This window comes from Fringilla coelebs (genome assembly GCF_963513975.1).
Source record: "Fringilla coelebs genome assembly, chromosome: 3".
In the NCBI taxonomy this organism is placed as follows: Eukaryota; Metazoa; Chordata; class Aves; order Passeriformes; family Fringillidae; genus Fringilla; species Fringilla coelebs.
This window is the reverse complement of record NC_140030.1, coordinates 35,166,427-35,238,515: the sequence shown is the minus strand read 5'-3', so window position 1 is coordinate 35,238,515 and position 72,089 is coordinate 35,166,427. Positions and strand designations below refer to the sequence as shown.

The 72,089-nt window shown below is 38.5% G+C and overlaps 1 protein-coding gene across 1 annotated transcript; it reads left to right on the top strand.

The window, feature by feature from the left end:
* Positions 1-24,570: 24,570 nt before the first annotated feature.
* CEP162 (centrosomal protein 162) lies at positions 24,571-67,854 on the top strand. The gene is made up of 27 exons (XM_084203190.1): positions 24,571-24,683; positions 25,491-25,587; positions 30,225-30,363; positions 39,162-39,314; positions 39,579-39,765; positions 40,702-40,754; positions 41,956-42,071; positions 43,012-43,042; positions 43,394-43,516; positions 44,176-44,367; positions 44,534-44,615; positions 45,472-45,736; positions 46,913-47,180; positions 48,849-48,991; positions 49,785-50,012; positions 50,646-50,780; positions 51,659-51,771; positions 52,555-52,660; positions 53,410-53,536; positions 54,396-54,559; positions 55,924-56,028; positions 57,008-57,232; positions 58,314-58,978; positions 59,774-59,915; positions 60,904-61,002; positions 63,737-63,871; positions 65,583-67,854. The coding sequence occupies exons 2-27, from the start codon at positions 25,528-25,530 to the stop codon at positions 65,790-65,792; spliced, it is 4,266 nt and encodes a 1,421-aa protein (XP_084059316.1). The 5' UTR covers positions 24,571-24,683; positions 25,491-25,527; the 3' UTR covers positions 65,793-67,854.
* The last annotated feature ends 4,235 nt before the right edge of the window (positions 67,855-72,089 follow it).

Sequence of the window (72,089 nt, the reverse complement as noted above, 5' to 3'; positions counted from 1 at the left end):
CATTCTCTGCTCCTAAAATGGAAAATATCACTGCCTCCATATTTCATGATATTCTGGGGAATATGAAGTGAGCTCTTTTATGGACTAGGACAGTGGGGCATTGGAACAGCATGTGCAGGAAGTCACAGTGCAATCACTGGGGATATGGTGAAATGCACAAAAACCTTCACATTTCTACTTACAGTGCTATCTGGGAAGGAATTTCCCAATAATATAAGAAGATATATGGATAGTCTGACCTATTTTTTTGTAGAGACTCACTGCAGCTGAGTATTTCCTGTACTGACCTGGATCCAATATCATAGAACCTAATAAATCAGTTAATATTTCAGGTAACTAAAATATTAAAAGATGCCTTAAAGATTTAAAATTTTTCCACACATCATACTCCAGCTTAACAAACAAAGGTAATGTGAAACATGTTAAAAGTCCCTTCCTTTATTAATTTTTCATTCTTTTTTTCTTTTTCCTTGAAAGCTATCCAACTAAGCAAAGAAACTTTGGCCTTAAAAGCACTTTTCTCTTTACCAGAGTGTTCAGAGACAATGTGTGTGGCACATTTAAGTGATACATAATCCCCAGTTCTTTCCCTCAGTCTCTAAGGAGTAAAGACATAATCTCTTGTTGTGGTAAGAACTATTCCCCAGAATACAGATTTCATCTATACAGTGTATCTAATGTTGCTCCAGTTATTAAACATCCTGTTAGATTTCTTATCTGTTTCCAAATACAGGGCTTTTTTCTATGATTTGACTCAAGAATTCAAATTTTCATTTGTGTCACATAGGCTCCATGTTGACCCCTCAGTTTTCCTATGTATGGTAACTCTGTGTAAGCACCCAGGAATAAATACACTTGGAATAGAACCAATTAATTCACTTTGTTAGGCTTTGTTAGGCTTTGCTGACCATGATGTAACTGCACAGGCACCACACTGCTTAGCCCAGGAGAATCTGTCCATATTAAAAAAAAAAAAAAAAAAAAAAAGCCTTCCTATTGTTTTCATAAAACAAAAGGATCTCAGTTTTCTCAGTTTCATAGAGCCAAGACTTTTGTAATAACCCAGTCACTACATTTCTTGGAAGTTCAAGAAACAGTTAATTTAACATGATCTCTTAGAAAAAGCCTAGTAGCAGAAAAGCGTTTGCTGAAGGCCTTTTGCTTTACTCTGGGTTTTAGTTAATTTTATACATGCCAGCTAGGTCATAATTCATTCCAGCCCACTTGCAAGCCAAGGATTCTAGGATTTGTATAATTCTTTTGTAAAATAGCCAATTTCATGCAGAGCATGCAAACATTCAGAATTGCAACTGTCAGGAGACAAAATTTGCCAACAGCCGAATGGAATTAAATTCAAAAACATTTCAATCGCTCTCTTTTATATTGAGTAAGCGCAAAACAAAATTTTACAGAAAAAAAAATGGTTGTGACACCAAAATAGTATTTTATCATTGATCCACAGATACTAATTCAACCCCAAATCCTTAAAACTGGAGGCATTTTTCATGAAACTCTGATGGAGGCTTCTATGCTTTCCAGGCTTTCCTGACTCTCCCAGCCCTGCAGAGAAACAGGCAAATGAAAGCCCTTGGTATAGCCATAGCTAACATCATAGTTACAGATTTTAGGTTTTGGCTGGTTTTTTCTATTTATGAATATCCTATGAACAAGCTGTAATTTGACTGCTTATTTCTTTAATGTAAAGTAATATCATTTTCAGGTTGCAGACCGGACACGGAATATTCACTGCAAGTATCAATCAAAATCCATCTAAGATTTGAGCTAAGATTTCAGGTCATCACTGACAAAGCAGCAGACAAAGACCTAACTGTGTTTCCATGAAATTTAACTATATAATATCATTATATTTATGGATGTACCCAGTGCTAGAAGTAGTTAAGCTTTCAGCTGGATCAAGGAACTTGTCATATGAGGAGCATCAAAATGTTCTTTGGCATTGTTTTTACTTTAGAACAACAAATAAAAGGAGTTTTTATCGCATTCATTTGTGCTGTTGCCATTTTAATAAATTCAGACTTGACAGCATAAGGTTTATAAATACATGAGGTTTATGAACACACAGTTTATGAACACATTTTGCTTTAAACAAATCACTTATATTTTAGGAAATCTTTAAAAATGCCAATCGTTCACAGTGATATTATACAAAAATATTTTTATGTTTCCTAATTAAAATAGGATGTTTCATTTCAAAATATCCTTCTATTTGTTTTTTTATTTAAAAAAAGTTAAGAAGTCCACAGATCAATAGGCATTTCTAGTGTATTAGAATTTTAACTGTGCTATCCACCAAAACTATCTGAATGGTTTCGGTTTGGAGTAACTTCATCCCCACCCTGTCACTCCATCCCTGTCACTAATGTCCAAACAAATTATCTGTTCTGGAAGAGCTCACCTGAAAGACAAGACAGTCACAATCTTCAGTCTGAAATCAGCTGGAATTTCAGCCCACCTCAATGCCACTAGCAGGGTGGGTGATACCCATGGGAGGGTGGTGACACCTTCCCCTCAGAATGCAGCCCCCTGCACACACGGCCGGGGACAGGACCCCCTTCAGCCACTCGGTATCACTCTGCTGCCACAGGTGAGTCAGAGCCTGCAGACTCCCTGGGGCAGAATTGCCATTTCATACCAACCTTGCTCTGAATCTAGCCAAGTCAAGCAGCTGCAACCCTACACTACTCATTTGGCAGGCAGGTCGATCCCACAATTTGTTGAGCACTTATAGCAGTCCATTAAATAAACCTTGACGTATGTGAAGTCCTCAGATTCAATGGGAGTACTGCAGCAATTGAGAGATTTTGGTTTCAAGGATCCCATCCTTCCCAGTACTGGTCCCTTCCCAGCACATGGGAATTTTGCCATTTCCCATATTCCAGTACATGGGAATTCCCCTGTTGTTGGGGGGGTACTCCAGGGTCAGCTCAATTCTGTGACATCAAGGAAAACATGCTTTTAACCACATCATCTGTGTTTTACCCCAGCACTGATATTCTGCTGCAGAAAACTTTCTGCATGCAAAATCTGCATTTTCACTTTGTAATGTTGCAGCTGCAGTCCTTGCATGTGTCTGCTTGGATCCACTATGAAAGTGAGGTAAAACTGAAACTAGTTGAATTAAAGGTGTTCCATGTTTGTTTTAAATGCCTTTTTCTCTTAACTTCTCACAAAATACATCCTCCTGGCTAATCCTGTGAATCCAGGGAACAAAAAGCCACTTCACACAGTCTGTTTCAACCGTGCAGTCAAATATCCAGAGGAATTAGTTTGGACAAATGCTTTGATTTGGAGTTGTTTGAAGGCAGGGCAAGTTAATAGTGCCACTGGTAAAGATAATCCAAGGAATTTGAGATAAACAGGAGATGAATGTCTCTGGTTCAAGGGATAGCTGATATGACACCTCGGTTTTCTTTCTAAAAGTCTGCACTTGCTGTCAACAACAATGGATACAGCAGACTTGAGCTTCCTCATATCCACCAGACAGTCCTGCTCATTCCCAGCTATCACATATTCCTTGACTTGTAGCTACTTTTCAATGTCTGCTGCTGCACACGAGGGCTGACTTACCTCAATTTCAGTGCATGTGGAGGCTGCTGTTCCCTGAGCACTGAGAGCCAGCCAGTGGCTTTACTGTGGAGCAAAAGAAAAGGTCACTACTGAAATAGCTTTCCAACTACAGGCCCTGTCTGCAAGGGCAGACGCATCTCCTCACACACACTCTGCATCCCTCTGTGATCAGGAGGCTCCAGGACGACCAGCACGGTCTACCTATATGTAGAAACAGAAAAAAAAAGTGCAGATACACTCCTACAGATAGATGGGTCAAGAGAAGGGGAAATGAAAATGGATTGGCAGAAGCCGTGCTCATTACAAGGGTCTGGAAGCCAGTTTGGGTGATTTTTTCCTCTGGTTCAAAAATGCCTATTCAAAATGAACACATATAAGCCATTTAGGAAAAGTCCATTTTAAGGAAGTGATTAAAAGAAAAGAATATAAAGGCAAAGTCAGACAGTGACTCCAGGCAAAAGAGCACATATTTATCAGTGTTGCTTTATTTGCAGAAAAAAACAATGCAATATTGGTCAAGTTATTTCTCCCCACTGAAGACCACAATAATATTAATTGAACAACTTACTTGACAAAAAACCCCGGCTATTATTTAGTCAGCTGTAGTTACAGCCTAATTTATGTCCGTTTCCATTCTCATTGTTATGAGAGTTTCCCTCAGGAGCTAACAGTGTGAGATAGTTCAAAAATGCTTTTATTTATTTTGTATTATTGCCTACACCCAAATGCTTGCTAATTGTACTACGATTTTTTCAACATGACAAGAGGAACATGCTGAGTGAGAATGTTAACGGCAAAAATTATTTAAGAAACAAAAAAAATCTTGTTTTCCCCAACTTCCAACTTCTTGGACACCAGCAAATAACTGAGTAGAAAAACATCAGCCAGAAAGAAGCATTTGTGACCTCGACAGTGCATTAACTGGCTTTAATGAGATGACAAAGTACCCAGAATCCAGCTGTCCACAGCAAATCTTCCAGATCATCAAGCTGAGAGTACCCCCAAGTTATAAAACTGACTGAGTTTCCATACAGCAGGCCCTGAGAAACCCATTTCAAAGCATCCCTACAACCTCCTCTTTTCACATACACACAAGGAACACACATCATTTTTAAGAGGCCCAGAAAAGTAACCACAGCGTGAAACAAAAAATACAACAAAGTCCACGGGTATTTGGGGCCACTGGAGTATTTCCTCCCTTTATTTTTTTGATTTTTCCCTCTACTTTTATCCTCCTCCTGGCAGCACCACTTTCCCAACCCTTAGCTATGCTACCTCTCCTCCCACCCCCAAACATCCCTGCACATCCCCGTACATCCCTGTACATTCCCACACATCCTGTGGCAGCCAGCAAATACTCAGCAGCTGGCCATGGCCATGGCCTGCCTACCCAAAAGGGAGCAGCCAAAATATTCCCTCCAGGGCTTCCCTTCAGCTTTGCCATCAGGAAACTTGCTGCTGACAAAGGCTCCGCGCTGGCCCCAGGAACCAAACAGTGGCCAAAGAGCAGGGGCTCTCCCTGTAGCCCAAACAAACACAACTTATTGTAATCTCTTGCTGCCTCCTGTGCTTATGCAGTACAGACCTTCTTGGGTTACAAGACACTTTGAAGATCTCACCTTCTCCCATTACTTGTCTTTTATATAAAACGTCCACAGATGTGAGTCTGCTGGTGTGTCAGAGGGCTGTGGTTAATAACTTTCAAACCAACACTTCCTATCGGGCACGTCACTTAAGGCAGGGCTGCCTGGCAGCACTACCTTGCTGCAGGAGCACCCTCTGCTGACTCCCACGAGGGGCCGCAGCCCCGAGGCCACTGGTGGCCACCCTGGGCACCTGGAGCGCTGGGGGACAGCCCCCGGCTGCAGGGACACTGCATCCCGGCTTCTCCAGGCGCACAGAGACTGTTAAAACCCTTGCAGCAAACAGCAAAACCTAATGTCCCAGCAAAGATCAAATGAAAAGGACACAAGTGGGAATACACTGATGTGCATTCCCACCTGAGTCCTTTTTATTTGATTCATTTTCACTGTGTCACCCACAGAAACGCCATGCAATGCAACTCCAACTCATGAGCATCACCTGCAGACAGCCCAGCACATTTTCTGTGTGCACGCTCCAGCAATCACACTGAAAAGGCTCCCCTTGAGCCAAAGGCACAAGGAAATGGTCTAGACAGACACAACCTAAAATAGGCCATTGTGTGTGATACTGTACTCCCAGTTCAGCCCAGGTGTGAGGGCAGCACAGGGGAGGATGGGCCATGTCAGATAACTCCCTGTAGGTGGGACTGATGCTCTGGGCCAGCCAGACTGAGAAAAGTCTCCCTAGGAGTGTGCACTGTGTGGGTCTTCAATGCCCTTCACAACTGTGACAGCTCTGGAGCTGCAAATGGCAGCAAGGATGGTGAGAACAGTCAAACAGCATCTTCCTGCAGGGATGTGGGCTAGGTCCTCCTCAATAAACAACGTGGTGCAGCAATGGCTGTTCAATACAGAACCATTGTGTAGCTCAAGAGAGCTGGTGGCAAATGCTTGTCCTTCCTGCTCTTGCCACATCTATCTCTGTGAACACTAAGTCTAATGACTATTTCACTTTTTAAAATATTTTTTAAATATTCTAAACACTTTCCTAAGTGCTTCCTAATTGGAGAGCTAATGGCAATATACCTCACCAGGAATCCTTACAAGATTTTAAACTGATCATTAATTTCAGATCCCCAAAATGCATTTAAGTGGTATAAATATTACAGAAAAGCTTTCTCAGGTACTGTGCAATTTCAGTTTTCTTTCAATTTTGCTTACATCCTCGGACATTTTTTTACCACAAAAGTGATTACAAACACAAACATTAATGGTTCTCTACTCTCACTGACCTGAGGAAGAGTTCGTCTGTTGAAATCTTGCCTGCTTTTTCAGACTAGTGTAATAAAAGATATTTCACTGCCTTACAAACCTTGATTAAAATGTTGAAAATATTATTACCAGCAATCCTTTATTACTCAGATTAGAAGGGCAGAGGCATGTTCTCATTAGTTAGAAACCAAACTGACCTCCTTCTGCCTGAAACCTTTGGCTGCTTATCCCCAGGCCGTGCTACAGAAGCCCCTTTTTGCACAGCAGAAACCATGAACAGTCGCTGGACACCTTTCACAGCAGGATGGAGGCCAAGGCTTCAGGACAGAGGGACTGTCAGGCTTCAGGACCCTGACAAGGCTGTCCCTCCCCCCACACTGCTGCCTGTGAGCCCCAGACTGCCCTTTCCTGCTGTCCCCAGGCTGGGGATGCAGCTGGTTGATGCAGAGTGGGAGGAGTCGCTGGGCAGTCTTGGCAAGTGGCTGGTGACACATGAAAGCTGATGCTCCCACACTGTCACAGACTCCTTCACATGCACAGCACCTGAGCTAAGGGCTGCTGCCCAACCAGGAATACCTGCAGGGACTGCTCTTACCAAATTTCATTACACTCGGCTTTCTCAGATTATCACATGATGGGGGAATGGCTTCAAAGTGAAAGGGAGTAGATTTAGATTAGGTATTAGGAGGAAATTCTTTACAGTGAGGATGGTGAGGCACTGGGACAGGTTGCCTGGAGAAGCTGTGGATGCCCCAACCCTGGAAGTGTTAGAGGCCACACTCAGAGGAGCTTTGAGTAAGGTAGGTGGGGTGGAACTAGATAAACCTTAGGGTCTCCTCCAACCCCAACATTCTATGATTGTATGGTAGAATTTGTCGAGGCAGTCTGTTGTTAACAGGTTGGGGATACAGTAAGATTTGTGGCAAATGCTGGATTCTTTCCCACTCACTCATCCAGGGAGAGCCAATACCTTCATAGAGGAGAGACTTGAACCACTGCAAGGACAGCCAGTAAGCCAAGACCAACCACTATAAGAAATACTGTGCATGTTGCACTGCGTGGAGAGACAATTTATTGATCCCTGCTTCAGTGTACCAAGATATTCTATATCTTTAAAGGAGGTGGAAAGCATACAGGCAGCTTACTTCTACCAAAAAGTACTTGTTAAGAGACCTTGAGGTATGCTTAATTGGAAAAATATTCTGGTTGATCTGGCTTTCAGCTTTTAATTACAATTCTGTTAGTCAGTGCATCAGAACCACACGTACCATCTCTCATCCACATCTATTGTGAACAGCCAATCATCAGTTAGGGACAAAGGGCAGTTTTAAACACACATTGTTTCACTAGACCCTGTTACAAAGCAGCATCTAACAAACTCCCTGACTCACTCAGGGAACATCTACAGAAAACGGCTCTCTGACAGAACAACTCCCTTGCAACAGCAGTAAGAGGATTTGTTCTGAAGGTCTTTTATTTAGGAAGAGCAGCAAAATGTTAAGAAGTGCCAAGATTTTTCTTTTGCATATAAATCCCCTCACTTTTTTTATTTCAGGGGTCATGCACCACTGAGGTATGTGGTAAGGAAATAGCATCTTGAACTTGCCTTATACTGAAAAATGAAACAGATCTTCAATATTCCATGGAGAAGAGGGTGTGCATCGTTTCTTGAGAATAAGCCCTTTGTGTCTCTATTATTTTTACAATGCACTTTAATGACCTGAAAGCATGTGTGTGCCTTCTTAAATCATCACATACAAAACTACATTTTGACTGTAAAATGTATTAAGAATCTTATAGAGGAAGTTATGCCATGTGTGGAGGGGTTTTTTTCTCTTTTCAAAGATAGCATGAGTTTTGTCCATATTACAAGGACAAGCTCCAAAAATAAAAAAAACTAAAGTGGAAAGGGGAAGATGGTTGGTTTGGTTTTTGTTTTTTTTTTAAAGAATGAATCCTAGCTCTAGACACCAGTGTTAGAAAAGTCACCCTTACCAGATGGCTAATACAGACAAGGGAAAACAGCCAACTTGATTTCAAATGTGAGAGTGATTTTTAAAATGAATGATAGAAACTACTTCAGATTCATTATTTTAAGCAGAGAAACTCATGTGTTTAGCTTATGGGTCTGGTTTGAATAAAAGTTTGTCTTCCTTGAATAGAAATCATATGTGATTCAGGCAGTGGCCTGGACCATTTGCTAATACTAATTGTTGAGGGTTGAAAGTAGGGTAGAAGATTGTTAAAGTCTTCCCTGGCAGTAACTTGATCTGTGGAAATGTACTTTACAGGATCTGTGATGAGGTTTACAGCTGGCAAAAGCTTGTGATAGGATGGCCACATGACTTCACATCTCCCTTTTAATAATGGAATAAAAGCGCACATGACACAAGTTTGGTAGGTAAAGGATGGCAGGGATTGTATAAACTGAAACAGGAATATATATTTTTATAAATATTTCACATCTTGAAAGATACTTGATGATGTGGCTATTTTGACATAATATTATCCCAATATGCTAAAGTAAAGCTGGCAACTTACAAAACCACCAGCTGAGGCCAGATGGGCCACTGAGGTTTTCACATGAAACACTGTCAGAGAAAAAAAAAGTGTGAGATTTTAATCACATCAGTTTGCCCTTGCCCAGTCTCAACAGAAGTTGGCCAGTTGGTAAATGCTTCATTTGCTGATAGGGAAGAGCTCTAACCTTATTTAAAAAGACAAAATGTGATTATTCCACCTAATTTACATATTAGCACCGGTACCCTGGTAAATTCCAGAGTGAAACCTTATCTTCTGTTTCTGAAATGCCAGTGTTGCTGTATATTCAACCTTCAGCCATACCCATAGTGCAGCATTGCTATTCATATCCACATCCAAGCTTGCTGGAGCTTACTGCTGTCTGAAACACCTAGGGCATGATTCAGCTGCCCAAAAACAGGTTTCATTGCCCTTCAAATGCCCTTCAGTGTCTGAGACATCCCCAGTGGGCTGGCAGACAGGGTGCCCAACCCACTGCTCTTCATGTCCCTGCCTCCCCTTCCAGAGCGACGCCTGAGGGAGGCACACACAAACAGAGGAGCATCACAAGCAGAGCCAGGCACCAAAGGCTGAAGCACTGAAACAAATCCTCTACATCTGTGGTGTAAACCTGCTAAGTCCCTTTGGAAACAGGCATTACAGGGACCCATAACAGAACTGTGGCTGCAGGGCAGAAAGGAGCTGTGGATTTGATGCCCAGGTGGAATGCCATGGCTCCTCACCCATAGGGAGCAAGAAAAGTTTGGCCCCCTTAGTCAAAGGGATGAGTGGCTTTTGGTTAGCATTCATACCAACAGGACATCATCCGTGAGCTCGTCCAGAAGAATTTCAGCCTGCAGTTGCAGTCAGAGAATCACACACTTCTTTTCATTGCACATCCAATCCGTATCCCTGTGTTTCCTGAAGCTTTGTCATGCTCGGGTAGACAGAAACTATTCTTTTCACTAATATTTGTATTGTTTCACATCTGGTTCATAATAATTCTCATGCTATTGTCAGTGGAATTGCTCTGCCATTTCCTTTCATGATGTGCTTGATGGCTGCTCTGGAAAACAGTTTATTTACAGGTTCAAGAGGATGCCGTTGGGTGCATTTTCCATTTGGCAAACTACAAAAGTAACATTTACAGTTATAAACACCTGCATAGACTAACACATATGTTGTATTACTTTCTTCACAGAGAGGTATACAGCATAAATGTCATGTAAACAGTTTTCCACAAAATGAACACAGAAAAAAACCCCAAGACTCTTAGGGAAATAAAAAACACAGAACTGCAACTTTTTCCAAACTTTTCACTTCTGTTCCTTCCCAATCCTAGTCACTTCAGATTTTCTCCACTGACTCTCTTTTGAAAGTATTGTGTACTCATTTTGTGAATATTGTGTACTCATTTTGTATTCTATTGAAAAACCACAAACTTTCAAAAACACTGGGGTATTTTTTTTTTTTTTAAATTAGTGATTTTACTTCTTTATCCATTTGCAGAATAGCAGCTGGCTGTGAAAATACTCTGTGTTGTGCCCTGGTCTGAGTGATTCTACAAGAAGTTAGGTGCTCTTCTTTGGAGAAGGTGAGCTCCTTGTTTGAGTTCTTTCACACTTTGCTGGCTCTCACCTGAACATCCCCTGGCATTTTTAGGCAGAGCAGTGTCCTTGCCCTAAACACAGCTAATCAGTGTTCAGACCTGTTGTTCAGCTGGAGAGCAGATATGGATGGAGCTGATTATGTAATGGTCACTTGTGAATAAAGACTGCAGCAGCCCTGACTGTGGGGTTTCCAGAAGATGGTAACAAACTCACAGTTGCCCACAGCAAAAACGCCTGAGAGAAAATTCAGCTCTTACACTTGTAAACCTGACATTAGTGATTGAAATCAATCTCTCGTCTGCAAATCTCTCAAAGGGGATAGAGGTGGCTGTGGAATTGACCTTTCCTGCTGTGATTCAACATCTTAATTATTTTCCTGGCTCTCACATTCCCATAGGAGCACATCTTTTTCTTCCTGCTTGTTTTATGTCCTTCAGTCCTCTTCCATTGACAACCCCAAGGGAAACTAGCATAAAAGGTCCAAAAAAACTCATACTTCTGCCTGTGGAGGATGGGGTCCTATGCTGTAGAACTTTCCTGCCTCTGCTCCTGAACACTTCTAGGAGGTGCAAAGCTACTCCAATGGTGTGGAGAAACAGATCAAAGGACTAGTAATTTATAGCTGTTCATTATGGACTAGGCTACAGCATGGACCTCTGGGCAGGGTCTTGGAAAGAATTGATTTAACTTAACTGGTCTCCAGAACTGCCAAGATTATAGGAAAGACCACAGAGACCACTAAAAAAGAACAAGATAGAACAAGCCACCTGAGCCCCACACTTCCTAAGCCAGGCCTCTGAGAGTTTCTGCACATGTCAACCTTTCACAGGCAGTTGGGTACAAACACTGAGCAAGGAATGTAGGCCTTTGCCAGGAATATGCTTTAGAGAACAGCATGGACAAAGGCTAAGAAAAGCCTTCACAAACAGCACAGAAAACAGGAATTAGTGAAATTCCTTTCCCAGCTGTAATTCGCATGTGTTTTAAGCACTATTAACACAGACAAAAACAAATTTTCAGATAGTTTCTGTAATAGCAAAAGAGGTTGCTCTTGTAACAGGTTATGACTCAATGTTTCATTTTCTTTCATGCACTATAACTTACATCCAGCCATCTTTTAGCTGGCTCTTTCAGCAAGTCCTGACTCCCTTTTTAAGCCTCAACCCCTGGCACTCAGAACTAAAGCAGTGAGACCAAGTCCTTAAACTTATCCACCAAATGTGTTGGCTTTGAGAGCTTTCTCCAGAATTATGTCAACCCTCCACTTATCACCTATCTTCCTACCTCCTGCAAGTGCCCCTATTCAGCACACTTTGTATACAGCCTGGGATCTTTCAGAGATCATCATGTAACATATTAAAGCCATTCTAATCTGCTGCTTCACACATAACCCCTCAATCACAGCTCGTGATTCCAACCATCAGGCTTCATAACCTTTGTAGCACATTAGCCAAAAAAAAAAAAAAAAAATCCATTTTCATTCTATCTTATCCACAACATGTGCAAATATTACCTCATCCATTCTTGAGCTGGCTCCAGAGATTAACTCAAAGTTGACATGATAGATGTCTAATTTAACAAATAGTCTGTTTCCTGGCAGTTGATTTTGTTGTCAGTTTTGTTTTAAACTTCAACTTTGGGTCTGACATTGCTACCAGCATTTCGTATTTTTAAATACCATTTCACTTTCAAAGGCTGAAGCCAAGGATGATGTCATGTGTGCTAGTAGCTTAGCACATATCTGCAGTGGGAGCTTAAAGATTCAAAAGAAAATTTTCCTTCCAAAAACAAGAGCAGGAAAAAATTTTTGTAGGAAAGCAACGTGATGCTATTTAACCTTCTGATTATGCAAAGCATTACATGAGTGTTTTAATTGAGGGAACATCACTTAAGCATTTTACTAGGCAGGAAGTGGCTGCTGATGCCTGTGGAAAGCAGGCTGCATGAGGCTTGATGCAGCATCCCTTGAAGTGAATGGAAAGAGTTTTACTGAGCTCAGTGGAGGTACTCTGCATTTGTACTAACGCAATTCCGAGCACAATTTGACCCATGGGGATGAAGGGCACTGGCTAAACAAAAAAATAGCATGAATCCTTTGTTTATGTCACAGAAAAGCTCTTATTGTATGCAATATTACTAAGAAATAAAATATCCTTTGCAGAAACAGTTTGTTCTTCCTAATCCAGTATTATTGTTACGCATGTGTTAAATCATAGGATACACATGGTTGTAAAAGCTGATTTATTAACTAACTAAAAATCAGAGGCATCCACCCAAGTGCCACCCAGCATCTGCTGGGACTAATGTCCCTCAAAAACGTCCCATATGTCAAGGAGGGTATAGGTTCAGACAAACACTAATCCCAGCTTGTCAAAAAGAGCCAAAGAAAAACAGGTTTAGCTTTATGGACTACAGTATTTTGTTTGTTTTCATTAAACACTCTTACTGATTTTAAACATCTGTATTTGTTAACTCGTCTAGTTCTTTCAAACTTAAGAGTACAAACATTGCCATATGTGCTCACTGCTGGCATTCCTGTTCCCAGTCCTAACGTTTGCCTCTAGAGACAGGCCTATCTCTGACAACTCAGTAAACACGGCTCATGATGAAATCTGAACTATGCAAGGTAGTTTGCTGCCTACAGAAGGCAGGAGGGACACGTGGAAATCTCTCTCTTGAAACCTAGGACACCCCCTGCAGCAACACGGGCTCAGCTGAGGCCGAGCTGCCTGACAGGCGGCTCCGTTGTCGCTGGTCCTTAACTTTCTCATCGCTCGCGTTCCCTGCTCGGAGCCCGCACAAGCAGGTGGAAAGGTAAACTCCAGTGACTCACACATCCTGCTGCTCTGTTATCATATAAGCCGGTTTAAAATGAAAGCAGAAGCTCCCCACAGCAAGTTTGCTGACTTTAAGTCACAGCTGGTCAAGAAGAAGCGGTTTGGCTTCAATATATTAGTACTGCCACAGAAAAGAAATAGACTGCACTTCTGAGCTCTTTAATCTAACAGAGGGGGTCTCACAAGTTGGAAGGCTCAAGTCAAACACATTTAAGTGCTGAATTAGATGGGTTTTTATCAAAAGAAGTAATCATGATTACTGACCAGAACCAGTTACTAGGGAAAGCAACATCTTTACGACTGCCCTCCTAGGGGGCAAGTCATGGTCACACAAGTTACCTGTCCCGGTAGCACAGTACTTCCAATGGACATAAGATCAGACCTGTCTATGCTGGGAACCCACCAAGCTGGAGATACATAACTCACACTGCCCAGAAGTGTAGGGAAATGACAGTCATGCTTCTTCTTCCACTGTGGGATCAATGGAGAAAACAAATCCCTTATATTCATTTTTGGCAATTTAAACAGCCTGCTCAGAAAAGAAAATAGTTATTTAAGGCATTTCCCATAGACTGCCCTAATTTTGAATATTCAGGCCACTTTTTGCAGCCATTAATCTAATTTCAGGCTGATCTCTTACAAAATATTTTGACTTAAGCATTTTTTCTCCTGTGATCAGCTTGTCATATCTAATTTCAATTTCTAATGTATGCCCCCCTGGTAGGCATGTAATCTTGGAACCCAGCCTGGAATTATCCAGCCTAATTCTTGGCAGAAAATTTCCAGCAGCATGGAAATGGGCACCTCTTCAGAAATGATTCTTAGCTTCTTTTCTTAGGTAGTTTGCACCTTCACACAGAGTCCATAGACACTGACATTAAACATTTGTCTATATTTAGAATCAGGGGAACGTGTGTGTCTTTTTGTCCTCAGTGCCTGTTCCCTTTGCATTCCAGATCTATATTTCATACTCTGCCTTTGCTAAACTGTATCCACCTTACAGAGACACAAGCCCATGTTCACCTCCTCTGCCTCATTCTCCGTGATGCCAGGAAGCCCTCACTCCTCCAGGCAGGGAATGAATGTCCTATAGATGAGAGCATGTGTGTGCACATGTGTATGTTCATGGACGCACACTCACTCTTTAAAGACATGCAGCAGCTCTGTCTGCCTCTCTCCAGCAGATGACACTGGAAATCTGATCCTGTATAAAGGCTGGGGAAGCAGAGGCAGGGAGAAGGGGTGGTAGGCATGTGTATACATACGTTTCTTCAAAGGAAAAGAGGAATGGTTAGTGGAATATATATGGGGTTTTAAAATGGAAAACCAGAGAGGAAAAATAAAGCAATGGGAAAGTTTACTTGTCAAAGGTAGAGGACACAGACAAAGTAGGTTTGTGAATATGGAACTGGGGACAGCTTCTGCTGTTCACGTGCAAGTGTTTATATACGATGGAGTAAGGGAAAAGCATGCTGCAAATACAGAAGAATCTCCCCTGATCATCTCTGGACACATCCCATGTGAATCTAACAGCAGCTGGATGAGGCAACTAACAGAAGATGAGGTCAGGCAAGAGATATGATACAGTCTTGGTTAGCTGAACACTTCCCAGAGACAGGAATCCAGTGTTAGGTGAGGTGCTTTACAGTCCTTCAGAAGTCAAGTAAACAATCCGTCAGAGACACTGAACAACACCACTGCTCCTAGAGACTTTCTGAAGCCTGGTTCAGCATTTCACTAACAAAAGTGTATGAAATTGTCTCTTCTACCCTTGTACTTCCCTACAGGAGGCACCAGCAATGTGAGCTGATCAGATATTAAATAGTATTAAATGTACATGTAGTCGATATCTTTTTCTTGCTCCTCATTTTCCTGCAGCAACTCTTTCACTCCATTGTTCATTAGCCCCCATGACAATGAACTTTCGGCACCTCAGTAAGAATGTGTATGTTAACCTGATTAGATTCAAAGGCCCCAAAAGAGGAAAAACAGCACCTGATGAGATTATCAAAAGTTTCTAGGCAATGAAATATATCAACAAATCTTTCTTTTCTCTCCTGGGTCTGGACGGTGGCTTGTATAAGTTTCCGAAATGAGGGGCAGGTGTCTGGGAATGCTACTGCAAAGAAAATATGCAGGGAATTCTAATTCATATCCCTTTTCTGAATTTGCACCTCTTTCCAAGCCCAGCTATTGGGTGGGTTTTATCATTCATTACATTTTGAACTTGACACTGTGAAGATCAAATAAGCAGCCAGTCATCAATTAACTTCCCAGAGCATATACTTCAATATTCCCAACACATATGCATTGCAGGCATAAAGGGGGGTGGTGAGGGCTGGTGGTGTGGGGGCTGTTGGGGGGTGTGTGCACATGCAGCAGGATCCAGGGAATGGGCTGCTCAGTTAACACACAAGTTTCCAAATATGTGGATTATATACACTTCTACTTCTTTTCCCCACGTCTTTCACTCCAAATGCAGGCAGATACACATACACACACATGGTCACCTTTGATATAAAACTGGACCTGGCCCTTGCTGTGCATGTAATTTTCTTTTGCTCAGTGGCTCTCTTAAATGCTCTTCTGTAAATGGTCTGAGGGGGCCACCAGGTAAGAGAATTTTGGCCCACCATGTTTTAAACCTCATCATACATTAGAGCCAGAAGCAGCAATAGCTTCTCATTGTAAATTGTGCCTGTTATTGTAATTTATCAGGATCAAACAGTTGCTGGCAGCCCTTTCTATAATATCCAGTTTCAGTGTCTATATCAGCATCGAGCAAAATCAAACATGGCTTGCGAACAGAGGTTTAGTGATAAATAAATCACTCAGGGAGCTTTAAAGAAACAACTCTTCAGACACACCAATGTTATGGTACTTGTCTTTATTTCTCTTCCAGCTTTCCTTTCTTTTCTTTTCTTTTCTTTTTTTTGGGGTTTTTTTTTTTTTTTTAATTTGATTCACAGTGTTCAGATGACATGTGTTTTGCCTTATTCAGCCATTTGGAGTACAGGTGCATGACTGTGTTTTTGATGGAGTGTTGCTATTCTGGAGTGCTCCATCCAAAACACAATCCCACACATGTAATCCAAACTGCAGAAGATGAGTCAACCATCTTCTCTTTTCCATGATAATTAGACTTTTTTTTTCATTCAAAGTTACATAGTTATTAGTTGCAGATGCTATGCTTGAACAATATTGTTGAATCTTAAAAGGCTTTCACACCATGCTATTTTATCGCTCAGAGTGGAGGAAATGAACAAAAAGTCCAAGCTTATCCAACTTTAAATTAAATCACTTCCAATATTATTACACTGGGAGACAATTATGACACCTAAATACCTTTAGTATACATGTAAAAATCATAGACTAATATTCAATTAAATAAATATAGCAGCTTGCCAGGGAAGGTTTGTCAAATTAAGGGATTCATGGAAAAGCAGCTTCCAGCCTTACTAATCCAGGCAGGCCACACATCTAAGTGTCTTTTCTTTGAAAACATTTCCTAGTTTCTTATCACATTAAGAAAATGACCATTCCCAGAAGCCTGAAATAACAAAGAAACCTCAGTAGGTTTTAAATCCTTAAGCTGGGTATTATTTTCCAGACAAATGATTGCAAAAGGCTGTTTTCACAGGTCTTAATATACACTGCCTGAACCTAGGGACTGCTGGTGTTTATTTCTGGTACCTTAGGAGCTAATAGGTGATTAGTGGGGTAGATATGGAGAGAAAGAGAAGACACAGGAGAACAGGTGTCGTGGTCCTTTGAGGCTAAGCGTTAAGGACTATTTTAGTCCCATGACAAGCTGATCTCTTGGCATTTTTGATACTAGGTGGGTGGTAGACAGACACCAAAGGTTCCACTGCTGGAAATCTCTTAAGTAATGACAGGTCATATCCCTAAAGCACTGTTTATAGAGGAAAAAAAAAAATAAATCTGTCTGTCCAGATTTGAATTCCAGAGTAGTGAGGTTTTCTATTCCATAGTCCCTATCTGGCTGGCTCTTGTTTCACATACACAGAACATCAGTTTAGAGTATCTTTTTTCCCAGGTAAGGAAAAATTAAACCAAAAAGCAGGAGACACAAGCTGATTCCAGAAAGGTTGCTTCACCTGGTGCAGAAGGAAACCTCCTTATACCAGCACAAGGCAACAAAGGTGTTGTGCTAGAAATGTTCTCAAGGTGAGGGACCTGCACCTGTCTGAAATTTCCCTGAGCACAGCTGAGGATGTGGCCGCAGAGAAGGAGACCTCAGATTTCCCTGACTTCCTCCTCCCCCATCTCTGTACCAACAGCATCTGTACAAACAGCATGGGACTGGGCCCTCTGTCTCCAGAAGTGAGAAGATGATGAGTGAGACGGCTACATTAAGTTGACAAAACATGTAAACTTGCTTCTCACAGAGAACAGACTTGTAATAGTCACCCTGTCCTCCCCATCAATACTGGTTAACACATCCCAGGGTTTTTGTTATTACATGTGAACCTGGTTGTGAGGGGGCTATTCCTTCACTGGCCAAAGACAAAAAGGGGTATCCATGTCCACTTATCTCTCTTTTTTCCATTCATCATGGAAAAAAGTCTTCCTATACATTCATCTGGACAGTCTACAGATCAGCTGGTGGAGCATAACTTGTATAGGCAACAATTCCTGGCAAGAACCTGATTTTCCCTCTCAAGATTTTAAGATCTGATGCTCAATTCCCTGTGCAGGAATGTAAGACTGAACCTCACAGGGAGATGTCAAAGAAAATTAAAAACTGTGGAGCAGATTATTTTCTGATAAAATTACAATGAGAAAAAACTTGAGGAGAAAGATAAAAGGGATAAATTTCAGACTCCAGCTCTCCTGCCCAAATGTACACTGTAACTACCTTTAGCCTGATGAAAAATACCACTTACAAGCCCCATGGTTCACACATGAACACCCTCAGTCTGGCACGGGGGGCTGAGCCCCTGGAACAGTGCAAACTGGTGTTGGATTAGCAGTGGTTATCACACCTGTATGCATCTCCTGCTCCACACCACGTCTGTCCCATGGGAGACAGACCGGCAGTTACCGTAGGAATGCCACAGTTACACACAGGGAAAAGCAGTTTGGAGGGATTTTCTCATATGCCTCCAATATGAGGAACAAGCACAAAATTCCTCAGCTGCAGGACTAGTTTGGGGCACACTTAGCAGTGGGTTTCAAACAGGTAACACTCCCAGCCTTTGACATAGACAAAGCTCAACATCATGGATGTACAGCAACTTCGAAAACATTTTGACTGATTTTCCTGAGGAAATGCACAAATCTCTCTTTTGATCCCTCCCAACCCAAAATAAGCATCCTACACTGAATGAAGGGAAGCACAATCCTTGGCTGAGTGAGTGTTCCAGGTTTCCACTCCTCCAATTTTAAATCAAGCTCATTTTTAAATCAAGCCCCCCCAAAAAACTGAACACCTCCCATTTTCGCTAATCACAACAGTTTGATTCTTTTTCTGCACAATACGATAAAATGTGGTATTATGACTAGCTGCATTTTAATGGAAAAATCTCCTGTGTCCATCCCTAAGCTACCTAACTTTCTGAAGAAAACACTGAAAATTGCAAATCTGTTCCTTAAGATCTTACACAGTTTCTATACCAACAAATTGCACTTGCCACACTGTACTTCTTCAGATACTTATCTGAAGAGAAACGATGTTCCCCTAAATCAGCTTTTTAATATAAACACACATGCATGTGCTGTTTATTGTACTTTAAAAATACAAAAAAAAAAAAAACCCTAAAAGTGAAGCGCAGAGAAAGTTCTTCAAACTGCATTTGGAGAGTGACCTAAGATGTGGGAAAGTTGTCTATTGCTTATGTTATTTTTTTCACCCACTTTTGAGTGCTTTGAGGCTACATTTCCCCTGAGTTATGACAGATATTGCCACCCACCTTAGTTCTTCCTGCCTCTGCCCTAACAGAACCTCTTTGTTGTTTTATCTAATCAGATTCAGAGGCCCTGCTAGAATTGGCTCTTTCAGACTGTTCAAAGTGGTTATATTTCTTATTTCCCAGGCTTCAGAAGAACTAAAAATAACCAAGTGAAAATCTGAAATGCAAAGCTAACATTCCCGCCAGTGCTAAGCAGATATGTTGTCAGGATTAACGAAAGATGTTACAGATCTGAAAAATTTTAATAAATCAGAATATTTAATTTTTCTCTGCAGAATTTTATGAGCTTGATCTTTCCTAAGCCACCAAGAAATTTTTATAATAATATTTACCTTAACTTTTTCTGAACAGAACACATGCAGTGTGTTTTCAGACAAAGAGAAAAACTTACTACAAAACTTTCTATATGCAAAGGGGAATATTCAAGGGAGATGAGGGTTTACAGTTCAAATGATCTCAGGTGGAAGCGACCCAAGTTGTTTCTCCAGTCCCACAGAGTAGGAATGCTGCCTGATGCGGAGAACTGAGAATTTTCACTGGCAAAGAGGGACCTACAGTAGGCACAGGGCAGCATCATTAGAGTAAATCAAAAGTGCTACAGTTAGTCAAACCAGACATGTTTGTATCTATCTTTGCATAATAATTTTCCCAGGATTTCTCAAAAGCAACAGAAGGGATCTTGCTCCACTAGCTGGATTACAGAGTGGAGCAATGTTTTCCAATGCATTTACAGAGAATCAGGAAAAGAAAGAAAAAGCAGTGTTAAATGTTGGAAAATGCACTTTAATCTGAGATAGTGATAAGCATCTTTAATTACTGACTGCAAACAATCACCCTCTTGAAAGAATTTTTAATTGCTTACAGTTGCTGGTGATAGGAGAGTTTCCTCTATGATGGTGAAGGATTTATTCCTGCAGCCAGTTATTACAGCAACTTTGCACTCTTCCACAGAAACTGAAAACTTGGAAGTACAGGGCACAACATTAAGGCAATTAAACATTTACACAAATAAGCCAGAGGGAGGATCCATTTTCAAAAAGCATGAGAAACACTGCGTGTCTGCTAACTTCCAGAAAACGGGAAATGGCCAGCAACAGCCTAGCTTCCAAACTCCAAACTTTGCGGCTCCCTTCAAAGGATGCAAGAAGAAATGAGATTTGTGACCAGTCTGAGTCTCCGGAATAATCTGAAACATGACACAGAATTTAGTCCTCAGCCCGCGGAGAAAATTCATGATGGAAAAAACCATACAGCGAGACGCTGAATTCAGGCTACTGTAACTGAATCAGCCAAAAATCCAACCCTTGGGATATGAGGACTTGTTATCAGTGACGGAATAAAATGAGACCTGCAGCGAACCAAAAGTGAAAGTATTAAAAATGCTCTTTTAAACTACAATTCTAGTTATGTGAACCATTATATAACTAATCCTAATTTGACTACCATTTTCTCTCACATGGAATACGGTTCCACATGATTCTTTATGTTTTCTGTGGAATTTCTAGTTATGGAAGGCTTTTCTTTTTTCGGACGTGCATACTGGAAAGGGCTTTTATTGTATCGTCACTTAAGGAAGTCTCATCACGGTGAGCATACACAGAAAATGCAATTTTAACTTCTTAGTCCACCACTGTTTATTTCCTTTTGATTCAGTAGGAAACTGTTAACCCTTAAAAAAACATAACCAAGAATATGGCGAAATATTTATCATAATCTCTTATTTCACATATTTGCAGACTCAGAACTGAAATACTATCTGATGCAATGCTCTAGCCAAAGTGAATGTGGCAGAGGTTTTTGGTTTTTACTTGCTATCTTTTTTCCCCATTGATTTTTATGGACGATACAAAACTGAAATTAGACAACAGAATAAAAGTATGGGTATTTTATTCCTTTTAATTTTGCCATTAATCTTTGGAAATTACTATAATAAACCATGAAGCCTCACATTTTTGCTATTTAGCAAGAAAAACATATGTACTATGTGTGCACATGCCGCATATTTAAATGAGAAGCCAATGACTACAGCAGGAAAATCTGGTTTCATAGAAGCCAACAAAGGCTTCCCACCCATGTCAGCAGAGCCTGAAATTTACCTTATAATTTGGGGCTCTGTCCAGCAAGATCTATTTTAGCATTTGCATCCATCCTTCTGCTTTATTAGCACTGCTGCCCAAATTGCTGTGTTCCTGGCTGAAATTCATGGCTAGCCCTGCTCTCCCATTTTTTAAGTTTGGCTGTTAAGAGCTCTTGAGAAAATTGCTCCAACTGGTTGGCATTAGAAGGAAATGAAAATCTTTTAAGTGGCTATTGTGCATGTTATTTGAATGCACTGGATGACATTTCAACACCAGGCAATGCCTCCTCTCCACCACAGTCATCAAGAGTGGTTTAGGTTTCTTTCTTTCCCATATGGGCACTGAGGTTTCCAACAGCATTGATCCCTCTGCACATTTTTCTATACTTTGTACAAGGCTCTTTGAACATATTTCGGCAAACAGAAAAGCTTCAATGTGCAACAGTTTTTAGCAGCTTGAAGGACTGAGCCCTTGATGTGATTATTTGATCATATATGAAGTAACTCTCATGATCAATGAATGATGTCACAGCTATCACTTTGAAGTTAAGAGTAAAATTTGCATTGGCTTAAATCTGAGCAGGATCAAGGCATGAAGCATGACTGACGTTCTTTTAATTAATTTCCATATTTCTTTTTAAATTCTCATGCCTCACTCCATGCTTTTTCACGCAACAAGAGAAAAGAGTAAATGTTGGAATTGATGTTTTCACCATCAGTGGGCTGTCGTGTGTAACAAATTGTTCTAGTATATTAGTTTATGTGGGCATTCTGTCCTTGATCAGCTCCCACATTTCCCACAGACAGCAGCAGAAGTTGCACATAAAAATGAAAAAAAGTACTTTGCAAATGGAAACATAATACTCCATCTGCAGACAATAGGCCTGATTGAAAGAAGTGCTGCAGCACCTTTAGAAAAGTAATTCCTATAGACTTGTGTGGAAAATACAGAGCCCATATTTCTTTGCTTCTTTGAATTTAAACTATAATTTATATTAGCATTAAAAAAATCTGGGATACATAAAGGCCATATTGGAAGCACTGTCTTTATCTCTCAAGCTAACAGGAAATGAGAGGCAGTAATAGGACTTTAACTGGTTTCTCACTTGCAATGAGTATCCAAACACTCGCTGAAGAAAACTTCCTTTCAAAATCTTTTCGTTCCAAGTCTGCTGAACAGAGAATCAAAAAGTGTGTGTGTGTGTGTGTGTGTGCGCATGTGAACAATGTCCATTTGTATTCTTAAGTGAACTTGTTTTATTTTGCCATTTACTAAATGCTGGCATAAGAATTCCTGAAGCAACGTGACTCTCACAACAAACACAACTGACAGACCCTCGCTGGAGAGCACATGCAAGCACAGACTGCAATTGTTCTGTGGTTATTTGAGAGGCAGTGGTCAGGGAAACAGGGGTCATTAATTTCCCTGCGTGTTTTAAACATTTCCAGAGATGTGCTAAAATGCATTAAAAGCACAACAGCCGACATCTAAGGCTGAAACACTAGGAAAACTTTAGAAAGGGATTTCTGTGAAAAAGCGAGAAGGGATGCTTTGAGTTTGACCCCTGCATTAGGGAATTAAACACACTTTTAACCCTTTCCTTGTTGCTTTTCCTGAAGATGAGTTGCACGACTTCTGGAGAAGTGCTTGGGGTGGAGGCGGGAGGAACCCTGCTCCGACCGTGTGACTGCGGGGTCGTGGAGCCGCTCAGGGCCCTCGGTGCCCGCTGGGGCCCTGCGAGTGTGAGGCCAAGCTGGTTCCTGAGCGCTCGGAAATAGAAACCCCCAACCCCCGGCTGGTTCCTGAGCGCTCGGAAATAGAAACCCCCCAACCCCCGGCTGGTTCCTGATTGCTCGGACATGGAAATCCCCCAACCTCAGGCTGGTTCCTGAGCGCTCGGAAATAGGAATCCCCCAACCTCAGGCTGGTTCCTGAGCGCTCGGACACGGAAATGCCGCTACTCCGTCCGCCCTGACCGCTCAGGGGCCACCCCCACCCGCCAGGGGGCGCCGCTCCGCACGCCGGCCCCTTCCGCCAGTGCCGCCCGTCAATGGCGCCCGGGCTCGTCTCCGTCCCCGTCCCCGTCCCCTCGCGTGTCCCGCGGCGGGCATGGCACCCCGGCCCGTCCCTTCCCGTCCCGCATGCTCGCCCCGGTGCCGTGTGTCCCGCGGCGGGGCGGGCGGAGCAGAGGGAAGCTGGTGGATTTGGCGGAACCACGTGGCGCGGTCCCTGCTGGCGGGCGGAACGGTGGCCGGGAGGGTTTCCCGGGCAACCGCGGCGCTGGCGAGCGGGGCGGCCGTAGCTGAGCGGGGCTCGGCGCGGTGCAGGTACGCGCCCGGCGCCCGGGCAGCGCTCGGCTCCGAGCCGCGGCCAGTTCCCTCTCCCGCTGCTCCCCGGGGCGCCCGTCCCCAGCAGCCGAGCCCTGCCCCCGGCCCCGAGCCCCCGCGCTGCCGTGCGCCACCCGCGCGTGTGCTCCAGGGAAAGCCGGAGGAGGAGGAGGAGGAGGAGGAAGAGGAAGAGGATCAGGTCACGGCTGGGATGATTAAAAGGTTACGTGAAATGTGTTAGGCTGTTTAAGCTTTCCTCCATCCCTGTGGTTTAGCCATACCTCCTCAAAACTGCCGCTTTTTGCGCTGCGTTGTAGCATATATCCCAGCAAGTGCCGCCTTCGTTTTGTGCGCGAAGTCATTTGTGAGCCGCCAGGTCTGAAGACATGGCTGAAAAGTGTATTTGCTAAGGTTAATGTTTGCCTGTGATCTTCTGTTACCGAAATCGTAAACGTCTTTGTTGTCCTTTAAGTTACACATTGTTAGTTTTTATAAAAGATATAATTAGAGGGCAGGCAGAAGAAAGCCATCATTCTAATGTAGGAAGAAGTAAAGATAACGTCAGGAGAATCACTTTGTTTTTCTGGCATGGCTAGAATTAAATATTCCCCACTTGCTAAAGTAGCTGGCGCAGTTAGTAAATTGTTAAAGCATTCTGTGTTTAACATCAAGTGTTCTTTGATGTGAAAGTATAAAAGGATACTGGATTATGTGTGCCCTGAGAGGTAACGTTCTTAATCTCCTTACCATGTTTTCAGAGATATTGTCCAAATGCTTACATAAGGATATCGTGCTGAATTCAACGCCTGGGCAGTCTGCTATAAAACTTCTTTCTTTAAACTGCCAAAGCCAAAGTGTCGGGTGGTCTATGGATGGATAAGGAGTGAAAGCAGGAAACAGTTGTCACAACTCGCCTGTCAAAATCAATTTACTAGGTAGGTAACAGTCCTGTGTACTGAGTGGGCTCCATACTGGGAGAAGTTTTATTTAATGGTAAAAGCACTTTTGCAAATGTTTAGCCCTTTTATGTTTACATCACACTTCTCAGGCTGGAAGATGCTAGTGCAGTTTAATGCTGCCATACATATGTAGTTTTGAAGGCAGCCATATGTGTTGAGCAGTGTGATACACAAAAGCTTTGCAGCCTTTTGGTTGTTGGGCATATTTTATACCTGAGAAGTTGGTGCAGACTTAGGGGAAGGAGAGGGGGGAAAGTGCCATTGGCATTCTGTGTCAGGGCAGATCAAACCAAATGCCATTCTCTAACATTAAAAAGATTTACATGCATTAATTGTTTATTAAATCCAAAGCACAGCAGAGATGACGAAGCAAAACTAACAGTACCAGATGTCCCCAGTGTTGGAGAAGAAACATAGAAAGGAATTAAAAACCCCTAAAATTAAAATATTACTGCAGTAGATTCTCTTTTGAGTATTAACAAAATGCTTGGGTTGCTAAGAGAGCTGTTTTTTGAAGAAAAATGTAAAGATGCTGAAGTGAATCATATTTTATTTATCCCTCTTTGGAAATGAGTATTTTGTTTGTAAGGAATTTGGGTGATCTAGGTACATTTGCACTGATTGTCTCATTCAGTAAATAGTTTCATAAGGGAGGGAGAATGGTGTTTGTCACCACTCAAGTTTTGGATTGGGGTTTTTTTTGCTTATAGCTCTATTCAAGCAAATCATTTGGTTACATCAATTTCAGAATGCATTTAATTCAATTTAAACTTTTGGTTTTAGACTCAGTTGTTTGGAAGGTAAAATCCAGCTGCAAATTATGGCTCATCGATTTTCAAAGGAAGAATTAGATGAGCAGTTTGAAGAGTTTCTGAAAGAGGTATGTTTGAGAGCAAGGTCACATGCCTATTCTGTGTTAAAAAATGGGGAAAATTGAGTGTGAAAGAATATGAAATGTGAGATTTAGCTCTCCTTTGATCACATAATTAGCATAGCTGTCTTATCTATAGGTCTTAATTGCTAAGCTAAATTCATACTATTTTGCTATATTGAAATCAAGAGAGGAGTTTTGTAATTAAGTAAATTTTTTGTCATTGCCTGGTTGTATCTTCAGGAAGAGCCCTTGGTTCTTGATTTTGGTTCAGTTTTATTGCTGGTGCTACTTATACCAGAAGCTTCAAATTGATGTATATAATTGAAAGTAAGGTAAAGAAACCTGCCTGTATATAAACACAAGCTACATTTTAAAAATTTCTGTATTTTTCTGTGCAGTGCTTACTCTCACTGAATTATATTTAAAAATTCTTGTATAAAATAAAGCATGTTGTAGTGATTAGAAAATTTGAATTAGATTCCTTTAATTCCTCATGGTGCTTCATGGTTTTGAGTACTGGCAAAATCATGCAAGTCTGTGGGTTGTGGCTTAAGCTAAGAATAATCAGAGATGATCTACATGCTCTGACTAGGTATGTTTTTTTTCAATGCAAATAGACTTGTAATTTCAGAACTTGCCCTGTGGTCTGTCAGAACATGGTGTGGTAACTCTAAAACATAAATACTGCTACATAAGGCCTTTACTAGATTTTAATTCTGTATATAAGCATAACTAGTGATGGAAGAGAATATTTCTGAAGTCTCTGTTACATGTAATGTATGCTTGAAATTTTTTTAAAGTAGAGGTTGTGTTACAATTTAATGACTTATGAAAAGTAATTTAATTTAATGATGTAACTAAGTTAGCACTCCTGAACTCACTGAAATTATTAATGTCAGTAAAATTAGGAAACTAGTCTTTGCATTTCCTTCAAAATTCTTTACTTACTGTTATTACAGAGGGAGTTGTTCTGGGGAAGAGAAAGGAGTTTTGTTCTTTTATTTGTTATGCACCTCTGTCAAAACTCTGCATGTGATTGCTTCTAGTATTTCATTCTTCATTTGACATGCTCTTCTTCCCCCTCAGCTATTGCCCACATTGAGGATGCTCATAAAAAAAAAGATTTTCAAATAACTATTGAATTATTCTAAGTGGCATTTGGAATGTCCTAGAGAATGTAACTTTAATAATTCATGTCTTAATTTTTTTCATAATTTCAATCCAAAACTGTTTTCAAACTGCTAATGCAGTTATTAAAAATATGCATTGTGTTTTTTGCCAGCTAGATACAGACCCAAAGAACAATGGCGTTATCTGCTCTCTGTTATTTTTACACAGGCATCTTCTGCTATGTCCTTCTCCTTGCTTTTGTTTTTTATAAAAAGTGTTTGGCCTTTTAATATTAGAAAGATGAGAAACTGATGTGCTTCATTTCTTGAAACCTCTCTGTAGGTGGTGTTTGTGTTGAGAATGTTGCAGCAGGTGGGGAATAGTAAAATCTGTTTCTCAGTAGTTTGGGGCAGACTTAATATTGTTTAAGCAAATCTTTCAAAGAGGAAATGGAGCAGGATTTTTCCCTTTTAAATAATTCTTAATGAATCTGTGTTTGGGCTGAGGTTGTGTATGTATGTTTGTGATTAAAACATATGAAGTTAAAAGAAAGACTGTATATACAGCTGGATGATACAGGTCTAATATGAGGATTAAACTAAGTCTCTTGTCATATACAAAAGCTGAACTTTAAAAGCTATCAGTGGATTTTATAGACTATTATTATACAGAAGGAAACACAAATGTGTAATAACAATGACTGCATGTAGGATAAATCCTTTAATTATTCCCTCTGCCTGGTCATGCTTATTCCCAATCCCTTGCCAAGACAGCCTGTTGTCATCCATAATTCTTCCCATAATCCTTCCTCCTCCACTGTCTGTGTTCCTGTCATCCATCCACTCCTCACCATCAGTATCTTGTTTTGGTATGCTTCCTCCTATTGTCAACTGGATTTCCCTTAAGCATCATCTGTCATACTGGTTTAGCTCCAGGTTTCCAGAGTTTGCTGTGCCGTTCTCTCGGGATGTGCAATGTGAGGAAGTCTTTCTAATGCACAGTGCTTCAATTAATTGAATTAATTGCCATTTTTTGATGACTCAAAGCAAGGTTGTGAAAAAGCTGTTGTCTGCTTCTAGTATTTTCAGTTGACCTTTGTTCTACTTGATATTCATGGATACCTGAGAAGGAAGACTTTCAAAAGGAAAGACTATACTATCCTTATTAGAATATCTGTAGAATGGTATCTGGAAGAGAAACACTGCACATAAAGCCATGTTAGAGAAACATTTTAAGTTTTTATTAAAAGATGAAATAGGTTAGCATATTATTGTGTAATAAAAGCATATTTTGGAATAGACTTATTTAATTGAAAACTACTGGCTTCATGAATTAATTAGGACAACCGGTCATGAAAGTCTGAGTGGTTTAGATCAAATTCTGTAATATCTATCTTTTTTAAGTTCCTTCACATGCAGAGGAGGTGGTAAGCTGATGATGTGCCATGTAGTTGTTCTAGTTCTTAAAACTGCCTCTTTAGGCTTTTATTAATGTTGAGATTAAACAACTGACACTTTTTGTTTGTCTGTGTTCCTGAAAAGCTGAGAGGCTGTCTTATGGAGGAGGGGAAGGAGCAAATTGGTGCCACTTATTGGTGCTGAGAAGTCATTACGAGTCCAAAAAGTTGATTGATGATTGACTGATTTACCTTTTTTTCAAAGAAAGGAAAAAAAATCTGGAAGTTTTGCTGTTGAGACAACTGATATGTTGGGAAAAATGTACCAGTATTTTTGTGTCAGCATTTCTCTCCCAGCTGCTGCACCTTTACTGTCTGCAGTTGACAAGATGGCTGGACGTGGAAAGTTTCCAGAAACTGAGCACAGCCTGTGGGAGTTGCAGGTTCTTTAGTTACAATCCACTAAGGAGTGTGAGCATTCACTGAAGTTCTGCTTGCAGAGCAGAGGATACTGTTAGTTGTAAAAGAAACAGCAAGTGATCACAGAGCTTGCTTGCATCAGGCACCTGTCAGTGCTTCCAGCTAGCAGGAGGCAGTCTGACCTTTGGGGACACTGGCACTAGCACTTGTGTTGTCACTGTCAGGAAGTTGTTATTAGTGGGATATTTATTAGAAATCTAAAGCTGTTTTGTTCTGTGTCGCAGAGCCAACTTAGAGAAGCTGCAATACATCCTGTTGTGTAGCAGTTTTGTAATTTATTAAAATTGTGGGTTTTTTAAAGTGCAAGGCTCAGAGCGCTCATTTCTTTCTGAGATATATGACAGGCGTTTAGTTTTCTCTAGTAAAACTGAAAGTTCTAAAGATGTTCTTGATCAGAGATACTAATAAGAATATTTTATTACAATTACTTTTCCTTAAATTATAATTTTATATAGTTGGCATTTGATTTTTGAATGTTCTTGTTAAGACCAGAGGAGTTGAAATTTTAGTAAAATAGTAAAATAGGCTTTTATGGGAGTGTTTTTAATGTAATAGGAGGCAGTGGATTGCAGAGGCTTGTTTTAATAAAACATACCCTTGTGTTTTACATGCTATGTATCCACAATCCTGTTGTCTCTAATACTGGGTTTATACTGTCAGATTTTCTTATTTGTGACTATTACAAAAGCTAAGCTTTTGAAATTTTCCCATGTGATGCATTTCATATGTGAATTCTTTGTTTCTTACTATTTATGGCTTTTACTAAGTCTGTGCACCATGTTCTCTAAGACACTCTAGGACAATTTGTTTTAACAGTTATAGCTTAAAATTTAGATTAAAAGTATTCCATTCCCCTTAACCCCAGTCTGCTGCACAAAGAATATGTAGAACATAAGGTTGCAGTGCAGTAGTTTAATGAATATTTCCTTGTTCAGTGTGTGGATAGCTAATTGTGACTCTGAGCCTGCTGTAGGCCATAAAGAGCTTTATTAAAGGAAAGGAGCAGAGGTTAGTTGTCTCTTCCTTCCTGTTACTTATCAGTAACTTAAATTCATATGGTGTCCATACTCAGATTTTTTTTCCATTGATTTAAGCCATCAGTCAAAATCAGCATGGATGACTAACACATATGAAAGTTTAATACACAGTTGGGTAGGAATGGCTCTGGCATTTCTATTATATTCCATGAATACAAAGTATAAAATTAATTTCTGAAAACTGATTTGCCGGCAGCCAGAATGTTGCTGGTACATATTTATTTTTAGAATGTTAATACTAATGTTCATGTACAAAGCAAAGACAAGGTAAAATTGTTTCTGCTCTACTTCATTATCTTCAGGGATATAGTCTGAGTTTGGTTCTTATATGTCTTAACTAATTGAAAAAGAGCTGATTATGCTGTTCATTTGAACATACATTCTCTGAAGCAGTCAACTTTTAGTATATCCAAATTCTGGCAGTGGAATTATTAAAATATACAGTATTATGCCATATGAATATTGTTACTGTTTCCTAATCACTTTTGTCATGCATATACAAAACAGGCAAACAGTGGGGAGTAATGAGAGGCATCTGGACTCAGAAGTCCACAATTGAGTGGCTGAAAAAATGTATAAATATAAAAACTCGCTTTGATATTGTATGCAATTGTATGCAGTCTCTTTCAGATGATTCACTTGGAAATTCAAAGAAAAAGTCCAGCATTCTTGAGAAATTGGGACAGCCCAGGAAAAAAGAAAAGAAGAAAAAGGATTCAGTGCCCTGGTGGTTATCTGAGGAAGACTCGAATGATGGTGGTAAGTTTTGCAATATTTTGGCCACAGGGGGTCAGACTAGTTCTTTCTCATACGGCATGTTAGGCCTGGTTTGAGGTTAAGCTGATGCCCCTCAAGTGTTTCAGAATGTTACAGTGCAAGTTTTTAAAGCATAAAAATCAAATAGAATTGTATTTTTTTAATGATTCATGTGCAAGCTCTCTGATGGGGGTTTTTTTCTGTAGCTTTTTAATTAATAAAACTTATAAAAAATAAGCACATTATAAATAGTAAAATAGTTAGAAAATATAACTTACAAACTCGCAGAAATATTGGTGTTTTGTAGCCAACCTGTTCTTTATACTGACTTTTTTCTGTTTTCAAAAATGTAGTGGAAAAAGACCAGTTTGTATAAACATATGCTAACTGCAACATTTATAGTAGGTTGGAAAAGCACGAAGGAAAAAAAACCTTTCAACACCAGCTGAATCCAAAATGTATGTCTTCAGTATTCTCAGCATTTCCCTTGCCAGGAACTGTGGCTCAAGGAGAAATGGGCTGTGATGACATGATTGCTGGTTCAGTAGTGACATGGTCACATAGTTCTGGAAGAAAATATATAATTGTTTGCAAGCTTTCCACCTCTATTTTTTTTTAATTTCTACATTGTCTTCTTGTTGGGTAGTAAAACCTATAGTAGCAAGTTTCCACAGGATGTTTGCCTCTTCTTCTTTTAGTAATTGGTGGTTTCTTAATTTTCATGGTTCATATTAATTGCAAGTGGACCCTAACAGAAAGTTACAAAAATCAGTTTTTTCATCTGACAGAGTTAAAATGCTGATGGTAGTCTCAGATTTTAAAGACTAGCTGTCAGTGTCATCTTAGTGAGGAGTCAAATCCTAGTCAGCAATTGTGCCATTTAGGCTTAATCCTAATAGGTGGTACCTGGACTGCTTATCTGTCTTGGCCTTTTAAGATGTTTATGTAAAACTCAGATGGATATGAGAAAGTTCTTATCAGGTGGTTATGAGAGATGATGATTTTCTTACAGCTTTTCAAATAATGTAAGGATGGAGTGTTCTTGCTGGGCAGTGTGAGAATTAAGAGGTTACCATTACCTCGTTTTTTTACATACAGTCAAAGAAAATTCTAATGACTTCAGAAGCTCAGCATGTTTCCATGGTTTTTCTGAGATGCTTGAAGCAACCCAACTTTGATACTTCCTATGGTAGGAAACACACTGAAATAGGTTCATAAAGGACAGGGTAATTACAAGTTTTAGAGAACAGTTCTTGTGTGGATTAAATAAAATTAAAAACAGAGTCTCAAGAAACAATGTGATTATATTGAGATGTTCTAGCCAAACAATTTCCACTGCTGTTGTTTTCAAGAATATCTTAGGAGTTGTGCAGGTTAACTAGAGGTAAAGCTATTAGAACTGGAACAAACTTGATCTACAATTTACTGATGTGTGAAATATCTGGTAAACTTTTCAAGGTCTCTCTTAAGAAAAACTTCTCATTTAACAGAAGAACATTCAGAAGGTGAGCCTACCCAGTTTTGCCAGTATGGAATCAATTTACATGCAAAAGAAGTTAGCCTGTTCATACTGCTAATGAGGGGCTGGTTTGGGGGTTTTTTTTGGAGAGAGTTGAAAGTAATCTGTGAGTGATGCATTTTGACTCCCAAGATCCAACATCTTGGCAGTTGGACATAGCAAAGCTGAGAATATAGGAGTGAGCACCGAGTGTGCCAGATCTGTGCACAGAATTCTTCCCTGAGACCGTTTTGGCCTGACAGATTATTAGTTTTATTTCATTTACTGCTCTGTCACCACTCTGCATAGAATACCACCCTCCTGGAGCATATGCAATAAGCCATATCCCACCTACTGCTTTAATATTGCCAAGCAGAAGGGCCTTTAATTCCTGCTAGAAGGCCTTCCTCTTTCTGTCTTAGCAAGAAGGTGGTAACTCCAGGGCATGAAGTGGATCTCCTGGTTGTGGCATCCCATGAGGAAAGGGATATATTTATCACACTTGGAACTGGTAGCAGTTGCAAAATGTGCGGTGATGAATGCCTTTCTGCTAGGTAGGGTCTGGTTGTAGGGCAACTAGAGTCCTAGAGTCAAAAGAGAGCCATTTGCAGAGACCGCCTTGGCTACCTTTGGGATAAATTGAGTTTTCCTCTGCAGTTTTATGTGGCTATAATTTTACTTCATGTAGATGTATTTGTGGTGATTTAAAATGACAGTGGAGTGACTGTAAGGAATTCAGTGTGGATAGGCTTCCAGAGCTGCTCATGTTTTCCTCTGTGTATCTCTCTTTTTTCTTGTGTGCTTCCAAGTACTTTTTCAAATACCATTTTGCCATGTTTAAGATTCTCAGTGTGCGTATGTTGTGTGGTGTGTTGCTAAGAGTGATGGCACAGCAACATTGCAATGTAAGTTACTGCACTGGATGACTGAGAAGATGATGATTTAGACTTGAAGTTCTTTGTAAGGTTATATGTAAACATCTCCTAAAGAGCAAAATTATTTCTTATGGGAGAAAATAATAACACTGCTGTGATGCTAACAAACATGAAAATAAACTGAATTTAATTTTAGGAAAGTGTAATGCCAGCATGCTTCAAAATTTTTTGGAGACCTTTGTGTGTCCTTCTGGGCTTGAACCTTCATGTTGGTTGCAGAGAGGACAGTCAATAGACTGTCAGCTTAGCTTATAGAATTAGTGTTTTTAAAGTTGTTTTATCATAATGAATCAAACTTTTATAAATACTTAAATCTTACTTTCACCCACAGTGTAGCACTGCATTCAAAATGCGTGCTCCATATGTATAAGTTGATGTCTTTGGGTGTGACTGATTAGAGATAATGTTACCTGGAGAAAGCCTGGATAATTAGCTTGTGTAATACACCAAGCTGATATGTTGCTTGCAGTTTGAGGTTTTGATTTTGAGTTACTTCATTATCTATAGCACACTTTCTTGAAAGACAAAGAGAAGAAGATTAAGTATGTGCTCTACATCTACTTGATGTCTGTTCTTTTTTTTTTCCCAAGGCATCTTGTTGCAGAAGTGCCAGGAAATAGGTAGAGAGTTAAACTAAAAGCCTGTTTTGCTAAGAAATATAAAGTGCATTTTAAAATAACTCCACAAGTTATTCTAGGCGCGTTTAAACTGTTTGTTCTTCATCTTTAAACTGAAATGTGCAAATTATGATTCAAGACACTGTCTTCCATATTGGACAGGTCTGAGACCTAGGTGATGTCCTTTCTACTTGCTTTTGTCATTTAAATGATAAAAAGAAATTGGATACTAAAAATTCCTGTCCTGTCTTGCTTGCATGTCTGTTCCTGCTGTTTGTCTTTTCAAGATTTTCAAATAAAATTTGTTAAAGTGAGGAAAGAGAAGAAACTGACAGAAAGCCATACCGAAGTAGTGGAAAATACTGAACAAAAGAGACCCCATTCAGATTCCCAGTCTGGTATTTGATTAAATATGTTTTGATATATTTATTCAGTATCAACCTTGTATTATTAGTGTGTCTCCTGTAGAAAGTCCTTAGCAAACTGTCCATTTGACCAAGCTGCCACATACTTCTTTTATCTTTTTCAGAAGGAATTAATAATTGTGTGAATTTTTGCTCAGTTGTTGTAGAATCATATATCACTACATACAACTTATAGTGATGTAGTAGGACACACAGTATTTCATGTCATCCTGTGGAAACGGGGAAATAACTTCAAAAATTTTAGAGCAAAATGTACTAAACACATCTTTAGTAAATAGAAAGTCTGTTACACTTCCTGCATTTCATACTTGAGAAATATAATCATTGTTCTACTTACTAAATTTCAAAGACAGCAGTCAGGTAAGCATTTTACTTATTTTCTGTTGATGTGGTTCTTTTCTCTTTGCTGACGACTGTGCTGCTTTAGGCATGCTGCCCCTGGAATGGAAACAGCAGTTGGTATAAATGAGAAACTTCAGTTGTTTAATCTGCAGGATTATTTTAGTCAGTGTAACTTTAGATTCAGCATTTTATGTGAGTCATTTTGTTAACTGAGGAGAAACTCCAGCAAATAAGTAGGAATAATAAGCATTGATCCATTAAATACTTCTGTATAAAAGACAACAGCAATTAACTTGTCCCAATTTAAGCATGTAATTGGTGTTAAATTCAAGCAGATCAGTAATGTTTTGGAGAGCCATGACAATGAAATATTTGGCACTTGGTCTTTGGATCATGTTGGTGATCTAGTTTGTAGCCTATAGGGCATCTCCCTGTATTAGTTTTCTAGAGTGTATGTGCAGTCTAGAAAAATGTATATGTATGTTTTCATAAGCCTCATTTGCATAGCATGGCATAGAAAAGCATCTCAGTCTGGGAGATAAATGCTAAAAATAAATTTATTTCTCAAATTAGGATTAATGTTTGAATTATGAGCAATAGGAAGACCTCTGTACTTATTTCAAATTACTGTTTTAAAAGGTATCAGGTGTTTCCATTATTTACTGTAGATGGTATGCTGAAAACACTTCTAGTTTGCCAGTAAGTGTGGGAGAATATAGATTAGAGAAGCAGTGCCTTGCTAGTGAATTTACACATCAGTTGAGGGAATAAAGGACCTATGCATTTTATCAGAAGAGATTTAATACCATTTCTCTCCTTGCTGTACCAGCTTCCTTTAGGTATCTTGGATGTTTGAGCCATGTTAAGTTCTGGTCACATATCCCTATACTCCTGTTCTAAATAGCAGAAGTGTTTGGCTTGATGTCCTAGACTACTCTCTCTTGTGTCAAGGTGAACTCAAAAGACCCATAACTAAGAGTTTTATCAGAATTATTCAATTTTGAAGCCTCTTCCACTGTGACAATTACACCGTGGCAAAATCCAGCACAGACCATCTGGCTAGCCTGAGGTACATGGAGGCTGCAGTGTAGCTGTCATCTGAGAGTCCAGAGAAGGCCACTAAGGTGGTTAAGGGGGTGGAGGATCTTCTATGAGGATAGGCTGAGAGAATTGGCTTTGTTAAGCCCAGGAAAGAGAAGACTTCAGGGTGACCTAACTCTGTGCTCTTGCAGTAGGTGAAGGGAGCATGCAAGAAAGATAGAGACTATTGACAAGAGCATGTAGTGACAGAACAAGGGGGAATGGTATCACACTCAAAGAGAGTAGCTTTAGATTAGCTGTTAGGAGGAAGTTCTTTGCTGTGAGAGTGATGAGGCACTGAATGGGTTGCTCAGAGAGGTTGTGGCTGTCCCATCCCTGGAAGTGTTCAAGGCCAGATTGGATGGGTCTCTGAGCAGTCTGGTCTAGTGAAAGGTGTCCCTGCCCATTGGCAGAGGCATTGGAACTGGATGGTCCTTTAAGGTCCTTTCCAATCCAAACCATTCTGTGATTCTTTGATCATGGGAGCAGTCTTCAGCATAGGTAGAACTTAATAAAACTTAATTCTGCTAACATGAATGGAATTTACTTTGCTGCTGAGCAAGTCCCCACAAGGGTTTGAGCAAACAAATGCAGTTCTTATATCTGACAGTGATAAAGACAGTAGTAATTTCTACTTATGTACCTATGTTTTCCCACTTTTCTTTGTACCAGTCTGCATGCTTCCTTTCAAACCTCATAGTAAAAACCTTTTACTGTTGAAGTAATTTTCTTTGAAAATTACTTTGAAAATTGCTTACCTTTTACTGTTGAACTAGTTTTCTTTGTTTTCAGGTCATTTATTGAGCTCCTAGAACAGTGTAATTGAATACAAAGTATACCTGGATCAAGAAACTTTTTAAAAATAAGAAAAAAAGGATGGAGAAGAGTAGTTCTATTTCCAGAAGTTATAAGTATTAACTTTAGTTTTTACTTATAAGTAGAAAATTAGAAGTAATTCAGTGTACAAGAAACTGAACTGTATTACTTTTTCAGAAGTGTCACTTTGAAGTCTCACATCTCATTCTTCTCTTTATTCCCTGTCCACTATGCATTAAAATTTATAATGTTTGTGTACACTTAGAAGTAGTTCCCTCTAAATCTTCCAGTGCATCTCGCAGGAAGGCTTTGTCTAAATCCAAAATGTTGGAAAAATTTCATAAGGACAAGAAATACTCGTACTTGAATACAGAAGAAGGAGCCCTCGCTTCTGACAGTCCAGACAATTCTGAGGGTAACAAATTTACTGTGGTTTTTATGGTATTAAAAAGGTAAAATGACTCACTTCTGACAGTCTTGGTCAGATTAGAAAAAAAATAAGTTACTTTTTGAAGTAGATGTTTGTCATTAAAAGTTTGAGTCCTTTGTATTTATGTTTTCAAATAGTTCTCTGCAACTGTGGTAGTAAGAAATATTCTTCAAAGTGAAACTCATGTTCTTATTTTATTTAATTTCAAGTGGCTGTACTTCAAAAAAGAATACCATTTATCATTAGCCTTACAAAATGTTGATTAGAAACATTCAGGTAGCAAAATCTTTGGCATTCAACTACTTAAGAAGCTTTTAAGAGAAGTAACAAATACTCACCCCACAAAAACAAACGGCTCTTGCTAGCCTCACTGAAATCCATGGGACTGTTCAAACAACCAAAAACACAATGAAGAGACAGTTAAATCCATATGAGTTGATATTTTCTCCAAGTTTGATAAGTTTCTCAGAGTTCAGATTGTGTAGGGTGAGAGAAAACAAATATTGTTGCCTTCACGAGAAGTCAGGGGTGTGTGTGGGTGTTGAGATTGGCTAAGTTGCAAAGTTTAATGGCTGCAGAAACAGTATTTGATTTTCACATTATTGAGGAAGGTGCTTTTTAAACAAACCTTTGATTTGACTCAAACACTGACTAGCAAAATATTTAAAAATTATTAGATAGCTTACATAAACCTGGTGAAGCCTTCAAGATCAATATACATCTGCTAAGAAAATTCACTCAATATGAGATGATTTAAATTAAAAAAAACACAGGAAAATGTTTTCTTTAAACTTTTGTTCTATTAAACATTCTAATTGGGTTTTTTTACTGTTGTATAATCCCTTCTGCTTTCTTGCAAAACTCTACATAGGAGGTCAGTTGCAGTTAGCATTTGATTCTGCTAATATATTCTCATTCAAAAATAGGGTGTTGGAGGTCTGGTGAGGGTATGGCTAATCCAAAGCTCTGCAAAAAACTTGTAAACCCAGCTGCAAACAGACTTGCTGTCTTGATAACTAGAATAGAGTGCTATCTGAGTAAATTACTTTAAATTACTGCATTTGGCCACCTGAGAAATGGGCTATTTGTAGGTTTTTTTACTTCTGTTCAGCACTTTGAGCTTTCCATTTTCTGCTTTTCAATGTAGCAATATGTATTTATTTAGGTATTAACTTTCTATACATGTGGAGCTTGACCTTTAGACAATGTCTCTGACATTTATTTGTTGCATGCAGGGCAAGTCAGACTCTATATTGAGGACAGAGCTGAGGTTAGATACAGGGATGTGGATTTCCAAGGTGTGGAATCCTCTGCACTTAGCCTCCCAAAAACACATGCAAGGGGACTTTATCATTAAAATCCAGAAAATAAACCTGTTCTGTTTTTGTAAAAAGGAGGCTCTTACAATCAGAATGAGCGTGCTGAGGGCTGTCGAGTAGGGAGGGAAAAGATGTTGAGGCTCCTATTTTCCCACCTTCCCTCACCCTAAGTGCATTTTCAGTACCAAAGGGAAAGGACTCTCCATTGTCATGATAGAGGCAAGTATGGCATTTTTAAATGGGACTTGTATGGGCTTGTGTGGAGAACAGAGGAAGATCCCAGGGCTGAAGCACTTGGTCAGCATATGGAAGACTGATTTAGTGTTATTGATGTATGGATCTCCTCCAGTCTCCTGCAGCAGGAAATGAGCTGTTGTCAGTGTCTTCACCCCTTCTGGTGTGCTCAGTACAAGGACTCAGCTACATCTCAACATCCTGTGGCCAGGCAGGACGAAAAATTCTGAGTGTTACCAACTGGCGATTCATGTTGGAAAAAACAGACTTCATTTCTGTTCCCTTCTGTGAGAACTGTTAAATAATTTCATGTGTCCTTTGATAAAATGCATAAGTAGTTTTTCTCCTATCCCTTCTCCAATGAGAACTTACTCAGAATCTAAGTATAAACGCGTGTGTTTTGCAGGCAGGCAGAAGGGAGGTTTTTAACTAGGAGTGTCCTGCAATATCTGGTTTTTAGTGTTCCATAAGGAAGTAGATATGGCAGTGTTCTGCCTGAGAGCCAGCAAAAAGTGATTAAGGTGATGTTGAACCCTCACAACAGTGAGATTGCAATTAGGAGACAGCAGCTACAAGTTGTAGTTGCATAAATGTGTAGAATGGCATAACTGGTGTTCATCAGTGACTTTTAAAGAGACCTTGATGACTATTTTTTTCCTTATAGCCTTTAAGGAACAAATGAAACGTAGCTGCCAAGCCAATGGCTTAGCAAGTATAAAAAATCTGTGGTGATCTGAGGTAGTAAATCAAATAAAATGGACTGGGTTTTAAGAAAGAAATGTCAGTTTCTGTATAGGGTCTATGTGCAAGATTGTCTATCATGAGTAATGTGACAGTAACTCAGTTGCATTTGACTCATGTTGGACTTCAGGCATGTGTGCAAATATGAAGGATAGGAAGATAATGTTTATAATAGCTTAATTAATTAAACAAAATTTACATATAGAATCAGTGGAAATTAGGTGACTGTGACTCGTGAGACTGCATATCTTTGCAATTGCAATGTGAGATTAAAACTGCTGGTTCTGGAAGGAGACTAGAAGTCTGATGTGTCAGGCAAGTAGCTTTTAGATGGTAGTCAAGAATATTGCAACTTTTTTCCTAGGAACACTTGAAGCCAATGGAAACTTTGTCAAGATGCAGAACACTTCACAGCCTGTGGGAGAAAGTAATGAAAAAATGGATGTGGAAAAGATGGAGCTTGAGAAGAGTAATGGAGATGCTGCCTCTTTGAGTAGAGACAGCCTGGAAACAAATGGTGAGAACTGAGAGCCCAACCATTTCATCAAGTTAACTAGATCTAAATAAGTTACTATTAAAAGCAGTTTACCTTAATTCATTTCAAGATGGGATTCTTCACTTCTGTCAGCTGTGTCATGAACTGAAGTCTCCTAGTACTAGTTTGTGATGATTTGATACCATTAATACTTTATAAGTCTGTCTGTAGTTGTTGTTAACTATTATGGCTATTCTGTGTGGACATACAGCACAGACACAGTTTATTTTATTTTTTGAAATTTAGATTCAGTTTTAGCTTCTGGGCCTAATCAAAGTATCATAGGAGCTGGATTGGATACCTTGGAAGAACAAGAAGAAAAAGAGATCTTCTTTGCCAAGCTTGAACAAGAAGCTTCCTCTACTATTGATTATTCAAGATTAAATAAAGAGCTGGATTCCAATGATTCTGTCATACTGGCACCATTTGTACGGTAATTTAGAGGGAAGAAAAGTTGTGGACTGTATTAGTGGGCACATGTAGATTGGGTATGGCCACTGAGATTTTGTTGGATGATATCCTGTATATAATTTCAGTCAGTTTTTTGTTTGTTTATTGTGGTTTGGCTTTTTTTCTTCAAGACAAGGAAAGAAATGAGCTTAATAAATAAAAGTGAGAGCATGAATTAGTGATGAGTGGACATAGCTCCACAGTCTTGTGCATAACTCAGTAGTATTAACTCAACATTCATAATTGTAAGGAGTAACTTAACAGAGGTAACAACTGATAATAACAAGGAACTAGATCAGGAAACATCCTGTGTCACTTTAGACGTGATATTACAAATAAATCTAGAGGAAAGATACTTAATCTTCATAGACTAGGGCAACCCATTTCTAATCAGTTACGTGGAAATAAGTGCTGTGAGAAATGGATGAAGGGGAAGTTCAGGCTGCTGTTGCTGAAAATGCTGAGTTCAGAGGCAAATTCTGATGTGAAAAGAGTTGGAGGAGTAGAATTCTGGAGAGCTTTAGATAAGGACAAGACTTCTGTTTTATGGGAAAAGGGGAAAGAAAGGAGAGGTGGGCAGTTTTTAAAATTATTTTGTTAATCCAGAATTACAGGGTCAGAACAGAAGGCAAACCTCGATGAAAAATTATTTTTTGAGAAGTTAATTTAAAAGTTGAAGAGAATGCAGAAAGGGAGTGGTTTTAAGAGTTAGATTGAAAATTTTAGCTGGGAAATACTTAATTTTAATAACTGCTGACATTTCTACAACTTTTCTTACCTTTGATTTGATTTGTTGACCAAATTACAATTTTTTCTTTTATTACTAATTGTAAGAAATGTCAGAGTGTAGAGTTCCAAGAAAAAAAGTATATTTATTTGCTGTCCAAAAAGAGAGTAGAATTTTCATTTTATTTCTCAGAAATGAAAATGCTGAAAAAGAAGAAAAAGAACCTGCACATGAAGAGAAATCTGGTAATACAGTCTTTTATTTTACCTGTAGTTCTTACATCAGCCTTTTAGGCTGTTGTTGCATTATGACTGTGCAGCTGTTATTCATACAGAGGGGTTAAGGGGTTTACTTTTGCTTTTCTTTTCTTAAGTGGATTTTTAATCTATGGTAAACCAAAAGACAAAAAAAAAGGGAACAAAAGTAGCAAAAATCCTGCTTCATTCATGAATGAAAAAAACCCCTCTGATGTTGAAATTTGATTTACTCCAGTGTCTTAACTGTCATCTGTATTTTTGTGCCATCTTCTCATACCCGAGTTTAATCTCTGCAATCTGCAGTATTATTCTTATTTGATTTCCCCACAAAATTTTCATGCTCCATTTCTTGCTTATTTGTCTTTCACTTGTCATGTCTCGTTATTTTATGCTTCATTGCTGTCATATGATAATGTGTATTCATGTAATTTAATGGATTGTATTTTCAAATTTATATATTCAGCTGAACTTTTGAGAGGTCCTGTTGTCAGGATTGAATTTCCCAAGCGTAAGGAGGATGTATTTCTAAACCATAAACGCATAAAGAACACATTATGATCCAGTGTTTTGCAAGGGTTCTAGGTTTAAGTGTTACACATGATGCAGAAACTGGAGCCTGTTAACCACAGGAGCTGAGTGGGAGAAATAAAGCAAAAGAGAACTGAAATTTGTGAAAGACCTAGGTAACTGAAGGAAAAGCCTTTGGCTGGTTTGTAAGGTTCATTCTCTGACACACTTGGGTTTAAATAGTGCTTACTCTTGAGAGTGGCTTTTGGCCCACCAAAGCAGGTCATAAGAAGGCAAATTACAGATTCTGAGCCTCAAAACTGCTGGAGTTGTCAAAGTGAATGTACAGAGTACTTTATCTACAGGGTTGGAATTGCATCATTTAACCCCTAAGTGAGAGAGAGTAATTGAATAAAAGGGGTCAGTTCAAGTACACCATGAGGAGACAAAGCATATCTGATCACAAGGCAAGCTTCCTTTGAATTTTGAGGTATTGTGTGGGACTTCAGCTGTAGTTTTAGTACCACACTCAGTTTTGGAAACTTTCTGTTGCCTTAGTAAAAGGAATAACATTAGCAGTAGCTGTTCTTCAACGAGGCATTGGGGAAAAAGAAATAGCTGTCTCACTGCTTTATCTTCCTTGAGTATTCATTCCATCTGACATTTATTTTTACTCTTTTAGGTAGCTACAGTGAAGATTTTGAGGAAGAAACAGATACTAATCCTGCCCTTAAAACTGAGGGAGATCAGGTGAATCAAAACATCGTGTCAGAAGTTGATTTAAGTCCTCAAGAACAGGTATAGCTTGCTAAATATTTCTATTCCTTGCAGGAATTTTAAAAGCTCTACAATTAAATGTAGTAAACCTTTGTATGATGCATACTGTCTGAGAGAATATAGTGGCTCTCAGACTATATCTTTCTATTAAGGATATTACTTCCCTTTGCTAGATCATAGAAAGGGTTAAAGTTCTTCACAGGGTTTCCTGCTTACTCCTCCTTTGAGTTAAGAAATGAGGATGGAAGTGCACAAATGATGAGCTCAGGTGGAAACTCAGCCTCAGGATGGGTAGTGATTAATCTCTCAGAGCTTTTGAGGTGCAAGTGACACAGACTACTGGAATTAATTTTGTGCAGTGAAGCCTTTTGGACAGAGGACCCAAAAATCTTCACTGGGTGAGCTGTGAGGGCACTGCTGTCCACTGGCTTGGTCAGGTGTTCTGATGTGTAGCACATGTTGGAGCACATAGGTGAATCCCTGGAGCACTCATTCAGATTTGGGTTTTTTCCAAAAGTCTATAGAGCATCCTATATTCTTTTTCACTAGGTAAACTTATTTGTGTTTTTTATTCTTTTTAAATAAATTTATTAGAGTGGTATTTCTAATAAATGTTTAAAAAGAAAAGTTAGAATAGAACTGTAAATAATGTGCTTACTGCTACTTAACTTTCGTTTCTCAAATTACAATAAAAGAAAAGCAGGAGGGTGCAAAAATGCTCCTCTATGCAGAGGAGCATTTAATTTCTATTCACTTGTGAAAAGGTTTATAGAGTACAGGGTGTTGAGAACTTTATGTTATCCTAAGGAGGATTTTAAAGAGGTGCATATTCTTGGAGAATGAATAACTGCTTAGTTCTAAGTTCTGAAAACTGTTTTTAGGTATTGGGCCAACTTCTAAAGTTTGTCCAAATTTTTTTCCCCTGATATTCAAAAAGTAATTTTTTAAATTTTTTTTTTAGGAAGAAGCAAACATTGGCATGCTGGCTAAAGGTAAAATATAAACTTTGATCAGTGGAAGAAGATTAAATATAACTTTTTGAAACTTGCTTACTTGATTTTTACTATTTTGGTATTTTTCACCTTATTTTATTGTGTTCTACTGAAAAGATGTTGAATTGAATTAGTTAAAAATAATCTACATATTAACACTTCAAGGTGATCATCAGTGTGTTTTTATATTTATTCACCTATTCAGAACTGCGACTTGTAATCAGAGTTCATTGGTTTTCCACTAATGGCAATAAAATAATCTACATAGTATTTTTTGTATGCTTAAGACATCAAGCTCTGGTATACTTCTAATTCCAGTATTTGTGTTTTCTTTAACATTTCTCTTCTTAGTTGTATTGCTTGATTCACAAGATTCTGCTGTAGAGCTTCAGAAGGTCATTGAAGCATCAGATGTAGCTCCAGGTGAACATGATCAGCCTGAAGAAGGCAGTGCAGTTGAAATGAATGAAGCAGGTAAGGGATGATTTAGAAAAAGAAAAAAACCCAAACCAAAAAAAATAACCCACCACACAACAAAACTCAAAATCTTCCGTTATTAAAATAGATTACTCCAATGTCTTCACTTGTTCTTAGATTACTGGGGAACATGAAGCCCTTGGCTTCAGGAAATAGTGATGTTTCTGCTAAACACTTGATTATTGCAAAGTAGTTTTTGATGCTGTTATTATATGTTTAAATGCCATCTCCTCTGGTTGTGTCTCATATCTAAAATTCTTCTTTGACAGCATTAAACTGAATTATTAAATACATTCTCTTATCAAACTTCACACAACAATACAGGCCACTAGTATCCAGATTATGGCTGTGATGGCACCTGTTCAAATAGTCATTTAACATAAACTGTTAGTTTTGGTACTGTTGAAATATTGAGATGGGGGAGAATGAGAGACAGGAATGTAAACTGTAGATGAGATAATTTAGTAGGCACTTATTACTTGGCAACTGTTTCTTTTTATAAGAAAAATGAGATTTTTAAATAATTTTTTAATGTACATGATATCTGTTTTCCCCACATAATAGACCAAGCTAGTAACTGAAACACAGGCTCCAGTGGGATGTTTCCCAAAACAGAAAGTCCAGTAGTGTCCCTTACAAGCCTGCTTTTTTCTCAGGTACTTCCTATGGACAAGCCACCAGTGACATGGAAGCGCTGTACCAGGCATATCATCACATTGATCAGTCTTTGGGGGATACTGGTGATCAGAAACTGCACAACTCTGCAGTGGCAGTCTCAGAAGGCTTAGGGCAGAGCATTTCACAAAATAATGACATCTATGCAAAAAACATGTCAACTGTTGATTCAGGTAAATAGCTCAAAGGAAGGCATGTATTGTACAAGCTTGTAAAACGAGTGAACTAGTAATATGTATAATACTCCATTTATGAAACATTTTTAAATCTTGTCCTTGTAACAAATATTTTTTCTAGGTTGTTTTTTAATTTATTTTATATTTTTTTCTCATTATTTAGATTTACCTACTGTGGAAGAATTGATGAAAACAATTACAGGACATATGTATAATACCAGAAATTTTGATGTGGACCCTGAACGGTATTTATTTCAAGATGCATTTTAAGAATTGTAGTAATCTAAAGCTGCTAATGATTTGTGAAAAATAGCTTACTAAATAACTTACCTATCTTTCTCTAATTAAATACTGAAATTTTGTTACATCCTGCACTGGCATTATGGCATTTGCAGAGAACTGTTAAATGAATTATACAGTGTTAATAGGTTTAGACCAGGGATTCCCATACTTACTTCAGGTAATAAGCAGTAATGTTTGTCAAATCATTTAGAAGAGTGTTCATCACTCTCACAGCTAGGATCTGTCTTCCCAGTCTTCTGCTCTTTCCCCTTCCCCATACAAGGATTTCAGCTCACATCCTATCCTAGTTCCCCAAACTCCATAATCTTAAATTCAAATCCTCTTAAGATCAAACCCCACTGTTGTGATTCTTACTAACCTATGCTCCATAACTCCCCCTTATTTGCTGCAACTGTTCTGTCTAGAGCAGACAGCACAGTCCTTGCAACTGTCAGAAATACAGCTTATGCTTAGCATGAGTTCAGGGAGCTTATCATGTATGTGCAAGCTGCACTCAGCAGAACTACTGCTCATTTTTTAATTAGTGTTAATTGCAGGCTTACAGATGTTTATCTTGTAGCCAATTTTGCTACCTCCACAAAAACAGTTGCTGCTAGGAAGGGGCTCTTTTTACGCAGCGTGGGAACAAGTCTGCATTACTAAATCTGCAAGATGGGTCTTAAAAGAGGCTTAGTAGCTTTTTGAAATTCAGGCAGTTTTTACAGCTGATATGTAAGGAAAAAATGCCCTTCTTTTTCCAGAGTGATAGAAAAGCAAAGGGCAAAAGTCTTGTTATATATGACTTCTTTTTTCTTGTAGTCCTGTGAAACTGGTAGGCAGCACAGACAATGACCTCATTAGCCACTCACCCTTTGAAGACCCCCAGAGTAATACATCCTGGGAGAAAAACTTAGTTGAAAAGTTTAACAGAGAAGAAAGCATCTTTCTACAGACAAGCGTGAATGACGATAACTTTCAGAGGATGACTGAGAAAAAAATTCAGACCAGTGAAGTACAGCCTGATTTACTAAGAGAAAAAATAGGACAAGATTCTCTGCTTTCACAAGGAAGCAAAACTAAAAAAGTAAGTATTGCCAACCAGATTTTTGTTATATGGAAGTAATTTTTAAAGGTATGTCTTTTTAGACTGCCTGTCACTTGATTATGCTCCGATGTTAAGAAATTGAGAGACTGTTGTTCTTTTTCTTGAAATTCTCATGTTGCCATTGCTACTATTAGGGGTCACCAAATCCAGTGTACACTGGGACCAGTGGGATTCTTCTTGTCCCAGCCCAACATGTGGAAGGCTGCTGCAATGCCATGTCTCCAGCTCAAGACAGTGATGTGTCTGAGCATGTGAGAATTGGAGGGACATGTGTAAATGCACAACAAGCTCAGAACAGGGAACATTTGTACGGAGAGTACAGTTAGAAATGCAGTTCAGTAAGAATATTGGAGCTGCAATGGTCAGTGTCCAGCTGAGTCAGACAAGTGTGCTGACCAGCAACCTGGTCATGTCACCAGCTTTATTAATCTGGTTTTTTCCGCTATTTCCCAGACTTCTTTCTTTACCTATATTTTGTTCTTTCCCTAGAGATCCTGTAAATTTTGCACATTCTTACAATCATCTCAGACATCCCAAAACAAGATTTATGTAATCCCAAATCTTCTCCCTGCATCCCCAAATTATTTTCTCCTTGCATCCCCTAAATTAGCTTCACATTCCTTTAGGCAGTTATCTTTTGTGTGTGCAAGGCGTTGTAGGGACAGAGGTTTGGCTGATTTATCCTGGTGGATTGCCCATCAGGGCAAACAGGCTAAACTTTTTCATTTGTTAGTCTTGGGAGTTGTGTGCTTTGTTTTTGATGATCAAGCTTAGCAGAGTTTCTCTGCCTGCCACTGTTCCTTTATTCATGGCTGGGTTTCTATATTCACTGTGTTTATTAGCCTTTAGTCATGACCTACCTTACTTGATAATCAAAGACCCTGTAATGTACAGTACAATTAAAATAAAAATACAATTTCCCAGATCAAGTAAATAGAGCCAGTAAAAAGTACTTGCCCTCTGTAGTTCTGAGGTAGTAGTACAATTCTGCAAAATTACTTACTGCTAATTTGTTTAAAAACAATGCTTGCCATCACTCTGAATCTTACAGTTGAGTAATTTTGGTAACTGGTTTTATGTTTTTCACTGGTGAATGCTACCCTCAGTTTACAGCAGAGCCTAAAACTTGTTTTGAATTAATGTGTTCTGTCACAGGCTCTTCGGTCTTGTTCCTTGAAGAATGAAAGATCAGAATCAATGTCAACCAAACCAATGTTATATAAGAATATTAGAAGTCCAGCACCTGTACATAAAAAGAAGCCTTCACACGGTCCTCATGGACTGGTTAGAAGTTCTGGCTATGGGAAGCCCAGTTTACTTTCAAAGCAGTCTTTTCCAGTCAGTGAAAAGAAAACACCAAAAGAAACTTTCAAAAAGACCTGTATGAAAGCCAAAAGTCCTGCAGATAGAACAAAATCTAAAGGTAATTCTAAGTTTTGAGAGTTTTAATTCTGAGTTTAAGAGCCAGAGAGGTTTGCTTTTTGTTCTTCACAACCCCAAATGTCATAGAGAAATCTAAACTCAAATGCAGTTAAGTACTGATTTTTTTTCTGTATTAGCATGAAATGGCTGTGAGACTTTTATATGAATCTTTTTAGTCTTGCTTCATCTCCACTCACATTTACCACCACTATGTTTGAGACTTACCTATTGTTCACCAGTAGGACCGAAAGAATAAAAAAAGCTGGTGTTCAAAAATTAACATCTACAAGTTGACATTTTTCATTACAGTAAATGCAAAGATTTGCTGACTCACTAACTTGTATGTTTGAGGCTGAATTCCTGTTCTCAGCTTCTTCTTTTATCTTTGCTTTCCTAGAGTACAAAAGAAGTACTAAAAGGAAGTCCTATTTTCTGTTCATGTCTCTTGGAAACATTATGAAAAGGAGGGTACCAATGCAATCCTGTGAAAGCTGGGTTGCAAGTAAAGGACTGAACCTTTTTATTTTGGGGTGAAACCTGAAGAGTTTCATGAGATTATTCATCTTTAGCTTATTCAGCTTAATTCAGACAACGTTTGCTATCCCTGAGGCATGAGCAAGTAACTCTACAGCTATCCAGGCTTTAGTGCACTTCTAGCATGCAGTGCTTTTAAAAACTCTGCAGGTAGTGTCAGGAAAAGCAGTTTCAGGGAGGTGCTTCAGTGGCAGCTGTTGAACTGAAGGACCTCAGTTCCTCAGTACATTGATGTGTCTCTCTCCCTGAGGAAGGGGTTTTGCAGCCTGGTGAAGATGGTAAAGCGAATGACAAGTACTGAGAAAATAAGACTACAGGCTTCATTCAAACTTGCTCTTCCCTCTCTAGCTATAACCGTTCATGATAGCAATTTTATGTGATTTCAGAAATTAATCTCACCTGGCTGCATTCTGCAGGGGCCTCTTCTATAGCTAGGAGGAGAATAGCATTGAATCAAGCAATTGCCAAGTCATCAGTGCTAAGGGAGGACCTTTCTGAGGGGTGTGTGACACTAAAAAGGCATAAAATTTGGAAAAGAATCGTTGTCTGGTGGGGTTTTATTTCAGGTGCAAGATTCCTAGGCAGGAGCAGTTGAAATGGCTGTTGTAATTACTATCAGAAGGCTGAGATGTGAACAGTTCCATGTATGTTAGTGACTCTAGAGGGATCTTTCCTATTTCTTACTCCAGCCAAGTTGTTATTTGATGCAACAAATAAATGTTGCATTTCTTTCTATACTGTCTGCACTCCAAAGTCTATTTTGAAAGTTGCTGTGTCTTGTCTTCCCCATAGCTTGAAATATTTTGTGTTTATGTATACTTAGATAACTGGCCACTTCTGAAGTGGAGGAGTGAGGTTAACCTTGTTTCATGAAGGATTTATTATCCAGCTGTTTGTTTCAGTTGTTCTCTTGGGTTTTGTTTTATCTTGTCAGTGGTTCCTTAAAGGAAAAAAAAACACCCTTCCAGTTTTTCCATAGTATATCATTGTTCTCAAGTTTCTATGTTTCATTCAAAATACAGGTTGTAGAATACTTTATATACCTACAGGTTGGATCACATGAATACATATTTTTCATAAAGGACACAAAATTCTGGTTTTAATTTGTTCTATTTTATTTTCTGCCTAAATGAAGATGCCTTATTTGCTACTAGGATTATAAGATCTGCAGCAAATGAACCAACTTTGGAGGGAAGTATTAACAGAGTTTTGTCTGGCCAATCAGTTGTTAGTAATCTTGGACACCAGGCTGTGGAATATAACAGGCAATATCATCATGTGAGTAATAACCAGTGATGCTCCTAATTACACCATGTACAACTTGGTTTGCAAGCCTATTTTTTCAAGGCTTTTAACAATTATCACAAGGTTGGCAAATACTGAAATAGTGAATGAAGACTTCCCTTTGGTCAAATACTACTTTTTGCTTTCAAAATATGCAAATACAATTATACTGCTTTTCAGTTGCTTGGATAGTGCTATTGCTTTGGTGGTTCTATATAATTAAAGTTGCTTATTAAATTCTAAAAATTATTATTTCATTGTAAAAGAAGGTTAAATATAACTTCTACTATAATATTCTGCTATGAATGTTTAAACAGGACTACTATTCAGGGCTTTTTCCTATTTGCATTGCATTAAATATTTAATAGTACCTTCTGACTTCTCCAAGAGGACTGAATTTACAGTACCATAATGGTTTTTCCTTCTCCCTTATCAACTGCATAAAAAATATTGAATACCTAAAGCATTGCTGCTTTTCTAAAAGTAAGATGCATAGTATAATAATTATGGTAGCAATATGGTGGCTGTCATATGAGATGTATTTGTTTCTTTTTGGATTTTTTGTCTTATTTTCCTCATACATATTTTGCAAATGAGAAGGTCACTCATTAAAATGAATATAGGATGTTTTGCTATTAAAGTGTTGAGGGAGTTGTATTTTGGGTTGTTTTTTCTAGTGCCTTGTGTTGTTGCTAAGAGCTAGACAAACCAGTTAAATAAAACTGATGAGCAGAGTTCTGGTAAACAATCAACTCAGTGTAATGTTTCCCTGAATTGTCTACCCTAGGACTTATCATTTTCCCCTTTCAAAAGCTGTGATAGAGAGCTGTATTTGTTAAAACGAGTACAAGCAGCAGAGGAGGACCTGAACAGAGCTCGGGATTTGATTCAGCAGCTGGGCAGCAAACTGTCACAAAAAGAGAAGGAGATGGAGGCCAAGGTAGTGGAACTGAAAACACAGCATGAAAAGGAGCTTTCCCATCTGGGTCAGGAAAACTATGTTCTTCAGAGTAAGGTACTTTATCATCTCGTATCCTGTGCCTATAGAAGAGAAGAAACATTGCTTGTAAAAATGGAATCAATGTTACTTTAGGTGAGCTGTTGATGAGCAGAAAATCCAAATTTACACAGACACTGCAATTTTATAAATGCATAATAACTGCTGTTACATTTATTGCCTGTAAGACATTATTTTTTTTTTCCTGGAGATAAACCATGTTATCCTGAGTTCCCTTATTTTGCTGTTTTGAGAGTCTTGCAACAAGTTTTTGCAAAGATTTAATTCACTCCCACAGATACCACTTGTTACAGATAAGCACTATATGCTGAGATATTGCTTATAGTTCTTGATGCATTTTTCAATGTTGTGTTTTGTCTGTATGAAATATTCCCAGAGTTATTCCACTATACCATTGTTGAGGACAACTCCCTGCATCATAACAGACCCTCCTCTCTAGAGACATAAGAACAAATACTTCTAGCTTTTCCCAAACATTTTTTATCTTTTCTCTCTTTCATTATGTTTCTGTAAAACTCCAGTAAGAGCCACTCATTGGTCTGCTCTCATACCATAATGGAGAAACCATAGTCTTGTAGAAGAGTCCATGTTGCTAACAAAACTTTCTTATTGTGTGCCTTTTTTTGAAAGCTAAGAAGTATGGAAGAGATTACCCAAGAAAAGAGGTGGACCCATGCAGCAACAATTCCTATAACTGAGGAAAAACTGGCCCAAATACAAAAAGAGATTGAGGATCAAGAGGTCATTATTCAAGGTTATCAACAGGTAACGCCACACATCATGTTGAACTGTGTTCTATCCAGTTTCAGAAACAAAATTGTTTAATGATTACTACTTTTCTGTTGAAAACAGGTATCTTGTTTTCTAAAAAATGGATGGAATTTGGATGTGAAGCGCAAACATATTGCAGGTTTAGGTAGTCTTTCACACGTCTAGTTTGGACTAAGTTGTTCCACAGATCCATGTAAATGTTCTAAATTGTAAAAATCAGTAACTTTTCAGTTGAGAACTGGGAAAATACTTTATGGATCAATGAAGAACCACAAACTTTCTGCCCAAATATAGCTGAAAATTAGTACATTTAAGCAGCATTTGAAAAATTTTGGTTTTTAAAATGTTTTTCTCAAGATCTGAGCAGCAGATTTCAAGGTAACTTTATTAGCATTTGTATTACTTAGTCAAGGGGAGAAATAGATAATTCAAGCTTACTAATCCTTTTGAATATTTGAGTGGATAGCTTAACCAGCTTCCAGCTGATGTTCAGCATAATTCCTTGATATAAACAGTGTGTTTCCAATATGGCTGTGAGCATCCCAGTCAGTGATGGTTTGTGTCCCCAGGACTGAAGCATGGGCAGGCTGAGCTCTGATCTATCAGCACTCACCCCTGAACACGTTTTTAGAATATAGTTGGGATAGTTTGCAGAGGATCTGTCTTAGCTCCTTCCTGCAGAGTGAGCAGACACTTGGATGAGATTGTAGATAATGAAAGTAGATATCCATTTTAGAAGCTCAGTAATTAAATATTTAGTGTTTTCTTCCACTGTTTCAGCAGGTAAACTATGTGATTCATAGAAAATTGTTTTATAACTGAAGAAAACAGTAATCTGTGAACATTCTTTAACTTTGTCTGTCTCATCTTAGGAAAATGAGAGATTATACAAACAAATGAAAGAGCTGCAGATCCAAAACAAAAGAAACGAGGAACGAATGTTTAAGGAGAATCAGTGTTTAAAGTCTGAATTAATACAGTTAAGGTAGGCTCATTTGCATATCTGACCTAAAATCTCTAGAATTTTCTGCCCTTTTTTTTTTTTCATGAAGAACCATTGCAGAGTCTATCAGGTGCATGTTTTCTAGTGTTTCTCAGGTTTGTGGTCTTGTTTCTTTTGAGAATTGATTTGTGTTGATTATGGGCACTTTAATTCTTTGTTTTCTTGGTCATGTTGCAAACCTGTGGGAAGACTAGAGACTTCCACTTTGGAAATATTTCAGTGTTCTTATTCATACCAGAATACATAATACATTATGCTGCACTTGTTCTGATATTTTGGCTCTGCTGATGTTGTTAAGATGTTTTGATGCTGTTGTAAGACACACAGTAGGTCAGGGGGCACAAGAGGTTCTGCTAGTGGAGAAACAATTCTATTCACTGCATTGTAGGTCCTTTGAGATTTGAATCCTGTGCTAGTAATGAGGAAAAACAACCTTGCAATTGTGTGTACTCCTGATCTACAGATTTTTGCTTTGGAGAGGCCTGTAAATGAGTTCCACTGATGCAGGGTAGATTTTTATTTCCTACCCTTGTGTAGTCCAAATAAGGGCACCTCCAATTCATGTGAGGTGAGAAGAGTTCACCTTACAGTGAATTTTGTCTGTGTATAAATGTTGTGCATATTTGCTTCTCTTTTTGTTTTGAACCTGCACAGATTGACTTTGTGGTACAGTTTGGGGGGCAGGGGGTTGTGTTTGTTTTTAAGTAGCCACTGATGGTATGCTGAGTCACCACATTGCAGAGCTGCCTTTCTGTTGTTGCTTAGAGAAAAGATAGAGAAGATTAACAACCAGTCACGAGCTGCGCAGGATTCGGAACCAGCCAGAAATCAGAGTTTCACAGAACTGATTTCAGAGCTTCGAGTAGCACAGGTAGGTATATACCAAGCCTGTAAGATAACAGAGCTGTGCTTTGAATGTAGCACAGAAATACAAATAATGCCACTGGAAACACGAGGAGCCCCTGTGGGCTGATGCACACGCCTGGTGTGGCCGGCTCAGCAGTTCAGGACAGGAGCTCACTAGCAGTAACATACCTACATGGCCATGCCTAGACACTCGGTTTGTTCACTGGCTGCTCACAAAATCTCAGCCCCCCCAGCTGATTTTTACTGTACCTGTGCATACCTAAGACCAAGGGGCTCCATCTCTAGAGGTGGCTCTGGCACCAAGACTTTTTGTTCTACTTGGTCTTGAAGTTTGCTAGTGTTCATGTGAGCAAAAAGAGAGACTGCCTGCAGAAAATGGCAGGAAGTAGAATGTAGTAGGGTGAACTGTTGGACAATACATTTCCAGTTATCCTAGTCTTTAGTTTCAGAAGTAAGTCAAGCTATTTTCTTTACTGACCCTTTCAAAAGGCAGAGGTTTTCTTCTTCTATGACAGTTAAGTAAGGCTTAAAAAATCTGGAGTTTGGGTTTTTTTAAAGGTTTAGCTTATGTTTTCCCATGTTCTTCCCATGCAGGGCCTGACAATAATACCAAAATTAAAATACCTTGTTGTTGCTGTGGCCAGATGTAACTGTTGTGATTTAATCTTTGTGTGATGAAAAAGCATGCTTGAGGGTTTTGTGTGATATTATGTGTTTAGTTTTTCATGTTTTACTGTTTTCTCTAAAACCTAGAAAGAAGAAGCTAAATTACGAGAAGAGATAAGACGTCTAAAACAAGATAAGCAAGCTCTTGAGGTCGACTTGGTGCAAGCTAAGAAAGAGAGAGATTTAGCCAAAGTCCAGATTGCATCTGCATCAAGTAAAGCACCTTAATTTTGTTGAATAATTTTGCTTACTTTGTAGTTCAGTAAATAAATATATAACAAAACCTTGTTTCTTATTAAAGTATTTCTTAGGGAAATGTATCCAGACCATTTACAAATATTGTCTAAACTTCTGACAAAAGCTTACAGTGAAGGACATGCTGCAGTACTTTTGGTGCTCTGTTAGAAAGTATCTTTGTTGTGACCTGTTAACTTTGATTTCTTGCCAATCTTTCACTAGATGTGGAAAAAAAAATTATTTCAATTATGTGACAACTCTATTCATTAGAAAAGATTTACTGTGTTACATCTTAGTCTCCTGTTTAGTTCTTGCCCATTTTTTACCTATAACTTACACCTTGGGACTTTTTTCAGCATTCTTATCAGAGCTTTTTCCACTTTGAATTAATGAGAGAGGGCTCAAAACTGGACTCTCATTTCCAGTGTCAGACATCACAAATGCTAAGTGTAGTAATACTTACCTCCATGTCTCTTCTGAAAATGCTTGATCAATAAGGTTTAAAGCATATATTCTGTGTTGTCATTCATCTTGATGCTGAGTTCTGTTTATTAGGGCATGATCACGAACAGATCTTCCTGAGATTCTGTCCTAAATACTTTCTAGAGTGAACTGTAAGCCATTGAGTACTGCTGTGTATGAGAAAAATAAAGGGCTTTTTACAAATACTGTTGCTTTTAAAATCCCAGTTAGGATCTGGCTTTTAAACTACTGCAGTAACAGTGTTGTCAAAATGGTAAATGTATGAAATATGCTGAGGAAGAGAGTGTTGACTAATTACTCCTTCAATGCATAATTACTAATAAAACAGTTCTAAGAATGTTTTATTCTTTTAGGTGAGAAGTCTTATGAATTTAAAGTTATGGAAGAATCGTACAAACAGGAAATTACTAATTTAAAAAAAAGACTTCAGTGGTATGCAGAAAATCAAGATCTTCTGGATAAAGATGCAGCCCGTCTTAAAGATGCAAGAGAAGAAATTGAGAAACTAAGACTAGAGGTGATAATATCTAGCTTTATCTAAGTTGGAACTGAAAATTATTTCTTTTTCCAGTGATGAGTGTAATTTAATTATTTTCTTCATAATAATTCCTTTTTTTTGGTATAGTAGATTGGTTCTATTGGATATCTTGCTGATGCTTCTGGGAACAAAAGTAACATGCTTCCCTAAAACCTTCAAATTTCTTGACCTAAGGGAAAGAGTATATTGTTACATTAACAACCAGGAACACCCTTCTTCTCTTTCTCTCTTCCTCCTTTTTGCTCCATAGTAACTTAGGCAACACATTTTTTTTCTCCTAAGTACCAGTTCTAAATTCTTTCTTAGGAAAAACTCCTTGGTTACTGTGGTAGGGTGGAAAAATCCAAAACACTTGAAATAAATCTAAAACAAAACTAATACATGAATCTTGAATACTGGTGAGATTTGCATTGTCAGCTTGTCAGTACAGTAGTCTTAGGATTCACAAAAAAAAAAATAATTACCAGTGCTAAAATATAACTGATATTAGAATCTTTTATGGTCTTTTATTAGTGAGATCACAGATGAAAGGAGATGCTTCTGAAGGAGTAGCCAGGGACAGACACCACCATATCAAACTTTGATCAAGATACCACTCCTGTGAAAGAAAATATTTTTACTGGCATTTTCTCTAGGCTGGACTGGTGTCTAAAATAATTAAATCAGTCAAACTATAAAATGCTGGCATAGAAGCATGACTTAGCATGACTAGGTAAAATTACCAATCTGGGAGAGAATTCAAGATAGGAATATTTTTAAATATCCAGGATATGATATCCCTGTACAGAGATTGTAGTGGCTAATAAAGGTAGGAAATTCAATTTTAGATTATAGCTTTGAGTCGTTGTGACCAGGCATCACAGGAGTGCAGGAACATGAGTTATGCAGGTCCTTCCCCTGGTTCTCAGCTGGGACTCAGCTTTTATTTAGGCGCAACATAACATTGCCCTTTGGCTGTTTCTATATCTCATCACATCGTATAGCGTTGCAAATCACAAACCATTTCCTAAACTCGTCCTGAAATCATGAAATGCACTGTAGCACTTTATATGACAGCTTACTAATCAAGCCTGTATACTGGCAGTATGAAAGAAAGAAACAGTTTTACTGGTACAAAGACAAGAGTGTCCCAGAGCTGAAATTCTCTTTTAGATTTCCATATCTAGTTTCAGTTGCTTTGGAGAATGAAGCTGTCATGTGGGTTTGGAGTCTGAAGACTCAGTTAGTACAGAAATTACCATTATGAGTTTTGAAGTGGCAGAATAATTCCATTGTATTATGTGTGTTTGAAATGCTTTTGCACTACAGGACAATGTCTCTGAATACATATTTCATTTGGACAGGTTGAGAAGCTCAGAGCTGAAGCAGGAGATCAGTGTGTGCAACAGAAGAAACGCTTGCGAGACAGAACAGCAGATGCTAAAAGAATTCAGGATCTTGAGCGACAAGTATGCAAGAAAAGAACTCTCTTTCATTTAAACTTTGTCTCAGATAAGGTCTTTTAAAACCCCAGTGCTTTGCTAAGGATAAAGCATAGCATGAAGTTCTGTCATAAAGTAACTTGTGTTCTTAGACACTCATGAACACAAAAAGCTGCACTTATTTTCTTTGAAGAGCTCTTCTTGCTACTATATTCTAACAAGCTGATATCCCTTTTAAAGTCTTTTAAAATAACTGTTTAGAGTTTCTTCAAAAGGGGAAAAAGGGCAAAATCCAAAGCTTGCTGTTTATCTTTAAAGATTCCTGTCCACATTCACTAATTCCTTAAGAGTATGATGAATTTCAGCCAAGTTCATTCAAGAGTAGGGGTTTAAATTCTATTGGATTCATACAAGATTCATGAAAACTGGGGGAGTGGAATTAAATCCATGTTTCTACTAAAAAAACATCAAGTGGAAGTGGGCCTTTGCAGAATTCTGATATGGATATCTTATCTATAGATAAGAGAGGGACTTGTTATTAATGTTGCATGCCAAGTGTTAGTTTTACATGACTGCATACTACAAAATAAAAGACATATAATCTGTTATTGGGAGAATAATTCCAATATCACTATGACATATCCTTAACAGCTGGAAAAGTAGAATGTGAATGCAAATCCAGAAAAAAAGCATAATCACAATATTAAGAGCCATTCTCAAATCCCTTTTTTTGACTTTCTTTAGACTATTGACATAAGGTAATCTGAAGACCAGAGCAATATTTTAAGATCATGTGTAAGTTAGTCAATAAGAGACAAGTCTTGCTTTTCTGTTAGCAAAACCATAAATGGGAGGAATATAAAATATTTCTCAATATATGCATCTATAGTTTTCATTCTTCCACCTTAAGGGAATGAAATTTGTTAACGTTCTGTCACTTAATTCTGTTCCCTTTTCATTAGAACTTCATTATTTTTAACCTTTGACTTAATTTTCTCATAAATAGATCAGAGAAATGGAAGGAATTCTAAAAAGAAGGTATCCAAATTCTTTGCCTGCTTTGATTTTTGCTGCTGCTGCTGCTGAGAAAACGAATGATATTTCAGCTAAAACAAACATAGTTGAATTTTTGGAGAGAAGAATAAAGAAATTAGAAACAGAACTTGAAGGCAAAGATGATGAAGCTAAGAAAAGCCTTCGTGCCATGGAACAACAGTTTCAAAAAATAAAGGTAATAGTTGAGTAGTCTACTTTGCAAGTAACAGTCACAACTGCAACTAAGTGTAACACAGGGTAGTGGTTAAAACTGAAGGCAAAGACCATATTCAAGGGGAAAAAATACTCAAAGAATTCAGAATTGGAATTTCAGTACCTAAGATAAAAATAGCATTGAAACTGTTAGGGTAGTATTGAAATGAAGACAACATGTTCTTGAGGCATAATAATTTAATTCTTACAATTAAGGTAAGTAGTTTTCACCCTGTGGGTCAGAGTAGCTGCTTCTCTAATTCCTTGTTGTACCAAAGGCTGTGATTTCAAAGGTCTGCTGACTGAGCATTTCTGCAGGGAACACTGGGAACCACTAAACATACTGTCCAAAAATTACATGATAGTGAGCCTAAGGACTTGGGTTAGGAAGCAAGGAAGTCTGGCATTTTACTGAAAGGAAAAGGTGAACTGCACAGGTGCTTAATGGGCAAGAAAAGAAAGCCTTGGTCAGTTGTTCCACCTTTTCTCCACAAGTCACTCATCGTACTTTCCTCAAAGGCCACCCAAGCTATTAAGAAGGTTAAGTTTTCCTCAGCTCATGAGGAGGAAAGATTGTGTCTCTCTCTGAATTCATATTTCTTTCTTCATACTTAAAAATACATTGAAAAAAATCTGTTCTGTTAAAAATTAGGATATTTTGAAAAGTGTGAAATACAACTTTGAACATGTGACACGAGCGTTTGCCAGCTGACATATAACAAGTGCATAATGACAAAATTAACGTTGTTAGCATCTGAAGAGAACTCAGTTACATAAAAATGAAATATTGTCAATATAATTGTCTGTCCCATAATTACTGCATCCATTGTGATTAGATTTTTTGTAGTAAATTTTTCGAGTAATTTCTTTTGCAGCAGACTTAATTATTTCACTCACTAATTTTTGAACTGATTGAGTAGTTTGTTAGTAATCCTGATATGTATTGTGTCTTCTGAAATCTTTCATCAGAAGGTCAGTAACTTTAAAGAATAATAGGAAGAGCTAATAATAACAGTGCACTTATGAAATTGCTTTTTTGTCCCTACTTTCTACTCCCCTCCTAGATACAGTATGAGCAGAGACTTGCAGAGCTTGAGCAACTACTTGCCTATGAATTTATGAATGAAACACCAAAAGTGAATGGTGATAAAGCCACTTCTGCAGAACTTGAGCAGGAGCTTCAGAATCTAAAGAAGACCCATCAGATCACTGTTGGAAACCTCCAAACAGAAATTGAAAATCTTAAAAGTCAAAATTCCCAATTAAAACTCAGAGGTAAAAATGATAATAAAGAATTAGAGTCCATGGACTCTAAGATGAAACAAGGTAGCACAAAAGACAGGTTGTTAAAACTAAATGAAGAACTGGTCACCAAAAATAGAGAAATACAAGACCTCACAAAAACTGTAGAGAAACTTCAAAAAGAAAGGATGGTGATGTTGTCTGATAATAATTTGAGAAATAAAACAAATACTAATGGGAACTCTACAGAGGCCTTGAAAAAGAATACCTCAGCAACAGATAGAAGGAATTCCAACAACACTGAATCCTGTCGAAGCATTTTCAATGATGACAAAACACACCAACCACATTCTGATTCTCATCTCTCGGAAGTTCTGCAAGAAAATGTCCATCTGAAAGAGGAGCTGGAGAAACTGTCCCTGGAAATGAGCCAGCAGCGGGTGAAGTCTCAGGCAGCACTGGCTTATTCTGAAAGCAACATGAGAAGGTAAATGCTGGACATATTCCTTTAAAAACCTTCTTAAAGTGTTAGCAAACATAGCATTGAAGTAACACTTTAACATGTCAGCCATGTGAAGGTTGCTTATACCTTCATTTGTGCTGTTTCTGGCTTTGGGAGGGGTTTTGGGGGTTCTTTTGTTACTTTGGGGTTTTTTTTTAAGCACTGCGCTGTCACAGTTCTTTCTACAGGAAAACCTCTGTTAATGCTTTTATTAATAATACAATTTCTTCTGCTTTTAAATAAAATATCTCGGTGTAAATCATCATATCTTAGATGCTTTGTGTTGTATAGCATTAATACTTGGTCCATGTTCTTCCCTTCAAACCTAGAGTGTGCTTTCAGTGGAATTTATTTGGCCGGCTGTAGAAACCTTATACTTCACCTAGTCTCCCTTCACAATCAAAGTAGAAGAAATTGACATGCAATTTAGATTGCAACACATTCTTTTCTAAAATAGATACCTAAAATATGATAGCTGCATTCTGATTAAAAAGCATGTTTTCTCTTGCCACTGTTTGAATAAGAGGAGCCAGCAAAGAGAATTAACTGAATTTTTTGTATCCTAACTGCCTCTAGTTAGATGATACACATATCCACCATTGTAGGTTTCCCACCCTTTTCCTCCTTCTGAGCATTAGAAGTAATGGTGATCCTGTCTTGCAAGGTTTCACTATGAAATACACAAGATATGCTGCCTTTAACATTTTGGTTATTTTGTGTGTTCAAGTGAGAAGTCTGTAGCTGCTTTACTGCATCTCACTTTTCTCTTGCTCTGTTCAGGATGCAGGAAGACACAGCAGAATACATTGCATCTCTGAAGGCTTCCCACCAGAGGGAAGTCGAGAAGATTGTTTGCCAGCATGCAAAGGAACATTCTACTTCTAAAGTAGCTGAACTAAAGAACAGAATTTCAGCACAGGAGGTAAGATGCAGTAGATACATTACTTACATATATCTATATCTTAAAGTTATTTCTTTCTGTATTACTATAAACTTACTTTGTTTGAAGTAGGACCTATTGTTTTAAAAATCCTCCTGTGCCACAGTATTCACAGAATCCCAGAATGGCTGAGGTTGGCAGGGACCTCTGAAGATCATCTTGTCCAACTGCTCTGCTCAGGAAGGTCATCCAGGACCATGTCCAGGTGGCTTTTGAGTATCTCTAAGGAGGGCAATTCCACCACTTCTCTGGGCTATTTTGCACATGGTATAAAGGGTAGAAAGAGCTGTTTCATTCAGATTATTTAAGAACATTTTAAAATGAGGAAAGTAACTTGAAGATTGAGGCTTGTTTTCATATACTGCATATGTACCTCTGTGCTATTTTAACAGCCTGTGCACACACACATGTTGGAGGCAGTGTTGTTAATGCACACAGCACTTACACCTGCAGTGCTACAATCACAGAAACTTAGAATGTTGGGGGTTGGAATGGACCTCAAAGATCATTGATCATACTTGTGATCATGCTCAGATGTGATCAAGCCCTCTTGCCATGGACACTTCCTACTAGACCAGGTTGCTCAAGGCCTTATTCAGCCTGGCTTTGAGCAGTGCCAGGTTTGTGGCATCCACAGCCTTCCTGAGCAGCCTGTTCCAATGCCTCTCCACCTTCACAGTAAAGAATTTTTTCCTAATATTTAACGTAAACTTCCTCCATTTCAATGTGTACCCATTATTCCTTGTGCTGTCCCTGCAGTTCCTGATGATGAGTCTCTCTGGATTCCCTGTAGGCCTGTTCAGATACTGAAAGATTGCTATGAGGTTTCCACACAACCTTCTCTTCTCCAGGCTGAACAGCCCCCACTTTCTCAGCGCTACTTTTTTTTTCTGTACTTCTCCTGCATTGGTTTTCACATGTTGTCATGGGTCTGTATGCTAACCACAAAATATTTTTAAACCTTTTTTAGATATTAATAAAACATCTTCAAGAACAACTTGCTGAACAAGAGAGACGTCAAGAAGCTCTTTTAGTTTCACAGATAAGAGAGCAACTTCTACAAAAAGAGGTATATTTAAATTTCAATGGGGGTACCTTAGTCTAGTAAGAGTTTTCATCCTAATTCATGTCAAGCCTGAAGTAATATATAGTAAAGTAAGTCTTAGAAACAAAATCTTTGTCAGTTGCTTCTACATCAGTTATCCTGAGAATGCAAGGTTTTTCTAGTGTGACTAGGAGAACAACACAGAACAGAATGCAGAATTTTGACCTTTTTTGATGTTAATATTTTTATTATTATTTTGTTTGAAATATCTGACATCTGTATGAAGTTTGATCCGTAGGTTAATCCAGGTCTTCATATCCTTTGAGAGTTATGGTGGGTAGTGGTAAGTAGACCACAGGACTTTTTCTTAATTCCTCTTAATTAAGAGGATTTTTTATTACTGTTTTCAAAAGCTTTTTTTTTTCTTCCTCCATTGCCATAAAAGTGACTTAGGCAGTTATATTCTTGGCTTTCTCCTCTGCTATCTCTGAAACTTCACGTGTCTTAAGAAGGGAGAGTTAGCTATAAAAGTTATGAAATTCAGTGGGTTTTGAGAAAAATATATAGTTGTTTTTTTCCTAATCTTCTACTTCAATCAGTAGCAAATAATCTAAAATTTACACTTGTTCTTATCTTTGCATTTGGGTTAATGTTGGATCAAATTCCTGTCAACCTTTTAGCTCAAGTGTTTACAATCCTTGGCTATGCATTTGTTGTTCTTGAAGTACTGCCAGTCTTTGTTGCCATTTCCTGTTCAGGAGGAGGATGTAGCCTGTCTCAGCATTGTGCCTGTGCTTCATTCACCATCTCCTTGATGTATGAAGATCACTAATTTTAACTTAATTTTGATAATAGTCTAGCTTGCAAGGGTTATTAAAAGTGATTACTGCAAAATTCCACCTCTGTTGTGAAGTATTTGTATAAAACTGTGAATTTGTAGGGTGAGAAAAAAGGTATCCTAATAACCAAGTTCTGTGTTTGCAGAATAGAGGCTGAGACTTTGGGTTCATGTAGTTAGTGGCTTTCCTTACAAAGCTTGTTTCATTCCAGTGGTGTCAGTATATGTAATACTTCTTCCTGGAAAAACAGAGCAAGAGTGCAGTGAGACAAATGTTATTGTTTGCTCTGTGACTGCTTTACAGGTTATTGACAGTGATGGTTTAAGAGACCCTCCAATGTGACCCACATGGTAGAGGCCAACTTCAAGGTGCTGGTATTTAAGAAAATGTAAAGGAGTGTCTTTGTTAGAGAAATTATTGCAAGACTGTACAGAGAGAAATATCTATACTTTGCTTTTGCCCTTTAGCACAACTTCTGTGCTGCTTTTAAAATACATCTTTAGCATTAAATGATTCAGTAAGTTTTGCTGAGAAAAGAGGATAACCAAACCTGCAAATGGAAATAGTAGTGATAGGGGAAAGCACCTCTCTGGTAATAGGACTGAGTCCTGTGTTTAAAATGGTGGTACATCCAAAAAGGCAGAGTTTTTCCTGAGGCTTCTTGGAAGATTGTTATTTGAATACTAATCTCAGAAATGCTTTCCATTTACTGAGTGCTTCCTTTCCCTAACAGCTTGCACATAGCACTGCATTGTATTTGATGTGGTTCTGTCCCTGGCAAAATACACAGAGCCTGTTTTCTCCTGGGGCTTTTTCCCCTCGTGAGATCTTTCCACTATGATTTTTTAATCGTATTTAACGATGTACTTGAGACCACACATCAGCCCTTTCCTTCAGTGGGGCAACTTAGCAGCCAAGCAGCAGACACTCATTTGCACAGACCTTTTGAAACTTAGACTTCTGCTCCTCTGAAAAATGTGGCTGAACAGGTTTAAAACTGCTGGAGTAATGGACAGGCAAAACCAGACTGACATAGGCCTTGTTATTTTAGAAAGCCACCTTGAAATGTGTAAGTAATAGTAAGCTGCCTCAGAGTCACCTCTCAGTTAGAGTTATAACATCTTATGAAGACACAAAGGTTCCAGCTACCTGAATTCACAGCAGAGAGGCAAGGATGGCTGAGTGCTTGAAGAGGGGTAGCAGCTCTCAAATATATTGGCTAAGGGAAGCTAAGGATTATCATAAAAGATAAAGATGTCAAAGTTGTCACTTCAGTTTACTTATACACATTAAGAGTGACCAAAAAATACTTTGGATGAAGGAATATCAAGTTACTTAAGAAAGGCAAAGAATGAGAATAAACCATTAGGGCTTTATAAGAAAACTTCCCTGAATATCTGGAGGATTAGGAAATCAGTTTTAAATCATTGTCAAGTTATTTTACCTGGTAATTATTAAACTTACATGCAGGCTTGTAATCATCTCTCTTAGCAGCATGTCATTAATTAATTTAGTCCTTAGAAATACATTGGTATCTTTTATATTTGGTCTTTATCTTGTGTGTGAAAAGGGAAAGTATAAGAACATCTAATCATAATATTCTCTGTTAACTTTTGTTGTATGAAGTATAAAATGTGACAGAACACAATCCCTTCATAACATTATTAACAGGACTGGATTTATCAAAGAGGACTAGACTTTCATGTCCTCAAGCTACTTCTTAGAAATGAAAAATCCTGGCATAAGTTCCTAAGTCCCTGTTAAAGTTTTTGAACAAAGGAGATATTTCTCTTTTATGTCTTCCTTTCTACAGGTTTTGAATGTAACGATTAAACAATGCAAATACTTTTTAAAGGAATCTGGTTTATACACTGCCTAACACAATTATAACAATTTTCATCAATTCTCTTTGACTGTAGGTGACAAAATTGTTGGAAGAACTGAGAGAGGCTAGAGAGAGCCAGAGTCCTGAAATGAAGCATTTCTTGTGCCTGGAAAAGAAAATCAAGCATATAGAGAGCAGACATGCAGAAAGAGAGCATGAAATTCAAAAGGTACACCAGTGCATAGCTGCATTTACTTCTCAAGAGCAATTTATTGGTTTAACTACAATTTTATGGTATTTATTCAGGCTTCTTTAGCTTGCACTGCAGGAGGAAAGTAGTTTTTATGCAGCCATGCTTTTGTCTTTGCCTGCTAGTGCAAGTGAGTGTAGGTGCTGGCCTGGCCAGCTCGACCCTGCTGTGCTAATGAAGATTACTTGTGTAACTGCCTTGCAGCCTGGTCTAGGAATGCCCTGGTGTCCCAGAAGGTTGGACTCCAGACAGACCTCTGGAGTCAGTATCATTATTTCACACTTCAGTTTCACAATGAAAGCGAGCTGCTGAAAACTGACAAGAGTTTGGAGTGCAGAGTCTAACCTATGGTATATTCCTCAATGGAACTGTAATTATCTAGTCCTTGCAGCCCTATTCAGAAAAGCTGCATTAAAAGTATAGTATTATCTTATTTTGTTTTAAATTTTAAAAACAGATCTCAAGGAATATGCTTTTAATATACAGATTTTTTTTTGTTGTAGAAGGATTTATTCTTGTACATTTCTCTATCAGATACTTGTTTTCTTTCAAAAAAGACCCATGCATGAAACAAATCATTGGATTAAAAATAAATCCTTTTGCCACTGTTTGTTATTTTTGTTCACATTCTGTCCTGCTAAAGGTGACTGTAATACAGTTCATTGTTTGCTATTAATTTGCTGTTATATAATGTGAGGATGTCTTTACCATTTTTGTAAGTTGTTTGCTGCTGCCTACTCTGTGATCTAGCTCCGCTGAATACCAATAGTATTTACTAAGATGTTTTGTAATTTTTTGGGTTTTGTTTTAAGAAATAATAGTATACATAATTAGTACTCAATAATTTCATCTTTTTGTGGTTCTCCTGCCCTTGTTATGTATTAAGCTTCAGGCTTTGTTTTGTTCTGGTTTTTCCCCTTTAACCATCAGCACTGGGGCATTGAACAGTTGCCCAAATGAATTATATCAAAATGAATAGTGTTGAAAAGGAAATTGCTGAGCATGAAGTTAACAGGTTATCCTTAGTATCAAACTGCAAATATGATAATTATGGCCTTTAAGTGGTGGGCTCTCTTTAAAGGATCTATTACAATTAATTGTGCTGTGGAGCTTTTGATATCTTATGACACTTCTTATGAAGTGTAACTTAATAAGATTATTTCAGGGATTTGTGTTAAAGTTATTCAGACCTTTATCTGCAGCAGCATCAGATCTTTATGACTACAGGACATTTTCTGATAATTCATAGAACTTGTGGTTTTTAAAAGTAGAATAGTAGCTACAACCTGTCATTCAGATTTAGTTTGTTTTGCAGAGCATTATTTTAATTATCACATTTAAGTGGAAATTTAAAAAGTTAATTTTAATTTATAGAGGGTTTTGTGTTATATGCTCAGCTTTGCCTTAAATGTTCAAGTTTAATTGCTGCTTTGGAGAGGATAAATTAAATTCTCCTGGGGCTCATTAGTCAATAATCAATTCTACCCTTCTGTCATTAATGCAAATATTCAAAGGAATTCATTGCTATCAGAATGATTTTTGTGATATTCAGAACAAATTGCTTCCACTAAATGTGAGCATTCAGCTTGAGACCGAGCATCAGATAAAATGATATGACAGATTTTTACAGAGCGGCAGCGCTGGCTGAGTATTGGCATAGGAAATCACAGTGCTTCCTTCTAATTTACAGGCAACCCAACTAAGACAGCACATTTCTGAAGTAAGGCAAACCCAGGAGGTTGAGAAGTGGCGAAGGCTGGCACAGCAGAAGAATCAGGAACTGGAGAAATTCCGAATGGAGTTGGATTCAATACTCGATGTTTTACGTGAACTGCAGAAACAAGGGGTTGTTATCCCTGCACCTGATTCCAGTGGATTCAGAGTGACAGACAGCTGTTAGAAGACATGATTAGGTACTAGTTAAATAGAGCAGCAGAATTTTAATATTCAAAGTTATGTATAGAAATGTTCTTGAAAATCATTATTGCAACATGTATAAATTGCATTGCGTTTTGATCTTCTCTGGAATCTCTCATGTCCAGAGGCAGATTTGCATTGAGCAATACTGTAGTCATATTGTATGTCTTCTATTTTATTAGTAATAAATTTACATTTTTTTTTAATGATAGGAATACTGAGGTTATTCTCTAAATTAGCTACTGTTGAAAAGTTTCCTTTTTCACAGACTGTAGAACATGCCCGAATGTTTTTAAGTTTGATTTCTAACTTGTCTTATAGTGATTCCTTTGTGAAAAATTTGAGTAGTAAACTGTTTGGTTTGTATGTTTAGTGTATGGCCTTGATGTATTTCATTCCATAGGGCAGGAAAAGCAACTTTTTTCAACATTTGCTTCTCTCCCTCTAATTCATATAATATTCCTTGCTTTAAGACTTCTTTCCACTTTAGTGAATGATTGTAGGGTGGAACAGAGCAGACATTCCTGGTGGTGCTCACATTCAAGCTGTTCTTTGTTTCCTTTTCAGACTATTCCAGCTGTGCTGGTAAGACTGATGGCAGAGTAGGTCTGGCTGAATTCTTACAGGGCAGATACAGAAGAAACCTGTAAAATACAGTGTGAGTGTAGTTATTGGTGTCCCTTTTTAAAGGGAAGGCTGTACTGATAAGGTTTTTACAATGGGCTGCTCAGGATCTGACATAATAAGTACCTCTGTAGGTGGTCTTGACAGGCTAAGAGATCAGTCAGATTTGAAGACAGTGTGCTAAAGTTCAAACTTCAGGGATGTGTAGGTGGGAAAATTTAGAGATAAAATATTGAGCAAATTAGGAAAGACGCTGGGGGATGGGGGGAAAAAAAAAAAAACCAACCAAAAATCACACCAAAATACCAAAAGTGGAGGTAATTTTCTGCTGAACTGACAGGCATCATGGCAGGTGACACACTGACTGTTGGAGGCTGGTGCTTTCTCCTCTCCTTAGGCCCTGCCAGTTACACACCTGTGCTGTAGAGCTGGTACATAGGAGCAATTCCTGCTGCACAAATGTGTGCCTCAGGGTGCTACGCTTTTGGTCTCTTCTTTTAAGAAAGAGATGGACCCAGTGGAGGGAAGAGTCATCACTCCAGGAGATGAAAGAAGAATCATCACTCTAGGAAGTGTAGCGCTAGGAACCTCTGAAACCATAGGAACTGCACTGCTCCAGAGAGGAGCCTGGTGAGGGGATGATGAGCAGGGCTTTACATACATGAAAAACCTGCTGCTAAAAGCAAGAAGCAGCAATTAAAAATAAAGGAAATTCAAACTAGATGATGATAGCTATGTGGTGGTTGGAAGGCATGCTTTCCCAATAAATCAGTACATTATTAGTTTGAAGTTTCAGTGGCTGCAAGTCCTTAAGAATTCCCAAGCACATATATTGAGGTTGTATCTCAATCAATTCTACTTATTTAGGGCAAAGAGAAGATGAAAGCTAGACTGTTTTCCTTAGGTCCCTGAGGACCTGCAGTATTGGTTGAACCTAGCATTTAAGTCAGGTGTGAAATAGTTCAGGTCTGTGCTTGTCTATGTATTGTGTTCTTCAGGGACCAGCAGTAAACCTGCATTTTCTCTCATACAAGCATGTGTGGCATAGCATGCATAAAAAACAAAAGAGTATAACAAATTACATCTTACAGACATAGACTGTGCTTAAGTGCAAGGTTTTTTCTTTCTGGCACATACACAAACATAAAATGAGCCTGTATTCACATATATATAGATATTTTAAAAGGATGACCAGTTTGCCGCTTAATATCGTAATCTTGATTGTTTCATGTTCAGATATTTTCAGTATTTTTATTTTGTCCCCATCTAACAAAGTATTAGTCTACATTCATAAAATGTGTAAATATAAAAATGCTTTGTATATAAAATATCAGCTATGTGTATATATAATGCATTTTCTTGATTTGGTTCTGTTTTGCAAATGAGAAGGATAAAATTTGAATCATTTCAACTAATTTATTTCCTGTATAATTTGCTGTATGTGTAACACTGTATTAAAGTGTGTGACCTGAAGTGAGAGAGTGTTTTTTCAACTACTGCAAGCCTTGTGTCCCCAGAGAGGCCAGGTCCTGGATGGAGGTTCCTGGGACAGGAATCCTGGAGGAAGCATTTCTAGTTACTGGAAACTCCCTTGTGTGTGGTGCTTAAGTCAGCAACAGAGGGTTGCCCCAGTGTTCATGCAGTTCATTCAGACACTTCTTACACTTCTTACAGTCAGTTCTCAGCAATTGCTGGTATCTTACATAGCTGGAATTAAATTCTCTCTCTGAGGGTGTTTTACTGAGCAGGGACACTGTTATTTAGCATTACTGTAAGCTGTCAGATGGTTTATACCATTTTCTTACCAGTATTTATGCAGTTGTACACTCACTGAAGCATGGCCTTCAGTTTTTAGGCATTTACCATGAAGGGGTTGCTCTGCACAGTAACAGACTCTCTCTGGGCTTCAATGGTTGCTCTTAGGGTGTCCTTTTAGAGAACTAAGGTGCAGGGTTTAAGTTCTCTTCTGAAGTTGTTAGTGACTCTCTGAGGATTTCAGTGTGATCTTTAAAGGAGCTACATAATTATATACTCCTCAGGTATATTTTTCCTCTTCTTGTGCTGTCCTGCTTCATCATGCATTTGGAGGAGGCATAATGGATGGATTAAAAGAATTAAATGTAGTATCTTTAAAACATTGCCTAATGCTTAGCTGGACTTCATTTGTTTACAGCAAAGCAGCTGGAGTATAATAATTTGAATTGTTGTGTTTGAAGCTTTTAAGAAACCGTGTGAACAGCTGGCTAGGTGACTCAGTGACCTAGATTGCTTCAAAAGAGTAAAACATGATTGCAGAAAAGGATCAGAGTTCATCATGGCACTTGGGGCAGAGACAGCAGCAGTGTGTTCCATTTCAAGTTCTATGAAATACATGTGAAAATTGTTCATGTAACAAATTAAATAGGGTATTGTGAATGAAGACTTTATTTGATAGCACATAATACATTTTGAAGTCTATCCCATATTTAACCTATTCTGGAAAGTACAAGGAAAAAGGACAAATATACCAGCACTAGCTGTGCAAATCCACTTCTGCAGGGAATGAGGGGGTCATGTATCAAGTGCTGCCCTGACTCTTGAACAGAAATCCAGTGATGTCTCTGAATTGAAAGTAGCCTTTCATATAGCTAACTACGTATCTCTCATCCAAAAATAAGAAAGCAGAGGGCTCTCTTGCTCTCATTGGAGAACGTGTGGTAGAAGGTTCTTCTCTGCTGGCCTTGCTACCTGTCAATACCCAAGGCTAAAAAGTGGCTGAAAATGTCAGTGTTACAGTATTCAAGGTTGAGGACTCAGGTGCATAAATAATTCATTTCATTATAAATATACCCTGTTTACTTCACCTGGCAGTCTCAGAGACTGTATGGCTCTGCAGTGTAGTAGAGACAATCACAGTTTTATCATTCTCTTTCTCTTCTCTTTGAGCAGGCATTTACTGATTCTACTTGTATAGGTTTTGGAGTTTTGCCTTTTTTTTTTTTTTAAAGATGCATGAGTAAAATTTGTTTATATAGAAGAGCATTTTGCAAGTATTTACCTTTGAAAACTGAGATAAATAACTTGACCTAGTAAGTTCCTTCAGAATGCAAGACATGTTTAGGCAAACAAACATATATGGCTGGCTTAGAAGAGCTGTCTCTCTACAGTTAAATCTGCTGCAGGTGATGCATTTATAATGAGTTTTGAGAAGAGGCTTGAGGCCAAGCACTAAGAAAACTCACAAAAATTCCATTTTCAAGCACCATTAAATTCCAGGTACTCATTTTGAAGATTACTCTGATTGGAACACGTTCTATTCTGTTTCTAGTGCTCAATGAGTAGATTTTCTGAGAAAAGATGATTTTTTTAACGGCATATATATTGCCCTTTCCCCTGAGGCAAAATATGTCTGTTATTATTTAAAAGGGAAAAAAAGGAAGGACAGCCTTAAAATAGCTGCTTTTGAAGACTGCAGAACATTTTTGTGTTTGCCTTTGGCTCTGCTTTGAGGCAGAGCAAAAATCTGAATCAGACTATTGCTGCCACAGTGTCTGGAGTGGTGTGGGAGCTCTACAGTGGGGACTGACAGGTTATTTTTCTGAGAAAAGCAGCATGGAAGACTTTAAAAATAGAAGGGAGATAGATGAAAAAAAGTAGATCTGTCATCAGGAAAGAACCGAATCAGGAACCAAACATTTAAATAGCTTTACAGGATTAGTACATGCTGCAGAAGGATATTAACTGTACAGTTCAAATGTGTTGTTAAGTTGGCATCATCTCTGGGTCATTTTATTAAGTACCTTTCATCTAGGCGTTATTGTCAATATCCATACACAAAATGCTTCCTTTTTCTCTCCAAAGTGGTAGTTATGTACCCAAAGAAAAGCCACTGAGATTTAAGGTAGCAGAAGAAAAGCATAGGCTAGCCTATAGGAAATAGCAGAATCTTCTTTTTCTAAAAGCCCATCTGCATTATTTTGAAACTTCTGAAACTTTTGAGAATTTTTTCCCCCCCAAGGGGTTGTGGAGCAATGGAACAGACTGCCCAGGGAAGCAGTGGAGTCATTTCCCTAGAGATTTGAAAAAGCCATGTAGCACAGGGTGAGATGATTTAGCTGGGGACTTGGCAGTACTGAGTTAATGGTTGGACTCTATGATCTTAAAGGTCTTTTTTCAACCTAAATGATGTATGAAATACAGTTTTAAATGGCTTAAAAACACCCTTCATTTCTCCATTGCAAAGGAGATGGATTCCACATAGATTTGCCCTTCCTTCAAGCAGCATTGCTGTTTACAAGCACAGCAAAGGAAAAATCAAAATAAAAAAAATAGCTCAAACATAACTGAAGGCCACTCACTCATCCAGAAATCAGCTATAAAAGCCCCATTTAGTACAAGTCCCACAACGTGTTAGCAAGAACGATATTGAGCTTCCAAGTTCAACCATCAGATAGCTGATAGTTACTGAAGTGCCTCAGCAGGCAGTAGATGCCATATTCACATTTCCCAAATTTAGGAAAAGGAAAGTCCACACCTACAGCCTTCATAGTTGTGGTTATGTACTTGCTGTGAAATAAGGCCTTTTCTGCACTGGAAACGTTTCATTCAGAACAGGGTTCATTTCAGTCTTTGGGGACTATTTTCAGCAATAACCTGCTAGCTTTAGAGTCTCTGCTTTGTTTTAAGTGTAAACCTGCTGCTTTAAACATAGCAAGTCCTGCAAAAATCATATTTGAAAACAGGAAATTGAGCTGTAAGTGGTGTGTAATAAGGGCACAGGACATAAAAACAAAAGATGTTTCCTTGCACTCTTCCTACACAATTTGTATTCTTTAAATGCTCAACCCATTCACTCTTTTTCCTATTTGTAAGGTGAAGGAGGGGTGAATTAATCAGCATTTTAGTGGCTGAAGAATGTATCAGCAGGTCTCTAATCTGGAACACAGATGTGTTGGATACAAAGCACGTTAATTTCAAGAAAATCCAGTTAAGCATGTCTGGAATCCACTCTTTTCATCTCAATTAAGAACTTCCTGCAGAGCATACTTGAAATCCAGCAAAGGGTTTGAACCTGGTACCTCTGCATCTTATATGCTTGCTCTAAAACCATTCAGTCATTAGTTTTGAAGAAAGCTGAAATTCAATTTTAAGTACTCTCAAAGGTTCAGAATTTAATTCCATCTCTAAAAATAAAGATTGAAACTATACCTATTCAAATCCTTACCAAATCTTTCACTGGAGAACAGCTGGGGTTGGAACACTATCCCAAAAGAAGATGGAGCAAGCACAGCTTAGCTATACTTTTGGAGTTGGTCCTCTCAGCTCAAAGCCTGCTAGCACTCCACTGGCCAATGAGTAAAGAAATGACCTTTTATAAAGGCAAAAAGCATAGGAAGGTTCAGCCTGTTAGCAGCACGGGACACCAGCTTAACATAGCACCACCATTTGCATGTAGTAACTTTATTGGCAGAAGAAAAATAGGTTTTTTCTTATTTCCAGTGACTTAGCTACTGAATCCTGTAATTACTGAACTGGAAGTTCACATCAGTAATTATCAGGGGAAAAAAAAAAAAAAAGAAAAGGAAGAGTCAAATCACAGTTTGTGTTTGTGTGTAGAATACTAATTCCATGTCATCACGGGGAGCTGCTGAGGTGTCATTCTGAAGTATAATTACAG

Excerpts from the sequence above, each read along its gene's own strand:
- CEP162 (XM_084203190.1), top strand. The coding sequence starts at position 25,528 with ATGGCTCATCGATTTTCAAAGGAAGAATTAGATGAGCAGTTTGAAGAG. Across the intron at positions 53,537-54,395 it reads CCAGATTGCATCTGCATCAA|GTGAGAAGTCTTATGAATTT; the intron begins GTAAAGCACCTT and ends TTATTCTTTTAG. Across the intron at positions 59,916-60,903 it reads ACAGAATTTCAGCACAGGAG|ATATTAATAAAACATCTTCA; the intron begins GTAAGATGCAGT and ends AACCTTTTTTAG.